General features: G+C 41.0%; 3 protein-coding genes across 3 annotated transcripts; 2 read left to right on the top strand and 1 right to left on the bottom strand.

The window, feature by feature from the left end:
• The first annotated feature begins 13,446 nt into the window (after positions 1 to 13,446).
• Positions 13,447 to 59,994, top strand: gpr179 (G protein-coupled receptor 179). The gene is made up of 11 exons (XM_075464297.1): positions 13,447 to 14,570; positions 15,387 to 15,495; positions 27,511 to 27,607; positions 29,885 to 30,105; positions 47,469 to 47,611; positions 48,226 to 48,334; positions 56,888 to 56,997; positions 57,647 to 57,885; positions 58,461 to 58,599; positions 58,707 to 58,809; positions 59,743 to 59,994. Exons 1-11 carry the CDS (start codon positions 13,648 to 13,650, stop codon positions 59,992 to 59,994), a joined length of 2,445 nt encoding a protein of 814 aa, XP_075320412.1. The 5' UTR covers positions 13,447 to 13,647.
• A 41-nt stretch (positions 59,995 to 60,035) lies between these two features.
• Positions 60,036 to 65,662, top strand: LOC142379063 (uncharacterized). Its single transcript, XM_075464145.1, has one exon. It carries the CDS (start codon positions 60,281 to 60,283, stop codon positions 63,752 to 63,754), a length of 3,474 nt encoding a protein of 1,157 aa, XP_075320260.1. The 5' UTR covers positions 60,036 to 60,280; the 3' UTR covers positions 63,755 to 65,662.
• Positions 65,663 to 65,879: 217 nt separating this feature from the next.
• Positions 65,880 to 71,407, bottom strand: mrpl45 (mitochondrial ribosomal protein L45). The gene is made up of 8 exons (XM_075464146.1): positions 71,328 to 71,407; positions 70,392 to 70,587; positions 70,001 to 70,118; positions 69,714 to 69,812; positions 68,496 to 68,544; positions 68,258 to 68,407; positions 67,611 to 67,784; positions 65,880 to 66,285 (listed from the first exon to the last, which is right to left on the bottom strand). Exons 1-8 carry the CDS (start codon positions 71,388 to 71,390, stop codon positions 66,187 to 66,189), a joined length of 948 nt encoding a protein of 315 aa, XP_075320261.1. The 5' UTR covers positions 71,391 to 71,407; the 3' UTR covers positions 65,880 to 66,186.
• Between the last annotated feature and the right edge of the window lie 682 nt (positions 71,408 to 72,089).

The following is a 72,089-nucleotide window of genomic DNA, read 5'->3' as shown; positions in this document are numbered from 1 at the left end:
CTGAAGGCTCTGCCTCCCATTCTACTTTTAGAAACTCTGGGAACCTCAAGTAAACCTGCAGTTTTCCACTAGCCACTTATTTTTCCGTGCAAAAAAGACAGATGAGGGCCACTGAATTCATTTGATCAATTTATTAACTAAAGCTTTAAATTCATTTTACAGTGAAATTGGGAATGTATATCCAATTAAAACAATTACAATAATTAAACTTATGTCCATACAAAAGTTATTCTAACATTTCATTACTCCTAAAGTTATTCTAACATTCATTTTACAGTGAAATTGGGAATGTATATCCAATTAAAACAATTACAATAATTAAACTTATGTCCATACAAAAGTTATTCTAACATTTCATTACTCCTCAACCCTCACACACTATTCATGGTCACATTTTTTGTACATAAAAAAAAAAAAAAAAAACTTTAAAACTGATTTATATTCATGTGAACCCTGAATCTACAAAAATAGAAATATTTAACAACTTTCTAACCATGTTTTAGTGCAGATAATGCACAAAATTAAATACAAAACTATGTGCAGAGACTAATTATGAGGAGACTGTGAAATGCTTAAACATCGTCCGAGCTCTCTAAACTTTCTTCGGACTAAATCAGTTCCATTTTTCACTTTTCTCACAAAGTGTGGCCAGCGTGTGCGCAAACTGTCACCATGCCAGATTTCTATGGCTTTGCGTGGGTCGAAGTCTTTGATGTCTGGTGACCACAATTGTGTTTTCAAGAAGTCAGCGAGTGTCTCTCCCTTCAGGCTTGAGCGCCAGTCACTCTTTACCTGCTTCATAACACTAAACCTTTTAAATCTAAATTCTAAATGCTAAATCTTTAGCATACATTCGGCAATCCAGACAGAACATTACGTTGTTTTCATGATCATACACGAGCCACTCACGACCAGTTAGCCATTTACAGTTAAATGTCCTTTTTTTTGTTTCGCGAGGTTCAATATCATCCTCCTCCCCTCCTTTGGCAGGCATATCTTTTCTCTTCATGGCCGGCTGTCCCAACCATCGTCACATTTTGTTAGTGTTTGCGTCTGTATTTGTATTTGTACCGGCGTCTGTCGTATTTCCAAACTAAGAGTGACCCACGCCCACTCCCCTAGTACGCCAGCATCGGCGGATGCGTCCCCATAGAAACTGCGCTCGCGCGTCCTGCGCATAGACTGTATATAATAATTTCGCGTCCCGCGAAATAGATGGTGAAGTTCCTCATTTATCATCGGCCAAGCCGGCTAGTGAGTTTTTTTTAATACACGACAAAAATAACTTTCACCTGCATTTGGCGGGTTGGCGGGTGCTAATTTAGAGCCCTGTAATATAGGGCTCTAAATTAATAATTGTAATTGTAATATAGATCTGCATAGCTATGGTAGTTTATTTTGTTGTTTTTTATAATCTGTGCCAGTGGGAGCATGTAGATGTTAAACAGAAGAGGTCCCAGGATGGAACCTTGGGGAACTCCACATGTGATTCCTTTCTGCTTGATGTAAAGTTACCTATTGTGGTGGAAATTTTAGTAAGGCACAGAGTCAGTTATTTTCTTCTGAGGAGATAAGATGCTTTTAATAATATCTTGCAAGAGAGAACAACACAGGGGCGGTCGGTGGCGTAGTGGGTTAAGCAGCCGCCCCATGTACAGAGGCTACAGTCCTCGCTGCAGTGGGCCCCGGTTCGAGTCCCGCACCGGACGGCCCTTTGCTGCATGTCTTCCCCCTCTCTCTGCCCCCTGCTGCCTGTCTCTCTCCAACTGTCCGATCATTAAAGGCATAAAAAGCCCAAAAAAAAAGAGAGAACAACAAATTTAACATTGAAGCTACTGACGAGCTCATTGACTGAACCCCTGGACAGGGCAGGTGTTAAAGAGAAGACCTGGTTAAAGATCTCACTACTGTTTTCAGTTATGTGCACTGAAATCGTACTCTCAAAGAAAACACAGGAATGATCAGACAGGCCCACATCAGACACAGTAACCTTTGAAATACTCAGACCCTTATGGCGCTTTTCCACTAGCTCGCTTCGGCTCGGCGCGCTATTGCGTGTTTCCACTATCACGCCATACCTGCAACCGGGACAATTTTCCGTATTACCTCAGCCCTGGTTCCAAGCGGGCCAAAGTGTTACTAATGGCGCTTTTCCACTAGCGCTACACGGCTCGCCACGGCTCGGTTTGGTTGTGTTTCCATTACACTTCGTGCCTCCTCGACGTGGGCGGGGTCGTCGTAACACGGCTGCGCGTGTTGCTGCTCATCCTGTGGCTTTTTGTCGCACAGAAGGCAAGAGAAGAGAGCCATAGAAGACTCCTGGCCGCCACACAAAACAGTATTGAAAAGTACCGGAGAGTTACGAGCTTAAAAAAGACGACGTTTGGAGGTAAGCTAACGGTTGCTAACGCTAGCTTTTGTTATCCGCGTTTTGACGCTTCCAGTGACGACACTCATCGCCCAATCAGTGGAAGGCTGACGTCACGTTTTAGTAACGCTTCGGCCCGCTTGGAACCAGGGCTGAGGTGATACGGAAAATCATCCCGGTTGCAGGTACGGCGTGCTAGTGGAAACACGCAATAGCGCGCCGAGCCGAAGCGAGCCGAAGAGAGCTAGTGGAAAAGCGCCATAAAACGTGACGTCAGCCGACTGCCTTCCACTGATTGGGCGATGAGTGTCGTTTTAGCACCAATTCACAGCAAAAGTAGTCACAAATCACTTTAAGGATATACAGTAGTCAAATTCAATCCAATTATGATCCAGTTATAGTCATTATAACTCTACATAGATACATAGATAGTCTTATGCATCCAGTTACAGTTGTATGTAATTCAGATTTATTCATATAGTGCCAAATTACAACAAAGTCATCTCAAGGCACTTCAAAGATACAGTCCAATTGAAGCAATTAGAATCCAATTCATTCAAATATAATCATAATACACTCAAATCAAATTAATTGAATTCCAAATTGATCCTATTCATACAGAGCCAAATAAAAAAAAATATGGCCCAGCTGAGAAAACCAACAGATTGCACTGAAACCTCTCTTTGATCCAATCCCCAGTCCTGAGCATGCACGACGCGACTGCACTGTAAAATCTAATTAGTTGACCTTACTTAAAAAAAGTATGCAAACTCGTTGCCTCAAAAAAATTAAGCCAAGTAATCTTAAGATTAGTGAGTTAGAGAAGCTTGTTTATTTTAAGTGTGCAGTACTAAATCAAGTAGTACAACTAAAAAAGAAAAAATAAGTTCATCTAACTTAATAGCCATGCTTAGTGTTAAGTTAATTTTTTCATTTTATGGGGACTACTTGATACTAATTTAACCCCACTTAGAATTACTAAATACCTACAACTTACTACTCACTCATTTTTCAAGCTTACTTAAATTAAACAAACTAATTTCCTTGAATGGGTCCTTGTCCTTCGTCTCTCTCTCTCTCCTTTCTTATCTATTTTAGCTGTTATTACCTAACAAAGGCAAAAACACCACAAAAATATACTTTAAAAGGACACTCACAGGGTTGATTCAGCTGCTTTACAACATTTATTAAAAAAATAATTGCATCATTGACAGATCTAGGCTGAACAATAAACATTTGATATTGTTATTACTTCTGATTCCAATTCTCAAATATAAAAAATAAAACCACATTTTTGTGAGCTAATTCTATGCATCTAACAGTCACATAATATTAAACAGGTAAACACCTGATAACTACAGGACTTCAGTGCATGCAAAATGATTGCATTTCTGATCTAAACTGAAAGTAAAACAAATGCTTTTGTGTCCCAAAGCGAGCATCAGGCCAAGGTTTAAACAAGGTTAAAAACATCACTCCTTGAGTTTTGTATTTGTACTACATCACAACTATTAAAAGTTTTCCCAAAACACAAATATAAAAAGGTTAACCTGGCTAGGTTCCTCTTCGACAACATTATCTAACAACAACTCTTTGTAAGACAACGTGACACTATTTCCACCATTAGCATAACATGGTACAGACTTTAATGGATTATTTTTTTTAATTGATATCATAAACAAGCCAGCTCAGTTGCATGAAGGCATCAAACTTTATCTGATAACAGGAGAACTTTATTATAACTTGCAAAGTGCTATCTGACAGCTGATGGCTCTTTACTGGTCTAACCCAGGAGACTGTTCTTCAGAGTTAACAGTTTTGGTGGGGAGGTTTTTCTTTCCCAGTCCAAGCATCACAGTCTGAAGTTGAGTGCATTTGCCATGCAATTTTGGTATGCAACGCATACGTAATCCCAAATAACAGACAAACTGCCTGAGGCAAGTTTTTAATACGATCCATGATGATACCTCCCTCCAGAATGATGGCAGTGGAGATGGGCTGGAGGTCCACTGAACTTGGACCCTTGTGAGGACTATCTTCACTGACAACTGTCAGCACACCAACAGCGATGCATTCTAGGGCCTCGTGTCTCGCTGTATCCTACACAGACACACACACACACACACACACACACACACACACATTCTTCAGCATGGCAATTTATGCTCTTCTAAAACATACATTTTTAGTGTTGAAAGCATTTGCTAGAGAATGTGGTTTTAAATATGTGTTCACATGGATTGTCCAACAAAATAAATAAATAATAAATGTGCAAATAATAAATTTGGTATGGTTAAACTGAAGCTATGGTCCACAAGGTCCAAATATTCTTGAACAGTGACACTGACCTTTCAACCTAGACTCCGTCCCCTTTGATTTAAAATGAATTAATGTGTACAACGTTTATGTGGCAAATTTCATTTTTATGTACTGGCTGTTTAAATACCTCTCATATTAGCTATGGAGTACAAAATGTATGTTGTATATTGTGCAGATAGAACTACATCTTCTGTCAGCACAGGTATAGTTTTATATTAATGCAGACCAAACTTTTTCTTATGTGCAAGTACTTACAGAGCATGTCTTGAAGAATTCACTGGAGTCGTCACCAAGTAAAATGGGAATGCCTTTGAGGACAACAGAGCGAAGTGCTGTCACGTCTGGTGTCTATTGATACACAGAGAGAGAAAAGACCAGTTAACAGAGTTATTTGCACAAGCACAAGTCAGACAGGAAATAGAACAGGTTGGTCTGGATCATCTCATTTACAACTTGATTGATGAACTATCATATAAGATCAAAAACTAAATTAACCTACTTACCATCCAGCTCGTGTGCTGCATCAGCTCACTGAGTTTCTGGCCAACAGTTCCCTTTTTTTGTTTTGAAAAGTTCGATGAACCGTGGGGCGTACTGGTCCAGAGCCTCAAAGAAGTCTCCCTCAAGATTATTACAGGCGATTCTATTAAACTAGGCAAACACCTGAAAAGGTAGAGAGAGGGGTGGGTAGGGATGGAGAGATGGCAGAGGTGTTAACATTTAAGCGGTAATGCTTTATTAAGTAGCCCCTCTTTTCAGCACAAAATGTGCAGTACTTACACATCTACTGCATAGGAAGTTTTTTTGTCTTCTTAAAAATCTGAAAGGAAAGAAAAGTTTAGCATTAAGCCCAGCAAAACAGAAAGAAAAAACAAAAACAGTAACATGCAGTATCAGACTTGAAATACCAGAGCTATAGAAAAAAAGAAATCCTTGCAAAAATCTATCTAATTGTCAAGCTTTTAATCATTGAACTTCTCTAAGATAAGAACAGCTACCAAATGAACACTGCAGTACAAAAGGTAAATGTGGTGATATCCCAGTCACCGACACACCTGTCTTTGACAAGCACAGACTGTTATTGTTGGTGGCGCTGTTAAATTAGGACGATGCTAACTTTAGCCGCCAACACCACAGTCAACTAACTTAATGTTATTTTATTAAACAATCCTCACGTAACACTAGTTGATACTCGTAGCTGTGCCGTTTCCATGGTTACCACGTGTAGCGCGCCCAATGAGTGGGCGCAGTGCTTATCTGATCACACGAGAAGCGAAGTTAGCTATGTTAGCATAGTCCTAACTTAACAGCCTACCTTAAAATAAAATGATACATCCAGACTTGTTCTGATGTTCTGTCATGTGAATGCCCTCCTGTTGATGGCAACTCGCAAACCGCCGGGATCAGTCTCTCATGTGAGTCACTCGAAAAATCATTGGTCTCAGAAAAAATCAACTTCAACAGCGGGTGTTGCGTGTGCACGTGACGAGCACGCCCGTGACGATGTACTCAAGTTTCTCCTCAACTTTAACGTGAGAAAAGTCTTTAATGTTCCCTATTTTCAACACAGAGGAAGAAATATAGAAAAAATAATAAAGCATTGACCAAGTTTCGTCCTACGTTATGACCCACATTATGTATATAGCTTCGCTAGCGTTAGCCGACATTGCTACACACATCATTACTAGCAAGCACAAAAAACATGGCGCTTACTTACAGAAAGAAAACGGTCTAAACAAGGGTAAAATATTACTCACCAAATGAGTGTGCCAAGCACAAGAATGCTGATAAACACGAGTGCCGTTGCAGCGATTAGGTCCAGCTCAATACGGTTCATCTCCACGTCGTCCGTTGCGGGCATGTTGTTGAAATGTACCGTCAAGTGTAGAGAGGACAGATTTGCGCATGCCCACAAGTCGAAAAAAAAAAAAAAGCGGGCGAAGTTTTCAAATCCATAACCGAAGCAAAAGTACTAATACCACTCCGTGAAACTACTCTGTTACAACATAAGTACAGGTCCTGTAGTGGAAATTTCAATAAAGTAAAAACAGCCACAAAAAGAAATGCTTAAAATATTAACACTAAAAAAGTAGCATACTCAATGTTTCCCTCTGAAATGTAGTGGAGTAAAAGTAGAAAGTAATATGAAAATAAATTTAAAAAAACTCAAGTAAAATGCTTAAAGTATGTTGTACTTAAGTGCAGTATTGAGTAAATGTACATTACATTTTATCTACATTCCAACACGTAAAATAAGCACAATTATCAAAAACTTACTGTTTCTAAATGAATCCAGCTCAAGTAGACTGAGCTGGTGAGATTTCCCAACCACAAATTACAAGTAACTTACTAAAAGCGAGTGTTAATAGCAATTTGATAAAAACTGATTTAAGTCAATTTACTATTTCTAATTAAATACGATGTTTGCATTTACAGTGTGTGTAATGTAATCAAAATGATTGCATGTGAAAACGTAATTAACAATTTTGGTCTTGAAAAAGCAACCTACCGTTAGGACTCATGTCGTACTTTTTTGAAGATATTTAGACACTCCTAAGTTTTGAACTGTAACAGTTTGATATTATGATAGCAGAGACACAGTCAGAAAAACACCATTGTGATAAATGAGTACAAAAGGTTTCTCACTGGTCTCTCATGTAGTTCTTGAACCTTACCACCGTCAGTTGGAAACATCATGAAACCATGAATGTCCCGACAAAACGTGTTTACTGTATTGTTGTTGGGGGGGGCTGAAGGAAGGAACACAGGATAATATTAACATTTTATTATTTATTTGAGGGGGGGGGGGGGGGATTGCAGCATGCAGAGAAGAGAAAATATAGCCCTCCAGTCTGGACTGTTGGTAGCAGTGGTGTATTAATGATGAGTGACAGGCAGGTGGCACTGCAGGTCATTCAGCTGTGGCAGGTGATGCTGCTACTGAGTGCATGAAGGAGAGTGGATGAAGGGCCATTAATCCTTCCAGTGTGTCTGTGTGTGTGTGTTTACTCGTAAGCCAAAGAGATGTGGCAGTGTTTGTTCACATCCGAGGTTTATGTGGACTAATCAGACTAACAACCTGCCCTACACAGCTGAATATTGATGTGATGCAACCTGGAGGTCACAGTTCAACAGCAATAACATTACATATTAATCATTTTTACTTGCAGTTTTTTTGCCATTCTTCTTGCATATTTTAGTTTTCTCTCAGAAAAAAAACAGAGATACACACAAACATATGACCTAAGCAACATTTAGCAACCTCCAGGGGCCCAGATCAGCATGAAGCAGCTGTTGACCGATGTGTCCTGAAACAACAGCTGACATTAGGGACACTGAGTTGAGTGTATTACTTTAGGAAGCACAGTAGTCACTTGGAAGCAGACAGACGTGTCTCCTCACCATTTTCTATCAGTCTTAGACCATTCTTATAAGAGTGATACATAAAGGATGTGACTCAGACCTATTGGATGGCGATTTGGTCCAGAACACTTGCACAGGGGTACATGGGATCGAACAGTTTTAACTGGGAATCAACTTCTAAGATTAAAATATATCTTATTGGATTCTTTGTTTTAAAAAAAAAAAACATATTTGAGAAAGAGTGTTTAAACATTTAAACACATTTAAGGACTCACAAGTCTGAGGTCTCCATTAAACTGGATCCTGTGAGTCCTCTGGCTGGCTGCTGCTAAGTACAAGGCAAGTTAGCTGGACACACCGCAGACTTAGATCATTCAGTTGAATCAATTCACAGACTCGAGTTAGCGGATTCACTGGAAAGACAGCGCACTCAGATTATTCGGCTTGCTGACTTCCCTCCAGTCAGTGAGTCTAAGCAATAAGTTAAATATTGCAGTAAACATATGGTTAAACACACTGGTGTTTGTTATGTGGCAACTTTATTTTATGCATATGCCATGAACCATCCATCCAACACAGGGTGGCAAGGGGGCTGGAGCCTATCCCAGCTGTCATTGGGCAAGAGGCAGGGTACACCCTGGACAGGTCGCCAGTCCATCACAGAGACACATAGAGGGTCACATGGAGACAAACTAGACAAACAACCATCCACGCTCACACTCATTCAATTTAGAGACACCAATTAACCTGACATGCATGTTTTTGGGCAGTGGAAGGAAGCACGAGTACATGCTATGATGATGATGAGGATTATCATAGCTATCATTATCATTATTATCAATAGTTGTGGACAACAACACTGACTCGAGTGGCGCAAGTGACCCGGATCACTTAAGTGAGTGACCTGGGTCCATAAAATGAACTGAGTTTACCATCCCTATTTATTACTCAGGATAGAATTATAAAGCAATCTGCTTACCGGGTTCTTTAGCAGACATTCTGATGAAGAAGCTGGTCCCTAGGAGTTTCTCCAGTGATGACAGCAATGGGCAACAGGTACAACAGCTGGAGGGTTGGATCCCAGAATGCGTCCAGGAAGGAGAATTCACAGTCTGTTCAACCTATCCCACGTGCCAGATTAAGAACTATCTAATGCTATAAACACTAGTGTCGGAGAATCAGCTTCCCCAGGCACTTGTATATATGTAATAGTTATAAAAAAAATCAGTTTAAAACAATTGTAAAAAAAAATTGTTATTGGATGACTATCTGGTCAGAATTAATTTACTTTGAAATTTGAAACTTCATAATTAACTATTCTATAAGGGAAAAATTGATGGAGGTGAAATGCATTGTGAAATGCAAGTTGTCATTTGTTTTTTTTTCATCATATGAGTATGTGTCATTCAAAATGGAGATAAAACAATCTTCCATACTTTATATCACCATTTACAAACCACCACAGAATTGTTTTATTGATGATTTTACTGAATTACTTTCAATTGTGTGCACTGCTTTTGACTGTTTAGTCATAACAGGGGACTTGAATGTGCACGTGGATGGAGCCCATAACAAGCAAGCTAAAGATCTCACTGCTGTCCTTGAAATGTTTGGTCAAACCCAGCGACTGAGCCCACCTACAGCAGAGGGCACACTCTAGATGTGCTCATTTCAAAGGGTGTTGTTATTTCAAATGTGGATGTCATCAATGTTGCTTTATCTGATCATTTTTGTGTTTTCTTCGACCTGTCTGTTACATCCAAACCAGCAGCTGGGTCTGCAGTTGTTCGGGGAAGACTCATAAATGACAGAACAGGGACACAGTTTATGCAAATGATTAGGTTTGAGAACACCCCGTGTTCTAATGTTGATGATCTGTTGAACTCTTACACATCAAGTCTCTTAACTGTTTTGGATACCATTGCTCCTGTCAAGGTTAGAATGGTTAAAAGTAGGCAAAGGGCGCCATGGAGGAAAGAAGAGTAGGTCAGGGCACAGAAAAGGGAGTGCTGGAAAGCCGAGTCAAAGCTCCAGGATCATTATGAGATTTACAAATAAAAGCTATGTGTGTTCAACCAGACTTTGCGTAGAACAAGGGAGTTATTTTTCTGAAATCATCAAAAACTGCAGTAACAACTCTCGTGTCCTGTTTGCTACAGTAAACAGATTAACAAACCCTCCAGTTTCATTTCCTTTAGAACTCATTTCTACATCTAAGTGTAATGAGTTTGCAATATTCTTTAATGACAAAGTTCAAGGCATTAAAAATGCAATCATTTCCACAACACAAATAACTACTCTGCAGCCAGCTAGACACTTAGAGCTGAAACATTTCACAGTTACTGACAAAACAGTCGAAGAGATCATCTGCAGTCTGAGTTCATCAACGTGCTGCCTTGATGAGTTGCCCACTAGATTTCTAAAATCTGTGCTGAGCAGTTTGTTACCACAACTCGCTCATCTAGTCAACATCTCACTCCAGACTGGAACATTTCCAAAGGCCTTAAAAACCGCTGAGCCTCTTCTAAAGAAGAGCAGTCTTGATGCCACAGTACTGAACAACTACCAGCCCATATCAAACCTGCCATTCTTAGGCAAAGTCCTAGAAACTGTGTCTCAGACCAAATGGCTATGACCTGTGGGGTTCCCCAGGGGTCAATCCTGGGACCCCATTAGGCCAGCTAATACGCAGCTATAATGTGTCCTACCACAACTATGCAGATGACACTCAGATCTAAGTGTCACTGACGGCAGGAGAACACGGGCCTGTAGACCCATTGTGTCACTGCATCGAACAGATCAGTGTGTGGATGCAAAATAATTTTCTCCAGCTAAACTCAGACAAAACTGAAATCATATTCTGTGGCCCACAGAAACAAAGAGAAAGTGTTATCAGTCACCTTGAGACTCTCTCTCTAAAACCTAATAATCAAGTTAGAAATCTCGGGGTAATATTGGACTCAGACCTGAACTTTAACAGCCACATTAAATCGATAACATCAGCAGCTTTTTACCATCTAAAAAACATTGCCAGAATCAAAGGAATAGTGTCTAAAACAGACTTAGAAAGACTAATCCATGCGTTTGTCTCCAGCAGGTTAGACTACTGTAACAGCCTGCTCACTGGGCTCTCTAAATGGGCTGTAAGACAGGTGCAGTACATCGAGTCCTGACTAGAACCAGGAAATACAACCATATTAGTCCAGTGCTCAGGTCTCTGCACTGGCTTCCTGTCACTCAGAGAATAGACTTTAAAACAGCTCTGCTTGTCGACAATTCTCTTAATGGTCTAGCACCAAAGTATATCTCTGACATGTTAGAGCCATATGAACCAACTCGGGCTCTGAGAACCTCAGGGAGGGGTCTCCTGCTGGTGCCCAGAGTCAGGACTAAACAAGGTGAGGCTGCGTTTCAGTTTTATGCTCCTAACATCTGGAACAGCCTTCCAGAAGATGTGAGACAGGCCTCAACTCTGACAATGTTTAAATCCAGGCTGAAAACAGTTCTATTTAGCAGTGCATATGACACCTGAAAGTATTTTATCTGCACTCTACACTTTTAATTTAATTAATTAATTATTATTTTTTATGTTTTTCTGGAATGATTTTATTGCCTTCTTGTGATTTTATGTAGCTGTAAAGCACTTTTAATTGCCTTGTGTATGAATTGTGCTCTACAAATTAAATTGCCTTGCCTTGCCTTGCCTTGATCTGCTGGTCGATTGACATGGGATTGACTACCCTGGTCTCAAAGTTCAAAAGCCAAGGAATGATGAACTAAAAAGATAATGTGTCTAAAATGCAATAATTTTGACGATAACTGTTGTACATTGTTTTCATAGTGCGTATCCTTTTCAAAGTTCACGTGTTGAGAGATTTACTTACCGATCACGTCTCGATTTACTTTGCCTGAGTTAACGTAGGGAAAACGTGCTGCCTTTGCTTGTCTATCAGAACACTGGACGTGACAGAAGTAACATTGTGTAGGCCTATGCGTTTGTTCTTCACTTTTCCCCTTTACAGGGGTGTAACATGTGCACGGCACAATCAATAACGGACCAGAGAGGGAATGAGAAAAAGGATAAAGGGTGAACCTGCAAAAATACAATGTGATTAGTGCTTGGTCTCAACAGCCTCACTTATCCTTGTGCCTCTTCTTTAACTGTATTCCTTTATAGCTCCATGAGAACAGACAGTAACACAGATACACTGCAACATCATGCATTCACAGGTGACACACGCACACAGACACTCCGCCTTATTGGCGTTATCAGGCTTAACTGCAGCACTTTCGCTGCTCTGCAGTAAAGTCCCACAGTGGGAGTGGCATCTCTATGTATTTGTGTAGTTTTAGGGGTGGTTCTCAGGAGCTGGTTGCCATGGCCACCAAAACAAGAATGGTTGTATGCCTCACTCCTGCGTCTCTCTTTCATGCCTTTTTTCTCGCGCTTCTGACACAGTATGTCTCACTTACCCAGACTTTGCTGTGCACACAGACACACGGACATACAGAAACTCGCAGTCATTGTTATAGTGTTTTGTTTATGTGTGATTCTGCATGCACACACAAAGGCAGGCAGGGGCTTCCCTAACATTAAAAAAAACTGGAAAGAATTGTTACAAATCCAATCCAAATCTCTTGCTCTTTTCACATATGCAATCTTTGAATTACTTAAACATATGTGTGCATGTGTGTGGGGGAGAGAAAAGAGAGAGGAGAGAGAAACGGAGCAGTAAAAGAGCACCCTGATCTCCATCCAACCTCCAGTAGGAGGGATTAATCCATTCATCTAGCAGGGAAATTCTTGATGGATGCAGAGCAGCAGAGCTTAGCCTAACACTCATCTCTGACTGACCGCATCATCAACCTCTCCTTTGCGAAGCAACATACACATACAGCAGATGTGCCACTCTCGGTCCCTGTCAATATGGAGGAGGGAGTCACAGGGTGAGTGAAGGAAGAGGAGGAGAGAGGACTGGCAAGGTTGGAAGAGCATCAGACAGGCTGAAAAATCTTCGGAGCAACAGATGAGCGGCAGACAGAAGCAGGAGAGAAGTGGAGAAAAACAGGACAGCTGCTCTTCATCCCTTCAATAAGCTGCCCTCCTCTCTTTCTCTACCCATCTGACACGGGGATACCCCTAACTTAGAGTCTCTACCCTCTTTGCCCTCCTCCTCCCTCTTCTACACTTCTTTGCTCCCTCAACTATGAAATTCCAAAACGGAGGCTGAACGGCACCGCGAGCTGGAGATAGCAGTTGGACTGCGGAGATGCAGGTATTGCTCTCCTCTTATGTCCCCTCTTTTCATCACCAACATCCCAGACTAGCAGGTTTGATACCTTTATGCGAGTGCGTGGAAGGCGCGTGCACGGACACTGGGAGCTGCGCGTTCTGAGTGTTAGTGAGGGCACTCTAGACTGAGTGGTAGTCTCTTCACGGACACCTGCTGCTGCTACAGGGCCTCCCTGATGTTAAGATGAAATCTCGCGGAGCATCATGTGAGGCTTTTCTTTTCAAAGAAATTTCAATCAGGTTGCAAAGTGTTGTCAGTGTGTGGCCCTTCCGTTTCTCCTATTCTTTTCTAGAGTGAATCAGGATGAGTCCTGTTTGGCTTCTTTTTCTGCTTACGCCCCTCCTAAGAGCACAGGTGACTCCAGAATTGCTATCAGGAATCACAGCGGAGACAACAAACACCACTGATCTTTTAATGAACAGTACAACAACTTCTGAAATCTCCACTAACTCCTCTGGTTCCTCCAGCCCCACAGATCTCTCTGGGTTTGCAGGGACGCCATCAGAATCTCCCACGGAGCGGGAGGATGACTGGTCAGCTGCAGAGACCTTTTTGTATACTGGAGACCCATCTACTCTAAAATTGGGCTACTGTACACGTGCATATAGCACAGTTGGGCAGATTGGACCTCTGCCCCGAAACTTCAATGTCCCCCTTCAGTCAGCTCTGGATGCGCTGGCCAATACTGCCAACTTTCTCAACATGATCTTCCAGGCCAGTGACCTGCGAGAGAGCACAGTTCAGGAAGATATGGAGTGGTATCATGCCCTGGTCCGCGCTCTTCTTGAGGCTGACATACTCATTCAGCGGGCCCTGCTTACTTTCGACGCTGACCCAACTGCCCAGGTTCCTCAACTGGTGCTTAGTGCCACCCGCAACCCAGTTGCCAAGTTACAGACCATCATCCTCCAGGACTTGTCCAAGGCTTGGGAGAGTCTCCACCCTCCAGCACCAGCCCCCGATGATGGTTGGTTCAGAAGATGGAAATTCCCAGAGCCCAACCAGCCGATAGCAGCCCTGTCCAAGCGGGTGCTCTTCAATGACCTCAACACCTTAGATACGCCAAAGTGGGCACAGGGCGACAGTTATGTGACCAATCGCAGTGGGGTACATTGGGCTAGCGCCCCATTTTTGGACTGTAAGGATAGACGCCTCGTGCCTGGCTGGGTTCTTACCCTGTCAACCTCCTTCTATGGCCTAAAACCTGACCTGACACCAGAGTTCAGGTAAGGTCTGCAAACTCACACATAGCCTACACACACAATAGAGTCATAGCAGACAAGCTATATGGGAATTTTACACTACTCTGTTTCAGGCTGATGATGTCAGAAACTGTTTTCTGATTCAATTCAAAATGTTTGATTTGAAAGTAATCATTTCACTGATTTCAGGAGGTCATTGGTGCCCACAAATAAATGGTGTCATCAGAATTTGTGTGTGTTTGGTTTGGGTGTGAGTAAGATAAGCAGCAAGAGAGCTAAAATTTTCCAATGCATGTCAACTGGAACTTGAAACTTTTCAGTAATTTGACTGCAAGATCTGTTGTTAAATGTTTGTCTTACTTTTCTGAACCTATTTAGATTTAAAACACTACAAAGCTTTGGAGTGCTCGATTTTAGAAACATTTCTCTTGAGGACAATATTCATTTTTCTATCACTGTGAGTAGATAATAAAAGAGAAAATCTGCAGATTATTTTATCATGGCCTTTCATGCCAGTAAAAATTTATTATTAGACCAAAAGAAATGTGTTGACCAATGTGACCTTTCCTCCATTGTTCTGGAGAATAGATTAACCAACAGTCAGAATTAAAAAAGAAAAGTATGATTGAACCAACACAGTCAGAAATCTGACATTTGAAAGAGATTCTACAAAAAAGCCAGGCAAAATGGAGAACTACGATAGAAAATACGGGATTTTCCACGAGTCTAATGATGTTTGGAACTGCTCGTTCCTTTACACTGAGACACAACTGTGACCATCTGTGTGTGTGTGTGTGTGTGTGTGTGTGTGTGTGTGTGTGTGTGTATGTCTGCTGTTAGAGGTGTGATACGTGTGGATGTCAACATTCAGGACATCGACTTGGACCAGTGTTTGACAGGAGACAGCTGGTTTGCTGATACTCACCAGTGCAATCGCACCACCATGGAGGTAAAGGCCAGGGAGAGAAAAAACTCAGTCAGTAATTGGTTTATTACCAAGTTATGAATCAGGTGTTTCTTTGAAAAATATGTTAAGATAAGCTGCTAAAGCAATTTCCATCAAATCTGGTAAAACATAAGCCACAAGACCACAGTACATATGATTGTTTATAGTGCAGCTTCAACATCACCAACATGCAGTTTTTCATAGACAGCTTTATTTCTTTAGCCTCATTCAAACCATACTTACAGCATCAACAGTATCCCAGAAAGCCACCTCATTAATGGTGTCAAAGCACTAACTTTTAAGCTAACGTGCATTAGCTTAGTTTCAACAGTTGCCAAAGACACACTGACTCAGGTGCCAATATTTTTGTTTTACACAAAAATAACTGAACACCTATCTGTTAACTACAGATACACAAATATGCACATATTTTAAAAATCTACAACGGATAGATAAATGCTCAAATAATCAGGGAACAGTTATCCAGTGAGATAAAGACCACTCTTAGACAAAACAGGATTTGGCATTTGCACCACTAAAATATCTAAGCATGGAGAGAGTGTAACTCCAAAGAAATTGCAAAAAACTCACTAAAACTGCTCACTTTAGGATTTCTCAGAAGCTTCTTGCTCGCAGCAAACAATCTGTATAGGTCAACATTTATCTTAGATGAACGAAATGTTTTCGTGAAAACCACATTTCACACACAAGTAAAATATGATTAATATGATTACAACACTGTCTCTCAACTCACAGCTAAACTAATTAAGAAGATGATAAAACATATATGACACTTCATAGCTTCCTTTTTGCCTGTTGCAAAATGGGTGAGGTCTTAAACTTCAAAACAGCAAATCAAACCCTTTTTAACCAATAATCAACATTGAAATCCTCAACTTTGGGAGTAGAGTTAAAGCAACACTCACTCAATGAACACCAAAATTAAGGTAAAAATCAGTCAGGGAGCATTTTCAGGGAACAAATTTGAATGTGTGTGAAATTACGTCAATGTTAGGCTCACATGCTTTCCAAAGCACATCTGCAAACCAGCTTACAGGGCATCTCAACCAAAAGAGCTGGAGTATGAGGTGTGACTCTCAAATAATAAAAAAAAAAACATATTAAGTGGTAGGATTTTTCATGCAAGAACTAGGTATTGGGTCTTTTGTAGAGGGAGGTGGACTCATCATCTGAGAAATCAGAAAAAAGAGAACCGAATGCAGTAGGCAGCATTAGTCTCAAGGCAAGCTGTGATGTTTCCTAACCCTAACCACCTGATTGCTTATGCCTGAACCTAACCAATCAGGGACTGAAAGTAAAAAGTAAGTTTGAATTTTGGTGCTGTGTGTGCCTATGGGGTCGCTTCATGCACACCATTATGGGGGTGGGTTGGTGTGGGCCCTAGTGTCGGTGGCATTGGGGCGTGTGTTGACCCGCTTTGGTTTGCTGTCTGGGGTGCCTTGTCCTCTCAGGTGTCAGCGGGGCCTCTGCCAGGGGGGTTGGGTGGTGCTCTGGTGCTCGGTTCTGGGTCCAACCAGTGGGCTGTTGCCCCTGGTTCCCGGGGGGCCTCTGCCCTATGGTCATGGGGGCTCTGTCCATGGCCTTCCTCTGCTGTCCTCTTGCTGGATGTGTGGTTGTCCTTGTAGTGGGCTACCTGAGCTCTTTGCTCTGTGGGGACTGCTGGCTGCCTGGGTCTTGGGGCCCTCTCTGCCTGCTTCTGGTCCCTGGTGGGCGGCGGTGGCCCTCTGCACCCATGATTAAGCACAATTCATGAAAGACCTGTTCCATATATTTTGTATGTACATGCACACATTCATTCACTCAGTCACATACTTATCAGATAGCTTCTGTGTGGTCCTGTGGTTTCAAACCATTTGTATCCACAGTTAGGTTCCATGTACTTGCTGCTAGTGTTGTTGCTATTTGTGGGGTTTTTTTCTCCCTTTTCTTTCTGCAGTTGCTCCTGTTATTCAGTTTATTTATATAGCGCCAAATTACAACAAATGTCATCTCAAGGCACTTAAATAATATATTCCAATTCAAGCCAATTGGAGTTCAATTCATTGTAATCACAATTAATTTCAAAACAATCAAATTCATTCATCCATCCATCCATCTTTCTATTTCCGGGTCGCAGGGGCTGGAGCCTATCCCAGCGGTCAATGGGCGAGAGGCGGGGTACACCCTGGACAGTCCATCACAGGGCCACACAGAGACAAACCAGACAAACGACCACACGCGCTCACACTCACTCCTAAGGACAATTTTTTAGAGACACCAATTAACCTAACATGCATGTTTTTGGACAGTGGGAGGAAGCCAGAGTACCCAGAGAGAACCCACGCATACACGGGGAGAACATGCAAACTCCACACAGAAAGGCCCCAGCTGGGAGTTGAACCTGGAACCTTCTTGCTGTGAGGCAACAGTGCAGCCCCCAAATTCATTCATATAGAGCCAATTCAAAAACAATTTCCTAGCTAAGGAAACCAACAGATTGCACTGAAACTTGTCTTCAGTCCAATCTCCCGTCCTGAGCATGCCTGAGGTGACTGTGGAGAGAAACAACTCCCTTTGAACAGGAAAAAACCTCTGGCAGAACCAGACTCAGGAAGGGTGGCCATCCGCCTCGACCAGCTGGGGTTTGAGAAGATAGAAAAGAGGGGGGGAAAAAACACTGTAAGACAATTCAAAGGATACCTGTTGGAACAGGGAAACACAAGTTAATAACCACAATAATGTCACATGTACATAATATCATTTGAGAAATTAAACAGGGGAAAAAGAGAGTAAAGTGAGGAAAGGCGTGACAGATGAGGCCCCCCAGCAGTCTAGGCCTATAGCAGCTTAACTATGGGATTTTTCAGGATCACCTGAGCCATCCCTAACTATAAGCTTTATCAAAAAGTTTTAAGCCTAATCTTAAAAGTGGAAAGGGTGTCTGCTTCCCAAACTGGCAGCTTATTCCACAAGAGAGGGGCCTGATAACTGAAGGCTCTGCCTCCCATTCTACTTTTAGAAACTCTGGGAACCTCAAGTAAACCTGCAGTTTGGGAACGAAGTGCTCTGTTAGGAAAATATCTTACAATGAGATCTTTAAGATGTGATGGAGCTCGGTCATTAAGAGAAGAATATATGTGAGGAGAAGAATCTTAAATTCTATTCTGAATTTAACAGGGAGCCAATGAAGAGAAGCTAAAACTGGAGAAATATGATCTCTCCCGTTAGTTCTCATCAGAACTCTGGCTGCAGCATTTTGGATCAACTGAAGGCTTTTCAGAGAATATGTGGGACAGCCCAATAATAAAGAATTACAGTAGTCCAATCTTGAAGTAACAAATGCATGGAGCAGTTTTTCAGCATCACTCTGAGACAAGATGTTCCTGATTTTAACAATATTGCGAAGATGAAAGAAGGCAGTCCTAGAAACCTGTTTTATATGCGAGTCAACTGAACAAAAATAACTCCAAGGTTCCTCAATGTAGTACGAGAAGCCAAATGATTCCTGATGATTCCTTGTCTGGTTTCCACACAGAAGCTGTAGGATGTTTTCTGTTGACACTTTCAACAGATGTAGCAGCTAGATGTCCGGTTCTGTCTTGTTTTTCTCATCGTCTTCTCATATCGCTTCTTTGTATCTTTGTCTTGTTTCCCTTTCGTTTTTTTTGCCCTCCCTCTTCCCTTGTCCATTAGTCAGGTTCAGTATTAATATGTATGAATTATTTTGACCAAAATAAATAAATATGCAGTACTTGAGCATCAAGTTGAGCTTTATAGGCTATTCATAAAGCCACGGTATGAGGTTTAAAAAAAACAAAAAAAAACAGTAGGTTTGACTTTTACTCCACGTTGGAAACTGAATAGACGCTCTGATTGTTTCTTCAACTGATTGTTCCTCAGTTAAGAACAAAAAAATAAACCCTCACTTTAAAACTAATCTGAAGTCCACTTCAGATTTTTTATCACTAACTAGTTAGTCATATGCTTAAGAAGTGTGTTGAACAGCTACTGTGGTACTAACTGCTGTTGCCAAGTTTCAAGAGTGACCTCCTTATCTAAGTACAGTATGATGTACCTAATATGCCCAGTACCGCTTTTACAGCTTGATGTAATGTCATTTTGTCAGGACACATGGGCACAGGACATTTATCAGGTTGGTCATAACTGTTGAAAGTTTACAGTACAACTCAGATTTTTTCCTCGTCATGTAAATACGAACACTTAACGTGAGTTGCCAAACTCCTGGTTGTGACTTTTAGTTGCATCACACAAGTACAAACTAAACTTTTAGTGACCTTTCAGAATAGTTTTTTAAGCTTTGTTTGTTTGTGCTCATTGCTTAACTTTGACATTTTGTTCTTTGCTCATCCTTTCATTCATTCACACTCATCTGTCTGCTCCCCCATCCACTCCAGCTTCAGCTTCCCTTTTCCCTGCCAGTTTATCTGTCCACACTCAATCCTCTACCTCTCATCTCAGCTGTCTATTTAAAGGTGGCTGTGCTTGGTGGCTGACTGCAGGATGATCTGATGGATTACGGCCATAATCCAGCACTCTGACATACTTTTTCTTTATGCACTACACTGATGGAGGTCTGAAATACAAGGGAAGTAGACTCCAAAAACATCTCCAGACCCTCACAGTACCCTTTCCCATCCTGACTCACACCTCTTGGAGATTTGACACGCGGGTTTAGACAAAACATGAACTAAGTCACCAATTTCTTCTTTTCATTGGTCTTCTGTTCTGCTCTTCTCATGCCAACATGTCTTTTCTCTGTCTTGCCAAGCACTCACTCTACATCTCATCATATTAGGTAGACTTGTATGTTGTAGTCATAAAACTTCCTGTCCTGATCCTTATCGTACATCCCTCATTGTCTTGTTGCATTTTGCTGACTTGACTTAATTCAAGTTTATTATTTATTTTCCTGTAATGCTTTATCTTTTCTCATGTCTTTCTCTTTTCTTCATCCCTCATCTCATCACATCTCTTCTCATGCACTTCATGCCTGATTCCTACAAAATCCTCTTGGATGTTTCTGTCTCATTTCATTTTGTGTCCCCTGTCACATACCGTTGTCTTTCTTTTACTTTCATTTCAGCTTTCACTTCTTTTCGCCACAGAATTTAATGAGGAAGATGTGTTTTTTTTGTCTCAGATGTTAACGGAGGTTACTCGCTTATTATTTGTTTTGAAAGTAGGCATCAAACCCATTGATAGCTTGTTTTTCAGCCTTTCATGAATCTGTTATAAAATCTAATCTATTCATTTGTGTTTTTTGGCTCAATCTTCTTTTTTTGTCATGGACATTGACATTAATATCATAAATCTTATTTTTTTTTTCATCTGGTTAATGAGGTGAGTTGCCACAAATATGGTGGAGCCATGAAAGAAAGCTTTCACCTAAATAGATTACTTCGACAGTTGTGCTGTCAAAAAAATGCATAATTTTCATCTATGTGCATTCTGAAATAAAGTGCAAGGCTGTCAGGGTCAATTGTTAGGCTACTACCACAAGCACTGATGCAAATAACAGGCTTTGGGGAAGGCATGAAACTGTAAAGCCTTGGAAGTTTAAACTTAAACATGACAGATGAGTGAATTTGTTGAGTTTAGATGAGACCATTTGGAGAATTAAGTTGACTTCTGTGTATAATCCATGTCACGTTAAAGTTCAACATGTGCCATTAGGTCTTCGAGCATCCCATAAGGGGGTTGTGAGTTTGAATATACATGCGTGAGGCTAAAGTGTGTTTATACGTGTATGTTTGTGTGTGGGCTGGGGAACAGGATTTCTCTAGAAAAAGATAATGTTCTCAGTGGAGGCATTATGTATCCATTTAGCTTTTAGCTTAGATTAACACACAGAGCTTCTAAGTGTGTGTGTGTGTGTGTGTGTGTGTATTTGTCTATGTGTCCTGACTGGCTAAATTTACCCTGCCATCAGAGGGAAATAGAATGAACGTGAGTAATGTGACCCTGTTTTCAACCTTTATTCGTTCAGGTGCTTTTAGCTTCACAGTGCAGAATAAAAGGGCTGCTGTCTGATATCCCCGTAGTTCTACATTATTTTAACCTGGGACACACTTACCACAGCTTTTGCATTTTTTGGAGTTCTTACTTAGATATTTGTTGCATTTCTTTTTATCTATGATAATCCAATTTTTCATTAATGGTGTGATTGTTAGATTCATGTTGACATGATGGCAGCACCAGCATACGTAGAATGTGTGGCAGGGCTGGTCAATACAAAACAAAATGAATATCATGCTTACTTGTCACATTTACCTCAGTGACAGCCTCGCGTGATATTTATTCAACATTCAAGTAACACTTTGTTTAACTTTTGCTGTTATAGTACTGATTCCTGATTCATGTTAGCATTAATGAAGCAACTCCCTCTGACTATTTAAATGTTCACGTTCCTCGAACCACAGGCAGAGGAGGAGGAGTGGCAGCTATTTTCAGATCAGGGTTACTCATCAGTCCCAGACCCAAGATTAGTTTGAGCTCTTTTGAATATCTGATTCTCAGTTTTTCCCACGCAAAGTGGAAATCCCAGAAACCTCTTGTGTTTGTTGTTGTGTATCGTCCACCTGGCCCTTATTCTGAGTTTCTGTCTGAATTCTCAGAGTTTTTATCCCAGTTAGTGCTGAGTACAGATAAAGTCATTGTAGTGGGTGACTTTAATATTCATGTAGATGTTGAAAATGACAGCCTGAATATGAACTTTAATTCTATTTTGGACTCTATTGGATTTTCTCAGAGTGTTCACGGACCGACTCACTGCCTTAATCACACCCTTGATCTTGTGCTGACTTATGGCATTGAGAGTGAACAGTTAACAGTGTTCCCTCATAACCCTGTCTTATCTGACCATTTTCTGATAACCTTTGAGTTTACATTACTTGACTATACAGTTTCTGAGAAGAAATTTACGTATAGAAGGTGTCTATCAGAGGATGCTGTAACCAGATTTAAAGAATTAATTCCATCATCCTTTTCTTCACTGCCATGTGCAGATATGACAGAGGACGACTACCTAAACTTTACTCCAGCAGCACTCGACTCTCTTGTTGACAGCACTATAGTTTCAATGCGTACAGCACTGGACAATGTTGCCCCTCTGAAAAGGAAGGTAATCAGTCAGAAGAGGTTGGCTCCTTGGTATAATTCACAGCTGCGTGCTTTAAAGCAGACTGCAAGAAAGCTGGAGAGACAGTGGCGTTCCTCTAATTTAGAAGAGTCTCAATTAGTCTGGAAAGATAGTTTAACAATGTATAAGAAAGCCCTTCGTAAAGCTAGAACTGCTTATTATTCATCATTGATAGAGAATAAGAATAATCCCAGGTTTCTTTTCAGCACTGTAGCCAGTCTGACTAAGAGTCCGAGCTCTGCTGAGCCAGGTATTCCTTTAACTCTCAGCAGTGATGATTTCATGAGCTTCTTTATTAATAAAATTGTTTCTATCAGAGAGAAGATTGATGGAGTCCTTCCCACTATTATCAGTGATGTATCATCAAGTACAGCAGCTTTAGAAGTATCTTTAGAACCTGATTTGTATTTAGACGACTTCTGTCCAGTTGATCTCTCTGAACTAACAACAGCAATAGTCTCTTCTAAACCATCAACTTGTGTTTTAGACCCAATCCCAACCAGACTGTTCAAGGAGGTTTTCCCATTAATTGACACTTCCATATTGGATTTGATCAATCTGTCTTTGTTGACAGGATATGTACCTCAGACTTTTAAGGTTGCTGTAATTAAACCTTTACTTAAAAAACCTACTCTTGATTCAGAAGTGTTGGCTCATTATAGACCTATATCCAATCTCCGTTTTATGTCCAAAGTTCTTGAAAAAATAGTTGCAGCTCAGCTTTGTGATCATTTACACAGAAATAATCTGTTTGAAGAGTTTCAGTCAGGATTCAGAGTGCATCATAGCACAGAAACAGCACTGCTGAAAGTTACCAATGATCTCCTCTTAGCCTCTGATAGCGGACTTGTGTCTGTGCTTGTCCTGTTGGATCTCAGTGCTGCATTTGATACGGTCGATCACAGTATCTTATTACACAGACTTGAAAATGTTATTGGGATTAAAGGAACTGCATTAGGCTGGTTTAAATCATATTTATCTGATAGATTTCAGTTTGTTCTTGTAAATGAAGAATCTTCCTCACACACCAGAGTAAGTCATGGAGTTCCCCAGGGTTCTGTGCTTGGACCGATTATTTTTACTTTATACATGCTTCCATTAGGTAACATTATTAGACAGCATGGCATAAATTTCCATTGCTATGCTGATGATACTCAGCTGTACTTATCTATAAAACCAGATGAACCCAATAGGTTGGTCAGACTACAAGCATGTCTTAAAGACATAAAGACCTGGATGACTCAGAACTGTCTGCTGCTAAATTCAGACAAAACTGAAGTCGTTATCTTTGGACCTGAGCGTTTCAGGGAGAAATTGTCTAGCTATATAGTTACTCTAGATGGTATTTCCTTGGCTTCTAGTTCTACAGTGAGGAACCTTGGAGTTATTTTTGACCAGAACTTATCATTTGACTCGCATATAAAACAGGTTTCTAGGACTGCCTTCTTTCACCTTCGTAATATTGTTAAAATCAGGAACATCTTGTCTCAGAGTGATGCAGAAAAACTAATTCATGCATTTGTTACTTCAAGATTGGACTACTGTAATTCTTTATTATTGGGCTGTCCCACATATTCTCTGAAAAGCCTTCAGTTGATCCAAAATGCTGCAGCCAGAGTTTTGACGAGAACTAACAGGAGAGATCATATTTCTCCAGTTTTAGCTTCTCTTCATTGGCTCCCTGTTAAATTCAGAATAGAATTTAAGATTCTTCTCCTTACATATAAAGCTCTTAATGACCGAGCTCCATCATATCTTAAAGATCTCATTGTAAGATATTTTCCTAACAGAGCACTTCGTTCCCAAACTGCAGGTTTACTTGAGGTTCCCAGAGTTTCTAAAAGTAGAATGGGAGGCAGAGCCTTCAGTTATCAGGCCCCTCTATTGTGGAATAAGCTGCCAGTAAATGTCCGGGAAGCAGACACCCTTTCCACTTTTAAGACCAGGCTTAAAACTTTCCTTTTTGATAAAGCTTATAGTTAGGGATGGCTCAGGTGATCCTGAAACATCCCATAGTTAAGCTGCTATAGGCCTAGACTGCTGGGGGGCCTCATCTGACACACCTTTCCTCACTTCACTCTCTTTATGTATGTGTGATATTATTAGGGTCATTAACTCGTGTTTCCCTGTTCCAACAGATATCCTTTGAATGGTGTTACAGTGCCGCCGTCCCCCCCCCCCCCCCTTTCTGTCTTCTCAAACCCCAGCTGGTCGAGGCGGATGGCCACCCTTCCTGAGTCTGGTTCTGCCAGAGGTTTCTTCCTGTTAAAAGGGAGTCGTTTCTCTCCACAGTCGCCTCAGGCACGCTCAGGCCGGGAGATTGGACCGAAAAACAAAAAGTTTTCAGTGCAATCTGTTGGTTTTCTTAGCTAGGAAATTGTTTTTGAATTGGCTCTATATGAACGAATTGGATTATTTTATGAATTATGATTATTATTAATTAATTGAATTCCAATTGGCTTGAATTGGACTTACTATCTAAGTGCCTTGAGATGACATTTGTTGTATTTGGCGCTATATAAATAAAAATGAATTGAATTGAATTGAAATTCCAAATAATCAAACTGTATTTCTGGAGCAAGATGTTTATGTCACATTGAGAGGTTCAGATGGCACTTGGCATTTGTTGAATTAGAGAATGAACTACTACCCTTGGTCAAAAACATTAAATCACCACTCTTTGAGGATGTTCGTCCATCCATACATTTTCTGTACCATCTTAATCCATTTCAGGGTCGCAGGATGGCTGGAACCTATCCCAGCTGCCATTGGGCGAGATGCGGGCTACACCCTGGACAGGTCGTCAGTCTATAGCAGGATGGTAATTCAGTTGTTTTAATTTAGTGAAAAAACACAGAAATGATTTTGATCTCAAAATCACAGATATGTCACAAGACAAGTTTATTATTTATTGTAGAATACATCTAAAAAAGATTATAAGATAGTTTTAATTTGGAGGATTTTTTTGTTTCTGTGTCAAGTGAAGGAAAAGATTATGGAATCGTTCATCAAAAATAAATAGAAAACCAATTATTGCTATTTGCAGCTCATCTGACTTTTATAACAGCTTGATTTTTTTTTAGGTATATATTTTAATAATGCAAAAAATATTCTTTATCAATCGGGCTTCAACTTTCTTGTATAGCAGTTGACAGATCTGCAAGTCTGTGTCTTCTTTATATATTTTTCTTTTTACAAAATAAAATAACTGAATGAACAGCCTCAAAGAGTGATGAATCCATCATTTTTTTTGCCAGGTGGTTGTACAAGATCTTTAAATTTGTGACTTCAGCATTTACAGTGGAGATTCTCTCAGTTTGAAAAGGTTTTAGCAGCAATTGTTTATGGAGACAGTTGGAAAAGGCCTGCTGTGTCAGAGAGGGCTTTACATTTGGTCTCTAATGTTCTGCTGTTGTCTTTTTCTTAGACATGCACTTCACTGATTCCTTGACTTTGGTTCATTTTAAAGGATTGAGACACACTGATACACACATACAATATTGAGACTTACTTACTTACTTACACTCTTATTTGCTTCGACAAAGCAACATTTCCATGTATCTTTCATCTGTTCTGTTAACTAAAGCAAATGTAAGCCATAGCTTTAACTACTAGTTGTTAGCTAGTATGGAACCTGCATCCTGCATCTCTTTGGAGGTATGATCAAAAACAATGAGATCATAAAGATCTCAAGTGCAAAAAAGTGAAGAAAAGTTCTTCTGCAAGAAGGTTCCCAGTTCGTGTTTTGACAGGCACGGGGGAGTGTGCGTGTATTCCCCTGTGCATGCATCAGTTGTCCCCAGGTACTCCAACATCCTCCTACAGGCCAAAACCCATCATGTCAGGTTAACCGATGATTCTAAATTAACCCTAAAAGTGGGTGGAAGTGTATATGGTTTTGTCTTGATTATCTCTGTGTGGCTCTGTGATGAATTAGCGGCGTGTTCAGAGTGTACTCTGGCTCCTACTTCAATGGCAGCTGGGATATGCTTCAGACCCCCCATAACCCTGAATAGGAAGAAGCGTTTATGGAAAATTGACGGATGAATGTTCCATATAAGATCATATTTTTCCCTTTTTGTCCCCACAACAAAACAACCACAAAATATCCATCTTCTTTGCCTTTCTTTAGGAAAAAATGATAGCAGGTCTTGGGAGCTGTTGAAAGTTCTGTAACTGGGATGTTTGCATGTAGTTATCAATTTCCACTTTAGTTTAGGACATTCTTTGTTACGGTTTTGAGGAGTTTGTTGTGAAGAACCCAAATGCAGACCAGCAGATAATCGGATCACGACATAAATACTGAAGAGAAGTGGTTAGTGAATGGAAGCAGCTGAGACAATTGGACACAGGTGAGTGAGAGAAGCAAATTATCTGAACATGAAGACTGAGGAAAGCATGAGAGAAATGATGGCAAAGACACAAAAACCAACTATGAACAGGAACCAAGGAATAACTATGAGTACAAGACCAATCAAAACTAGACAAATATAAAGAGCATAAATCCTAAAAACTAAATAACAGACAAGAAAACTGAAACCAAGACCTGAAATACAAAAACCCAAAGTCCAAAAATATCCACAAACTGTAACACTCTTTCCATTGACTCAAAACTAAATTCTAATTCTAATTGCGTTTTAAAGTTTTTATAAATTATGCTTTATCAACAAATGGTGCTGATGCTTTCTTTGGATGGGTAACACCTATTGCACCGGTGATAGTACTTTTGTGAGTTTATTAATAAATTTAATGTAATGCTTTTTGAAAAGCATTACATTAAAATTATATGAACTCACTAAAAAGTAATTACAATCTAAAACAAATATAAACATAAACTAAGGTCTCTTTCTCTTTTTCAGTGTGTGCCAGTTCCAGGCCGGGGCTTTCGGCTTGGTCAGTACTGCTGCCGCTGTAAAGAGGGATACTACAACCCTGAGATATCCCCCGAGGACTCAGGTAAGGCAACCAATATCAGTCCACACCAAGGGAAATAACTTAAAAATGTTAAAGCTTTTGGTCTTCCTTACTACACTTTATACTTAAGTAATAATTCTATTTTCAGTTACTAATTGACCAAACTGGAACCTTTTTCTCAGTCAATAAATTAGATATTATATAGATAATAATAGACATTAATATGTTTTTTTTTCCCCAAGTGTCAACAAGTTATTTTAAAAGACCAAACAACATTTGTTGGATCATACTTACAAGTATTCACTGTGTTGACAAAAATCTGTTGTAAGTCATTCATAAGTGTCCTCAACTTCAGCTGCTATTCAGAAATATTTGAAAACATATTAGTGAGCCATGAAGCTTTCACACTGATCCTGTTCAGTAGCTAGGTTGTGTGTGACACTGCTTTCTGTTTTGCATTTTGTTCCTTCTGTCTGTCCTGCTGCTGTGAATACTCATAAAAGCACCAAACAGCTGTTCATCCACTGCAGGAAAAAGAACTCAAAATATACTTGAAACTTCTCTTGCTTTGAGAGAGTGTCCCGGTGCTTTAGGAAATTACTGAGCCTTATGTATTCAATGTTTACTTTGAAACATTCTTTTCATAAATGAGAGAGGCTGAAGCTTGGAGATGACTTCCACTGACAGCCTGGAGAATTTGTGAATCATTGAGAGAAAGAATGATGTGTTGTTAGTTTGTGCTAACAATGACAGAATACTAAATATAACCAGACAAACTTACTAAGAAAACATCTAGGATTTACGGCTTGAGAAAAATATTGCAGTACACAGCTACATAGACATTTTAAAATGTAGATTTTAAAGATTAGGGCTCTCATTATAGTCAACTACAATGACATTACATAAAATCCCAATGAATAATGTAAATATAAAATTATGCTATTAGATTTTGATGATGCCATGAGTGGAGGAAACAAAAGCAGGACACAGGTAGAATTCAAAAAGGAAATATTTATTTTTTAATGGAGCAGAGGTCAAGCACATGTAATAAGTCCATATATATATATATGTATATATATATATATATATATATATATATATATATATATATATACATATATATATATATATATATATATATATATATATATTAGGGCTGGGCAACGATTCAAATTTTTAATCTAATTAATCACATGATTTCCCTGATTACTCATGATTAATCGCATTTGTACGCAAAATCCAAAAATGAATCCAAAAGTAGTGTATAGCTTTTAGCATTTAGTTTTATTTTAAATGTGCTGCCATTTGAATGAAAGTGCCATAACATTTGTTGCGCAAACACACTTTTAACATCAGCATTTTTATGTAGTTTTTATGTAGAAGCCTCGCTCCACTGTCTGTTTCCTTGAATGACTTGCTGCTATCAGTTGTGTGTTTTGCCTTTAAGTGATATTTTAGTCTGGAACTACTACGGTGAGAAGACAGTTCAACTTGGCAGTGTTTACAGATGACTTTGGTTCTGTCGACTCCGTCGTCTGGAAGAATTTTAAAATGAAAATGGCCGAGTAAAAGTTCCGTACCCTTCTCCATGTTTGGTGGATCCGCCAATTGCTTTCTTTTCCGGTTCCACAGCAGACAGCAACAGACTTTTACAAAATAAAAGCCTGTGAGCAACAGACTTTTACAATAATAAAATATATAGTAAAACAGGGGTGGTTTGTGGCGTAGTGGGTTGAGCAGGCACCCCATGTACAAGAGGCTATAGTCCTCGCTGCAGCTGAGCCCGGTCGAGTCCCGCATCGGACGGCCCTGTGCTGCGTGTAGTTTCCCCTCTCTCTGTCCCCTGCTTCCTGTCTCTCTAAACTTTCCTATTCATTAAAGGCACAAAAGCCCTCCAATTTATTTTAATATTTTTTATAAAAATAAAAAAAAATTGTAAAAAAAAAGAAAACATGCGTTAATAGGCGATAAAATATTTAACGGCATTAAATAATTGATGCGTTAACGCGATAATAACGAGTTAACTCGCCCAGCCCTAATATATATATATGTACATGGATGGATGGATGGCATCAACTGAGCAACGTGGTATTTGGCTAAACACAAAATAGATGAGGAGCAAACACAAGAAGCAAAAGTAACAAAATTATTCAAATATTAATGCTGGAAAATGTTTAATCAAGAAAGAAATACTTTGAAGACACTAATTGATAATCGTTTCCTATCCAGAGTTTGTGTACTTTACTGGTCACTTGTATGTGAAGTTGTCACATGGCTTTGTGTAGGTGGTGTACATGCATGTGTCTGTGTTTGATGCAGATGGAGGCTCCGTGAACGGCAGTGACAGCAGCAGTATGTGTTATCCAAACATGCCCATTTGTCTCCCATGTTGGCCGGGTTGCAAGAGCTGCCAAGACAGCACCCCCTGCAGGGTGCAGGAGGATGGACCACTAAGGGCTGGTGTGCTGGCCATCCAGGGGGTCTTCATGTTCCTCATCTTCGTCAGTATGCTGGTGGCCTACCAGCATCGTCGAAATCGGGTGAGTCAGATCTTTTGGCTTGGCAGGGATTCTATATGTATGACGTTAGGACAGAAGGACAACAGTAGATCAGTTCAAGACACTGAGACATGTTATGCGATTTTCATTGAGCAAAAACATCCACCTTTACCGCATAATATCTTTACAATCTTATATCACCATAACGTTTTTAATTATGTCAATCTCAGATGTTACACTGTAATCAGTTTTGGTTAAATTTCACAAAAGTTGTGAAAGCAACAGAGAGCAAAAACCTGTTTTAAGCAAACTGTTAGAGTGGCACTGGAAGCTTGATAAAATATTGCATATTATCATGTCTTCGACTTCCTGAATGAAAACAATACGGGTCTAATTTATTTTATTTTTTTTTTAAATTGTTTTTATTAGAGCTGAAGAAGGGAACAGAAAAACCAATATGTATACATATATACGACACATCCCACTATGGACATATGTCAGTCAACACAGTGAGTACAATAGTGACAAAACTTTGCCCAAAAAATGAAAATTACAATCCAACAGTTTCAGCCCTCTTTTTATATTTTCCCCCAACAGAAAAGGAAAATTAAACAATATAACTATACAAAATAACCCCCCCACCCCCCTCCCGTCCCAGCTCAAAGTCGACCTGATGAAAAAGAAAATACATAAATATATAATTCTTCAAATATGGCTACCCATATTGATACTCAAATCCAGATACAGCGGCAGGCACCTTCAGTTGGGCAGAACCTCCAAGTTTGCAAAATAGGAAAGAAAACATTGCCATTTTTGGTAAAACTTCTGTGTAGACCCTCGGAGAGTGTACTTGATTTTCTCAAGCTTCAAAAAGAACAACATGTCTTTAACCCAAAGGGATATCGAGGGACATTTATCAGACTTCCAGTGTAACAGTAAAATACGCCTAGCCAATAAAGATGTAAAAGCAACAATTTCCCTTTGATCAAAACTTAGCACCAAAGTAGGGCTGAGGATACCAAATATAGCAACAAGAGGACAAGGTTACAAATTTACTTTCAGAACAGAAGATGTAATTGAGAAGTAGTCAGACCAAAAATTATATAATTTGGGACAAAGAAAGAACATGTGGCCAAGATTACAAGGGGAGCCTTTGCATTTATCACATATATCCAAAACATCAGGGTAAATCTGAGAGAGTCTAGATTTAGAGAAATGAATCCTATGTACAACTTTGAATTGAATCAAACTAAGACGAGCACAAGACGAGGAAGATCGAATTCTGTCCATAGCGTCATCCCAAAGATCTTCGGTCAGCTGGATTCCCAACTCATTGTCCCATGCATCTCTAATTTTGACATTAGAATCGACCCTTAGATCTAAAATAAGACTATAAATCTTTGAAATCATACCTTTCTGAGGTGGATTACATGCAATCATCTTTTCCCAGGGCTGTTCAGGGGGTACAGAAGGAAAATTTGGAAAACATTTAGAGGCAAAATTCCGAATTTGTAAGTAACGAAACAAATCCGTACTGGGTAGACTGTATTTGGAAGATACATTTGCAAAGCTATCAAATACTCCTGATGTATATAGGTTTTTTATTTGTTTTAAACCCCTATCATACCAAACTGAAAATGTAGGGTCAGAAAGAGACGGAGGAAATGATTATTCGTCAAGGGGCTTGAAGATGAGGCATCAAAAAACTCAAAGCGCCTTCTAAATTGAAACCAGATTTTCAGTGTGTTAAGAAGAACTTGATTCTTGGTATATAAAGAGGGTCTTACAGGTAGTGAAGAAAAAATTAGAGCAGATAATGAAGACCCAGTACACGAAGATAACTCCAACTTGCACCACGGTGGAGTGGACGATTTAAACCAATAACTAATTTTTTGTATGTGAGCAGCCCAATAATAGGCTTGAGAATCAGGCAAAGCAAGTCCACCACTGAGTCTACATCTTTGCAATAATGTTTTGCGGACCCGAGGAGGTTTCCCTCTCCAAATAAAGCCACTGATCAACCTATCCAAGGAATCAAAAAAGACTTTTGGCATAAAAAGAGGAATAGACTGAAATAAAAAAAGGAATTTAGGTAAGATATTCATCTCGACAACATTGAGATATAAGATTAAGATATGCAAGACAGTGGGGACAGAAGTAGCGGGCTTAGATACATATAACAACAGGTCGTCCGCATATAAGGACAATTTATACTCTGTCCCACTTCGAGAAATCCCTGTAAATGAGGGGGAAGCGCGCAAGGCGATAGGGTCTAATTTATGAGACTATATTCATTTCGTCCCATGTCATACTTTGCCTCCACTATACTTATGTGACAGGTTAAACCATTGGTATTCCCCACCTTCCTGCCATGTCATGTCCACACACACTAAACAAAAAATTCTAGTTGTTAGTCTAGTTTCTGGTTTTTGTCAGTTCTACTAAAATTAACTTAAAATGTTTTTTTCCTCTAAACTTCTTATCTTTACTTACTGACACTGGAACGAACATGACTATGAGGTGGATATGCGACTAAGTGAAGGTTAGGGGCACGGACCTATTCTCTAGGGCTAGAACTGACCAGAATAGTTCTCAGAGGAAAGAGAGTGTAGTTGGACAAAATAAAAATGGTAGGCAAAAGGGAATTAAGCTCCAGGTTTGTCCTTGTGGATGACAGAAAGTAACATCAGTTAGAGGCCTTGCATCAGGGAAGAAAGAGATGTGTGGTAAAGGAAGGGCAGTGTGGCCAAATCGATCAGTACTTTTTAAGAAGTCAATCGAGTAAGTCGCATGAAGTCCAGCAGCAGGTAGAAAACCACAGTCCGAAGGATATCAATAACACAGCTACGGAGGGGGAGGAGGAGGTTTTAAGTAGGGATGCAGCTTATACTGAGGTGAACAGGCCAGTTATAGAGAGAAATATGGAGCAGAAAGCTAGAGTTAAGTTACCTAGGGCAAAAAAGTAATAAAGAATGGGAGGCAGTCAATAGAGATTTGTCGATGATATTGGGTAGGTTAGGAGGAAATGCAAGGGATAGGCTAGAGAAGATGGGAGATATAATTTACTCCTATGTTGTAGAAAGATTTGGGGTGCAAGATAGAAAGAGGGTTGAAAGAGTACATTTAGTTAAGTCTAGACGGCAAAAAGAGATGGAGAAATTGGTTAAGGAAAGAAGAAATTTAAGAAAGCAGTGGAAAAGAGCTACAGAAGAAGAGACGGAGGGAATTAATGTTTTGCAGGAACAAATGAGAAGCAGGCTAGCAATACTCAGAAGGGCTGAATGTCTTAGGAAAAAGAGAAAGAAGAAAGAATATGTAAGAATATGTGCATTTTACAGGGACCCGTTCAAGTTTGTTAAAGGATTGTTTAACCAGGAAAAGGGAGGGCAGCTTAAGGCAACAAAGTCAGAGGTGGAAGAGTATCTAAGAAATACATATTCAGATCTTGAGCAGCGTAGAGTAGTAGGCCTTCCACCTGACATGCCACCATTAGGAGAGATAGCTCATAAGATGGATGTTAGACCACCTAGGTGGAAAGAGGTTGAGGAGGAAGTCAGGCGTGCAAAGGCTTCGTCAGCCCCAGGGCCAAATGGAGTCCCCTACCGGGTTTATAAAAGTGCACCTGATAACCTAAAGTTTTTGTGGAGGCAATTAAGAATAGTTTGGGAGAAACAGGTTATTTCTAGAGCATGGCATAGGGCAGGAGGCGTTCTTATTCCAAAGGAGAAAGAGTCCTCGGACCTGAGTAAGTTCCGGATGATCTCTCTCCTAAATGTAGAGGGGAAGATTTTCTTTAGTTTAGTTGCACAGAGATTAGCTAGTTATTTAGAAAAGAATAGCTTGATAGATGCTACTGTGCAGAAGGCAGGAATACCAGGTTTCGCAGGGTGTTTAGAGCACACTAGCATGATTTGGCATCAGATTCAGACAGCCAAGATTGAGAAAAAAGACTTGCATGTTATATTTCTAGATCTAGCAAAAGCATTTGGTTCAGTGCCACATAGCCTTATTTGGAACCTGTTTGAGTATTTTAGAGTGCCCATAGTAGTTGTTAACTTAGTAAGAGCATATTTTCAGGATATTAGACTGTGCCTAAGTACAGCAGGTTTCACAACAGGTTGGCAGAGGCTAGAAATAGGCATTATGGCAGGGTGTACGATTTCTCCATTAGCATTTACAATGGCGATGGAGATAATTATTAGAGCTTCCAAGGGGGTTGTAGGTGGACGTCAGAGACGTCAGTATGGCATACGCCTTACACCAATTAGAGCATACATGGATGATATGACGTTGGTGACTACAACAGTGCCATGTATGAAGAGAATACTTGAGAGACTTAATAAAAATCTAAAGTGGGCTGGTATGAAAATCATATCCTACTAAGTCTAGAAGTATCTCAATAAGTAGAGGGAAATGAAGTGATAGAAAGTTTGTAATCGATGAAGAAAACATTCCAATAATTAGGGAAAAAGCAGTAAAGAGTTTAGGCAGGTGGTACCAGGCCAACATGAATGATGGAGCGCAGGCAGTGCAGTTTCGGAAAGATGTTGCTGAGGGACTGGATAGAATGGATAAATCAGGGCTTCCAGGAAAGTTGAAGCTGTGGTGTCTGCAGTTTGGATTGTTTCCTCGGTTGATGTGGCCACTGTCTGCATATGAGATTCCATTATCTATTGTAGAAAAAATGGAAAGATTAGTTAGTTTTTATATTAGGAAGTGGCTAGGTGTTCCTAGATGCTTAAGTACTGTGGCACTGTATGGGAAAGGCATACTCCAGCTCCCAGTATCTAGTCTAGTAGAGGAGTTTAAATGTACTAAAGTTAGGACAGAGCTCCTGTTAGCTGGAAGTAAAGATGTGGTAGTTAGCAAGGTGGTTCCAAACCCAACCAAGGGGAGGAAGAGGAAACCAAGAATGGCAGCTCAGGAGCAGAAGAAACTCTTAGACATGCAGAGATTGTGGGTAATGTGCAAATAGGCCGGGGAGGCTTAGGGCTTGGCCCAGGCAAACCAGTTTGGAGTAGAGCAGGTCCCAAGGAGAAGAGAAAGCTAGTTGTTGAGCAGGTTCGTAGACAGGAGGAAATGTGAAGGGGTGCAAAGGCAGTGGCTCAGGCTAAGCAGGGATGGTGGTTGAATTGGGAAGGTGTAGAGAAGAAAAAGCTTAGTTGGAAAGAACTGTGGAGTATGGACGAAAGGAGTATTAGATTTTTGATAGGGGCAACATATGATGTATTGCCAACTCCCCAGAACCTAAAACTCTGGGTAAATGGAGACCCGTTATGTTCGTTATGTTCAGGTACTGCAACTCTAAGGCATATTTTGTCAGGTTGTAAGGTTAGTCTGTCACAAGGCTGGTATACGTGACGACATAACCAAGTATTAAGAAGCTTAGCTGCCAGTATTGAAGATAAACAAAGTCAGGTAAACTTAGGAGGGTCTAAGGTGAAGAGAGTTGCAATTCAGTTTGTTCAAAAGGGGGAGAAAGTTAATAAGACGATAAAGAGGCACGGCAGCTTAGAGGATGCTTGTGATTGGGAGATGCAGGTAGATTTAGGAAATAAGCTTGTTGTTCCCCAGGAGATAGCCTCTACAAATCTAAGGCCTGATAAAGTCTTGTGGTCTAGGAGTAGAATGAGAGTCTATTTCATAGAGCTGACTGTTCCTTGGGAGAAAATAGTAGCAGAAGCATATTAAAGGAAAAAGCTGAGATATGTGGAGTTGGGGGGCAGAAGCAGAGCAGCGAGGATGGAAAGTTAGAATCTCTCTAGTGGAAGTAGGATGTAGAGGATTTGTTGCAAAGTCTGTTGTCTCATTGTTGAGGGAGCTGGGTGTAAGTGGACAGAGTGTGAGGAAAATAGTGAAGAAAGTATCAGATGAGGCAGTAAAGTCTAGTCAGTGGATTTGGATTAGAAGAAGCCATAGCAGCTGGGGGCCCAGCAGGGGCAGCACTTAGGGTAAACAGACTTTTGGAAAAGCAAAGAAGAAGTTCAAGATATTTAAGTGGAGGGTGTGGCCCATGTGAGCCTTTTGAAACCAGGTGGCCATTTTGGGTGAGTTGGCTTTGAGTGTGTTGTATGACTTTGTTTTTGCTGGCATTTTTAGTGATTATAGGACTGTTTAGGTGAGTTTGTCTGCTGAATCTGCTAGTGTGTCTTGTCCTGCCTCCACCTCTGGCACCCTCTATATTTTCATTACCCCCTACCCGAACCAGGGTTTGAATCCCATTCCTACTTATCTTTACCTCTTTTATTTCTCCCCCTACCCGAACCAGGGTTTGCATCACCACCCCGCTGTGACTGGTGTGCAGTTGGTGAGAGTGAGTTGTATGGCTTTGTTTTTGCTGGCATTTATAGTGATTATAGGACTGTTTAGATGAGTTTGTCTGCTGAATCTGCTAGTGTGTTTTGTCCTGCCTCCACCTCTGGCACCCTCTATATTTTCATTACCCCCTACCCGAACCAGGGTTTGAATCCCATTCCTACGTATCTTTACCTCTTATTTCTCCCCCTACCCGAACCAGGGTTTGCATCCCCACCCCGCTGTGACTGGTGTGCAGTTGGTGAGAGGCTGAGGTAGCTTGTGGCTGTAAAAGATGGTTGTTGTGGTGTGAGGAGCAGTGTTGGCTGGCATTAGAGGGGTGACTCTGGGACGCCAGTGGTCATTGTCTAGCCTCCTGGAGGTGTCGTGGGCCCAATTAGACGAAACACTGATGAAACGAGGTTCCCACCTGATGACCCCAATGACATGTTGGTCAGCATTGCTCACTGATCTATATAGGGAGTATAGGGAATTATTCACTGAGTCTGGTCCATTTTTTTTTTCCTTTAACCCAAGTTTCTTGTGTTTACCTTGAATACAGGCAAAGTCTGAAAAAAAAACAAATAGTTAAGCCACACTCATGTATGATCATTCCTTTATCTTCCATTATTCAGAAACAGATTTCTGTTGATTTATTTTTTTTGTGATTGTGACTTCTAGTATTAAAGGTAAAATGCTGCCTAACCACAGCCACATCAGGATGTAATCTGTTTAGCTGACTGAAGATAAACTAGATTCTTAAAAATCAATCCAATGGATGCTTTTCTCCCTCCAACCAATGACGCCATTATTCAAGATCAAGTTTGATTGCTAATAGCACTCAATTTCTAATGTAATTTTGTTCAGTGGTAGAAAGACGGTGGGAGAAAAAGGTGCAAGGATTAAGCCTCTGATTTGACTCAGCTCGTTGGGACAGAACAGCTCCAATGCCTACCTTTGCATGCCTATACATCTACCCCCACAATGATTTGTTTCTCAGGGTCTTGCTGGGTTAGAATAGGTGCTGTGACCAGATGGTTCTGAAGACTTTGGAACTCCTGTTTTGCCTCCTCTGACCAAGAAAAAACTGATTTAGTAGAAATAAACTTATTTAGGAGTGAAGCGATGCCACTTGATAAATCTGTAAAATTGAGCAAAGCCAAAGAAACGAGTTGTTTGAAATTGTCCACTCTTCAACCGCTTTAACCATAGCCAGATCCATTTTGATTTGTCCCCGTTGGATGATGTATCCCAAAAAATTGACTGTGTCCATGTGAATTTCACATTTCTCTGCTTTGACAAACTACTTGTTCTCAAGTAGAGGCTGAAGAGCTTCGTGAATGTGTGTCTCGTGTTGTGTCAATTTGCATTAAAAAATTTATGTCATCGATACATGAAGATAAAGTGGTTAAAAGAAATCTTAGGACGTCATCTAAAAGCTTAAAAATCTGCAGGTACATTTGTTAATCTGATGGGCATGACAAGGTATTAAAAATGTCCAAGAGGTGTATTGAAGGCGGTCTTCCACTCGTCCCCTTCAAGAAATACAAAATAAGTTTTAGGTATTTCTGAGATTAAGTTTAGTGAATATCTGAGCTTCATCCAAAATATCAAAAGCAAAACTAAGTGGAAGAGTTTTTTTTTTTTTCAATAGTGATTTTGTTGAATCCTCTGAATGAGCAATGAATGCAAGGTCGTCGGGAACCATCCTTCTTGTCCTCAAAGGAGGCCCTCAGAGGAGAAGACGACGGACGAATGATGCCTGCTGATGCCACCTCTCTCGGGTTCAGCCTCTGTTGGGTCCATTTTAACCTTTTGGCCAGTTCATTCTCTTATGAATACCAGTATAATAGGACCCATTTGTATTGACATAACTCCGATGACACGTTCGGATTTAAAAGTTATATTTACAAAAGGGAATTGTGCTGAAGAATGTCCTAAAAGGAAAAGAAGTCCCAACTGTTGATAGGGAAGGAGAGTACGGTCTACAGAAAGGAGGAGAGCGGGTGAGTTTCCAAATGTTAATAATGTCCAAAAGGTGGTAGAGGATGTTTTACTGAATGAGTTGGATTTCCTTTGCAGGTTTTGAATGGTTATGTTCCTCAGATTTACGTGGTAGCGGTGTAGAGAGGCTTTCAAACAGGTAAGTGACTTGAGACTGAAGATGAAAATGCTGAATGTTCCTCGTGAAAAGTCCAGGTGCTGACTTCCATTCTGCCTCGGCGAAAAACTTGAAATAAGGTGAATCCAAGATTTCTCATCTCTGAAAATGAAGGAAAAACATTTTACCACAAGTCTTTACAGAACACAAGACAAATACAAAGTTTCACCGAGCAATACTGCTGGTGAGCAGATGAACTGGATCCAACTGAAGTGCAGATCCAGACTTCAAAGCAGAACGCAATCAGGCAGTCACTTGTGCATTGAATCCCCAATGATGCAACACTGAGCACAGCCTGAGGAAAAAACAGGATCAACCACCCAAATCACAGAAAACACATAGATTGCAACACCCCCGTGGAGGGATGAGAACATAGTCCACCAAACACGGGCTGGCGGAGGGGGTCTGGACAGAGGGAATGGACAATAGAAAAAAGAAAACACAAAACAAGACAAATACAGGCCCAGAGACCACCCAAGGGCTAACAAGGCTTCACGGTGGCCCAGCAGAGACGAAAATAGGAGACCGGAGAAACCAACGAGACAGAAGCCTCTCTGGGGGCTGGAGGAACTGGCAACAACCTGGCAAATGGCCAGAGATGTAGCAATGAAGAAGCTGGGACTAGAGGCCTGCGCGGGACAGAATTTACAGTCCCACGCCCGCCCGCTACCGCAAAAAGATAGGATTTTTAGTCCCGCCCGCAATTCCCGCATGATTCAGACGTTCGCGTTACTTCTCACGGAAGTTCTTGTCATTGGCTTGAGGAAAGAAACATGATCTTAGCTGCGCACACCACTGTCCGATCCTTCACGTGGGGCACATAGTGCAGGAGCGCATTAGATGGCACAAGCGGCTGAGGCTTTACAGCAATAAGCTGTTAGATTCGGTTCTTTTAGAAGGAGGCTTAAGAACGGACCGAAGTAATTCAAGTGAAAATAAAGTGTTTATTGGTGGTCACACATCAAAGCATATCAGCGCTGGGCTCAGTGGAACAGAGCTCCCGCAGGAAGTCTGTCAGACTGGCCATGATTTCCGGTTATCATGTTTATTTATAGTGTCATAGGTTGGACTCACATTCGACCGAGTATGATTGGACATGAGTAGGTTCAACATGGTTCGTCATATTCTCTGGATCAGCCCAAAACAATGTGTGTGTGTGAATCTGCCCTTGCTTTACCAGGCTTTCCTAATTGTTTTGTCTTTCTACTCCTGGATCACTTTAGGTCATATGGAAAAGTACTGAGACTTATTTCATTTATAATGTCTAAGAACAAAGCCAATTTTAACAATCCCCCTTTTGAAGTGATTTTATCATTTCAACTAATTCAGTCAAATAACTGCGGTAGGACTGTCATTTTCTGTATTGTGTCACATCTGTATTAGCAGTAGCAAGACTTTAGCAGCCACCCCCCAAACTGCAAGAGCCACTTACCTTTTGAGATGTAGCACAACCAGCTAGGAGATTTCTGTCATCCCCCTTTTGATGTGACTTCATGTGTTATTATGTAAGCTCATGTGTAAGCTGGTCTTCTTTGCAATTAAAAGCAGCAAGCAAATCTTCATTGCACAGGCCTGGAAATAGTAAACATAATTCTAATGCTTAAGCTACACCTTCAAATCCAGACTATTCCATCATTTCACTCGGAACAGAAACTCTTTCCGAGATGGTTAAGACCTTCATAAGTCACTGATTATAACTCTGCAAATAAGCACATTTAGAAAATAATTGTGATGCGTTAGCAAAACTTTCTATATCAGGAGTGTTAATCAAGAGTCTAGAAATAGAGACTCTTTTCTAGTAAGTTTAAAACCTTCCCCACTCAACTGATAATAACTCCGCAAATGAGCACATTTCTTAGAAAATAATAATTTGCCATATGTATTGTGTGTATGTGGCCCCGAACCCATCCTCCGTGTGGAATCTTTGTTCATAATGGCCTAAAACCTTATGTGGTTAGCAAGGCCTTGCTTCCCCATAAGTACCATAACAACACAACACTGATTAATCAACAAATTTCACATCATTTCTATTCTACTGACACTCAAACCTTGCCTAAGGCAATTAACATTACCAGCTAGGTTCGTCCACCGTTTGCAGCGGATAGGAGCGAAAACCCGATTGCTGGACCGGGAAAAATTCACCTATGGCCCCAGTTCCACTTGGCGACCGACCACCTTAGGTCCCGCTCCAAACAGCCGAGTCACCCCACTGGCCATTGACATTTTAAAAATGATTCATTATCTGCCTTTAAGAGGACTTATCTAAACACTTTAAAAAATGAAACACAACAAATGTAAATTTAACCAAGGCTCGAGTATATGAGTATATTAGCCTCTTGAACAATTATGATTAACTTTCTAAATGATATATCTTTCTTATATGACCACATGACGAGTCGTGTGGTCTCTTGTGGTCCAATCCTGTCGATGCTCTGTTTTCCTCTTGGCTGAACGTCTGTTCAGCACTCTGATCCGGAACTAATCTTGGAAGGAGAGGTCACCAGTACATCGCTTCCTTGAGGGATATTCAGCATCCCTCTCCCTAACTAATGTTCTTTTGTGACAATTTATTTCGTTTTGTAGTTCTCCACCATCATCTTGGCATGATGGGCAAGGCTTCCCAGAACTCAAGCTTATGAGTCCTCCGGCCGTACGTCCTGTAGTGGTTCTGAATCTGTGGAATAATATTAGGGAATCTCGCAGCGCAGTAGTGTAAAATGTCATTTGCACTGTATTTCTATACTAGGGTATCTCTCTTTGATAGGTTCAATTTCAATGCCCAATTCATTCTTTATTTATTTATTTATTATTAAAAGTTGATTGTTGATTGTTGTTTATGTGTCATGGTCCCGAAACTGTGTAACGATTTTTCCACAGCAGAATAAATGGAGGATGCAGAATTGCTCATGAATGTTGGACAGCAAGCAGATGAGAATTCTCCTATTATCCTAAAAGCAAGGAGGATACCATATGTGCTGATGTTGAGGTTAATCGTGATGATGTTTCCCTAATAATTTAGAGTTTGTTTCACAGCAAGAGAAAGGAGATGGCACGGGATTTCTCAGTAAGGCTGCACAGCAGCTTGATGACTATTCTAGTTCCTTAAAACAAGGGTTATACCAACTGGCCAGTTGTTTTTGTTTTGGTTTATGTTTATTTTGTTATTTCTTTGATTTTCTTTTGGTTTGTTTATTTTGACTTTGGTTTTGTTTGGGGTCCATATGAAAAATAAATGAAAAATGAATTGGCATTGAAATTGAACCTATCAAAGAGAGATACCCTAGTATAGAAATACAGTGCAAATAACATGTTGCACTACTGCGCTGCGATATTTGCTAATATTATTCCACAGATTCAGAACCACTACAGGACGTACGGCCGGAGGACTCATAAGCTTGAGTTCTGGGAGGCCTTTCCCATCATGCCAAGATGATGGTGGAGAACTACAAAACGAAATAAATTGTCACAAAAGAACATTAGTTAGGGAGAGGGATGCTGAATATCCCTCAAGGAAGCGATGTACTGGTGACCTCTCCTTCCAAGATTAGTTCCGGATCAGAGTGCTGAACAGACGTTCAGCCAAGAGGAAAACAGAGCACCGACAGGATTGGACCACAAGAGACCACACGACTCGTCATGTGGTCATCTAAGAAAGATATATCATTTAGAAAGTTAATCATAATTGTTCAAGAGGCTAATATACTCATATAGTCGAGCCTTGGTTAAATTTATATTTGTTATGTTTCATTTTTTAAATATTTAGCTGATTCCTCTTAAAGGCTGATAATGAATCATTTTTAGAATGTCAATTGCCAGTGGGGTGACTCGGCTGTTTGGAGCGGGACCTTAGACTTTGAACGGTAATAAGTTGGTCGGTCGCCAAATGCAACTAGGGGCCATAGGTGAATTTTTCCCGATTCAGCAAACGGGTTTTCGCTCCTATTCGCTGCAAACGATGGACGAACCTGCTGGTAATGTTAATTGCCTTAAGCTATGTTTGAGTGTCAGTAGAATAGAAATGATGTGAATTTTTAATTAATCAGTGTTGTGTTGTTATGGTACTTATGGGGGAGCAAGGCCTTGCTAGCCACATAATGTTTTAGGCCATAATGAACAAAGAGTCCACACAGCGTGGGTTCGGGGCCACATACACACAATACATATAGCAAATTGTTATTTACATATAATCTATTAAGAAATGTGCTCATTTGCGGAATTATTATCAGTTGAGTAAGGAAGGTTTTAAACTTACTAGAAAAGAGTCTCTATTTCTAGAATCTTGATTAATACTCCTGATTTAGAAGGGTTTGCTAACGCATCACAATTATTTTCTAAATGTGCTTATTTGCAGAGTTATAATCAGTGACTTATGAAGGTCTTAACCATCTCGGAAAGAGTTTCTGTTCCGAGTGAAATGATGGAATAGTCTGGATTTGAAGGTGTAGCTTAAAGGGACACTATGTAATAAATTAAGTCATTTATTAGCTCAAATCAACATATTCATTCATAAGTTAGTCCTCATTGGTGTAAAATGATCTCTGTCAAAAATCTCACTTATCCTCCTGAGTGAAGAATAACTTGTCTGTATCTACATAGAGCAGGTAAGCTCTATGGAGGCTGCCATGTCCTTCCGCTCTATGAAAAATGACGAAGTGCCGAGAGGGACATAAAGCACTTCGAATCGCGATTTCCCCACCAGGCCTACAAGCAGAAATGACGTCATTGTGACGTCATTTCCGCCAAATGGCTTATTACAGCCGCTAATGCTAAATAGATTTTATTCCTTGGCACATATGTCTTTGTGTTCATTAGCTTTCTTTTTGTAAGTGCATCATCTTCTTCTTATTATTATTATTCCTATGCTCCCCCTGGATATCTTCTTTTTGGCGTTATGCTCACATTTGTAAACTGTTATTTTGTTGATTTACTAATAAAGTTTAAAAAAAAAAATGCTAAATAGATTTTATCTCGTAAATGATCCCACTAATAATGCACTGATTGTTACCAAACTTCTGCCGTAGTACACATAGGCTCTTAACTCACAAAACGAGGCATTAGAAAGTTTGTAAGTTTACCGGGAGTTTATTTACCGCTGCTAATGCTCCTATTGCTAACGCAGGCTAATGCTAAGGCTGCGTCGACGTCACTTCCGGTAACTCCCGGAATATGACTAATTGCATTGCTTGCACACCAAAGGAGATGTTATGTTATCTGACATGTTATCTGTCATCTGTATTTATAGTGTTGTTGTATGTGTGTTATATAATCCTTTGTACTGTGTGTCTTGATTTCTTTTTGTTTGTATGGACCTTGAGTCTGAAGCTATAGCTTCTTGAATCTTGACACATTCCGCTTGCCGTAGTTCAAGAAGTTGCAGCGCACATTTGAAAACGTGAGGCGCTAGAGAGCAAATTCATTCAACTTTGCAAAATAAAATTGCACCACTAGATGGGGGAAGAAATTACATAGTGTCCCTTTAAGCATTGGAATTATGTTTACTATTTCCAGGCCTGTGCAATGAAGATTTGCTTGCTGCTTTTAATTGCAAAGAAGACCAGCTTACACATGAGCTTACATAATAACACATGAAGTCACATCAAAAGGGGGATGACAGAAATCTCCTAGCTGGTTGTGCTACATCTCAAAAGGTAAGTGGCTCTTGCAGTTTGGGGGGTGGCTGCTAAAGTCTTGCTACTGCTAATACAGATGTGACACAATACAGAAAATGACAGTCCTACCGCAGTTATTTGACTGAATTAGTTGAAATGATAAAATCACTTCAAAAGGGGGATTGTTAAAATTGGCTTTGTTCTTAGACATTATAAATGAAATAAGTCTCAGTACTTTTCCATATGACCTAAAGTGATCCAGGAGTAGAAAGACAAAACAATTAGGAAAGCCTGGGAAAGCAAGGGCAGATTCACACACACACATTGTTTTGGGCTGATCCAGAGAATATGACGAAGCATGTTGAACCTACTCATGTCCAATCATACTCGGTCGAATGTGAGTCCAACCTATGCAATAAGTACAGATGATAACCGGAAATCGGGGCCAGTCTGACAGACTTCCTGCGGGAGCTCTGTTCCACTGAGCCCAGCGCTGATATGCTTTGATGTGTGACCACCAATAAACACTTCATTTTCACTTGAATTACTTCGGTCCGTTCTTAAGCCTCCTACTAAAAGAACCGAATCTAACAAAGCCTACCCAACATACCTACCAAAATCTACCGTGAATATTAAGAATAATACATTGTACATATGTTATATGCCACTCCTCACATTTCCATTCTTGGAAGTAAAAGTATATATTTTTAATTAATATGATTTTAAACACAGCGTGATGGAGCCCCGCCCCCTACTTTGAGTGGATTTGAGCATAAATATCTAAGCCTACAGCTCACGTTACATTGATTTAAATGCAAACAAGTGGAATGAAAACAATATGTGTTATTAATTGCCCTACCTTTTCTAAACCCAGAATGTTGAAAATGTAACATGTAATCCAATTATTATTTAAGTAGGTTAACCATGCCCTGTCCCTCGTCGTTGTGCAATGCGCATCTCCTGAATAAAAGGAGAGATGGATCGCTCTTTTGAACTTCTTTTAGTTAGGCTTTATTTCTTCTCAGTTGTTTTCAGCAGCAGGAGATCATTATAGCTTTTATATTAAACACGTTTTTAGTTAGCGGGACTGCAGCTTTTCACCGCTCCCGCACTAGGCACTCCCCCTCCCGCCAGAGATTGGTAGAACTTTGGGGAAAGAGGGAGAGTTCTGTGAGAATGTGTGGAAGAAGCTACGGGACAGATACGTGAAGGTAAAGAAGAGGGCAGAGACTCGAAGTGGTGATGCCGGGGGCTTCAGACCTTCACCTCTATTGACTGAATTAAAAAAATAAAATTATCCAGATACAGCAGCAGTATCGTTGATGACAATATTCCTGCTCTTGGCAGTGGCATTGTTTTCTTCTCGACTTTCGTGGTTGTAGAGTAGCGGTAACCTTCACGTAGCAGCGACACCTCTGTGACGGAGAAAATTGCAACTACTGGCGCATCGACTTTGCGCCACTATATATAGCCACCACGAAATCGTGACGTCATCAACACCGCTCGCACTAGCAGTTGCGGCAACCATGCTAGAGCCTTAAGACTGCTACAGCCTCAGTCTTCCTCAAAGACTTTGCTCCAGCCTCAAAGTTAGCAAAGGCTCAGAAGCAGACTAAACAGGAGCTGGACCAGTAACAGAAGAAGACTGTGGCTCAGGCATTGTTGCTGGCTCTAGCTTGGATGACGGCTTGGGCTTGGATGTAGCCTTTGCCTTGGATGTAGCCGAGGAGGTAAGGTGAAGATCCTTGGAGTCTTGCTTCCTTCTGGAAGGTCTTTCAGAAGACTGCACTGGAGTCAGCTCCTGCTGATTTTTAAGGAGCTGGTCCCACTTTTTCTTGGCCGACTGCCAGTGGAAAAACTCAAAGATAGTGATCACCTCTCAAAGATTAAGGCTAAAACAAATCAAAACTATACAAATACAAACAGAATAAATCTTAAGTTTAAACCAATGCCTCAAAACACCAAGAATTCAAACAAAAAAACAAACTAGAAGCAAAGAGACAAGAAAAAAGGAATCCAAAGTCCAAAAAAATCCACAAACCCTAATAGTCGAAGACATACGGCCACATGTCTAATGATACAACTACAAGTCAATTATCGACCTTTGGCCCAGGGTGGCCTGCTACATGGTACACTTATGAACCACCTTATGCCTGATGGTGTTTGCAATGGACAATCCATAGCCCCTTTCACACTAAGGAAGAACCCACGTTTAATTCGCAAATTTAGTGTGTCCGCTGTTCCTTTCACACTGACAATCCGGGCTGGGGTGTCAACTCGATTCACCATTTGACCCACGTCGGACCCTAGTCTTTTTGCTGAGCCGAATTTGATGTGAAAGCAATTGACGCGGGATGGACGTGGGCGTTCCAGTGGTTGCCGAAAGTTTGTTACCTTGCGCCTCACATGTGGCTCAACAAGTTCCACAACAAAGTCGAAGGTTTGCTGCGACATCCGAAAATGCTTTCTCCACTCGTCGTCATCAAAACTGTTCAGATCATTGGACCAAAACACCAACCCTTGTGGTCTTGCCATCTTCCACACTCTTCTTGCAGACACATGTGTGTTCAGAGCCATGACAGCTAAACGTCTTTGTCGATTGCGTCGACGCTGTTCGCGTCAAGTTGATTTCCTCAACTTGGACATTATAGTGCTCTTGTATTCTCCGCATATGTTCTTCGGCGGCATCCCACGTTGTGACCATCCACACCCCGTAAAATAACATCTCCATGAACTGCATATACACTTGCATGACCGAAACAAACAGCCAGCAACAAAAACAAGTCCTCAAGGTGTCCCGCCATCGTTGGTTTGAAAAATTTGATGTAGACAGGTGTATTTAGGCCTGCCTCCGACGCATGGGTTGTGCCTACGTCATTGTACACGCCCAGCATTTTATGTGTTTCGTGTGACGCTCTGCCACTAGGCAACGCCCCCGGAACTCAGCTTCAGGCGGCACGGATCACCTAATAACATGAAGTGGCAATTTGGACCCGCGATGGTAGCGGGCACCCCCTCCAGGACACCACCCAGAGACTCCAAGAAGGCAGGGTAATTTAAGGTGCTGTTTGGTGCATACGCACAAACAACAGCACTTGCAGCCACAAGGTGACCCCTCTGACCACTGTGGAGAAGTCCAACACTGAGGTCCTAAACCTGCCGCCCAGCCCCCTGGGCAACTCCGGAGTATAAGAGAGTCCAGCCTCTCTCCATGAGTTTGGTTCCAGAGCTCACACTATTTGTGGAGGTAAGCCCAACTATATCTAGTTGGAACCACTCCATCTCACACACCAGCTCAGGCTGTTTCACTGCCAGCAAGGTGATGTTCCATGTCCCAAGAGCCAGTTAGCAACATTGAGGGCCCAGCTCTCCGAGCACCCAACCTTGAATTTGCTCCCCACGAGTGGTGGGGCAATGTGGAAGTGGCCTTCTGTTGCTCCTTTGGGGTGCCCCAGGAGCCAAGGCTCAGCTACCACACTTGCCGGTGAGGCCCCTTTCACCCACCTCTGGTTTTTCATCCATCCATCCATCATCTATCACTTCTCCAGGGATCAGGTCGTGGGGGCAGCAGCTTGAGCAGACAAAGCCAGACGTCCCAGTCCCAGCCACTTCCTCCAGGTCTTCTGGGGGGTCCCCAAGGCGTTCCCAGGTTAGCAGAGAGAACATAGTCTCTCCAACATGTCCTGGGTCTTCCCCGGGGTCTCTTCCCAGTGGGACGTGCCCGGAACACCTCACCAGGGAGGCATCCAGGAGGCATCTCAACCAGATTGACCGGTAAATCGAGAGCTTCGCTTTTGGCTCAGCTCCTTCTTCACCACGACGGGCCGGTGCAGAGCCCGCATCCCTGTGGACGCCACACCGATCCGCCTGTCAATCTCCCGCTCCATTCGCCCCTCACTCGTGAACAAGACCCCGAGATACTTGAACTCCTCCACTTGGGGAAGGATCTCATCCTCTGGTTTTCGTTCCACATTTTCTTTTGCTCAGTACAAAAGATGGATAATCTAAAGATGTGTGATACATGTGTCAGGGACAATAGGGATTTGCAGAATAGAAGATTTGGCGCAAAATGAAAATGCACATTTTTATGGGCTTCAGCTTTGTTATATTTCTTCATCTCCTCTCCTTACACCTCCAGAGGATCCGGGCATCCGGCCTCCTGCTCCTGGAGATGATCCTGTTCGGCTCTCTGCTTCTCTACTTCCCGGTGAGTTTCCAACTGAGTTGGCTTGCTAAGTGTTGCAGATCAAAGCTCTTTATAGAAGACTGCACAGCACAGTGCTGAGGATTATATCATAATGGATGATTCATAGAAAGGTGAATGGGGTATATGTATTTTGTAATGGCTTGGGTGGGTACATAGTCAACATTTCGTAACATCCCCCTACTCTAGTCATAATTCTCAATCAATTATGAGACCAATCAAAGAGCCGTCAACGGAAGCCTTTTTCATCCATCTGAGAGTGTCAGCTGATGAGAGCTTGTTGAGCTTGTTCATGCAAGGGTTAGGGTTCGTGTGTGCAGAGCTACAAATGTTTGGGAAATTAATTATTGTGGGCTGTGTGTGGCTGATGTCTCTGATCCTCTGAACTACATACTGTAATTTCAAAATATAAAAAGCGATGATCATTTAACGAGTGATTTGCAGTGGAAGGAGTAGTCGGGTCCTCTGCTGAGGTAAAGCAGTAAAAGCACAGTGTAGAAATACTGTGTATACTACATTTAAAAGTTTTACTCTAGTATTAGTAATATTAACATGGCAGCTAGCACATTGGGTCCAATTATCATTAATAAATGGGAATTAAATATAGTGCTCGCTTGCAATGGCATTTTCTCTGAGCATCATTCAAGTATTATCTTAACTTACAATGTGTTTATTACGTGTAGATTATCTAAATCTATAAAGTAAATGGAGTTACTCTAAGATAAAGACATGATGAATGTAGTTGGGTAAGAAAAGCACACACATTATTCACCTTCAAAGTGTGGTGTAGTAGAGGTTGCAAATGTGTTAGATGCACTTGATCTAAAGAAACAGGACATCCTTGATGAAAGTGTGTGAAAATGTGTTCAGTTTGGCAGAAACCACTTAAGAGAGGGGTTCATTTCAGATTTTAAGATATTTTGTAGGGTGCCATTTGGGATTTGTTGTGAACATCAGTTTGAATTCAGAAAAAAAGTCAATTTCAAGTCTTCTTTACAGCCTAGCTGGAAAAGTAAATCTGTGGTTCAAATTTTGATCAAAGCATACCTCCAGCAACCTCGTAATTACCATGAGTAGGAGACATAGAAGGGCCAGCTGGCCACATCAGGTGTTGAGGAACCAGGGAACATGAGAACGGGTCCCAATCCCAATTACAAAGCCTTGATAACTTTAATACAACTGAAGCTGACCTGAGATGGATGATTGTGAATAAACTGGATACTTGGAGCCTTTTGCCAAGGCTAATCCACCCGGGGCTAAGATTTAACAATACTGGAAAAGCAAATGGGAAAAAGAGTCCTCATATAACAGCAATGCTTCATGGCTTGTGGATCTGAACCACCCACAAAAAGAACCAGTGACAATCATGGTGCCAGACATCAAAGAAAGGATCTGACAGTCTGACTATAGCCTAGAAATCAGAGCCCCAAGTGACAGTTCACTCTATCAGCTCAGTAGGATGTCACTATGGTATGGCCCATTTCATCTAAAAGTTCAAACGGATCACCTGCTGAAGGGCGTACTTGACCAGCCCACAATAAGCCTGCTCTTTATTTAACTTCTTATTAGTACAGTTAGATTATCTATAGATCTCTATAGATAACCTTGATCATCTTCAAACATACAACAGTATCAGGTCTCACTATCCATCACCCTCTGAATATAAGGACAATATAGACCAATATGGTAGGAAATCCAGGGTTATCCCACTACTGACAGAGAAACAGACATAGACTTGTTGGATTTTGTCTTAACTTACCTGAGGAAGCTAAAAAATCATTCAGGGAGAATGTACTCTGGACAAATGAGACTGACTTGGAGCTTCTTCTGCATTATTCTACTGTTTACAGAAAACAAAATTAGGATAGAAGGAAAGAACACAGTTCCCACATTCAAACATGGTTAAGGTTCAATTATGTTTTGTGGCATGATCCATGCGTTTTGAATTTTCCTTTGCCCTGGTTTTTGTTGTTGGTCTTTGGTTACTTCCTCTTTTAATTTGTAAGAACTTCTCCCTTGGTTGGTTAATTGCATTTTACTTCCTTTCCTGTGTTACACAAAGGTTTAAGTTACTGATTACACTCACCTGTGTCCTATTCCCTCATCACTCCCTCAGTATGTAGACTCCTGGTTTTCTGCTGTCTGCTATTGAATCATTGTCATTTTTCACACCCATGTTGCTGCTGCTGCCGTTTCTGTTTCTGTGTTTTTTTGGTTAAAATAAATTTTAAGGGTCATCTCACCTTTGTCTGCACTTGGTTCTGCTCTTTCAACAAATGGTGACAGTTTTGGCCTCTTTTGCTGCCATGGACAATTCACATGGCATTTTGAAAACTGAAGACTAGAATAATATTCTTGGCTGCAATCAAGAGATAAGAAAGCTGTGTTTCCAAAAATACACCTATTCGTTTCAGACAAAGACATGGAGAGGTCTCAAGTAGCCAGCCATAGTTTAGATCTAAATTCCATTTAGCACCCTCAGTGAGATTTTAAAATAGCAGTTGGAAGAAGATAGCACTCAAATCTGTTGCAATTGCAAAATTTTCTGGGAAATGCGCTGTGTTATCTTTTTTAATCAGAGATGGGGTAACCCCCGCAATGTGACCGTTAAGGAGAGGGTATGCTGTCCAGACATTAGCCGCATTCGGACAGAACAGTTCTAAGAGCGCAGTTCTAAGAGTGCAGTTCTAAGAACGGTCCACTTCGAATTTCGTTCTAATAACTGCCCTTCCCCAGGGGAAGGCGCTAATAACTGGTGCTAATAACTGCCCTTCCCCTTGTCCGTGTTGTATGAGTAAACATTTCAGCCGTGACAACATGACAAGGGGCGTAGCTACCAGCCACCAAACACCTACATTAGATGTGTTCCTATAGAACCCAGAAAAGACCCAGCCTCGGAGAAGGAGCTGAAATGGTTATAGGAACTGAGGGTCGTTGTACCTAGTTCCTGTATGTCCGAATGTGGGAAAAAACGGCTGAAAAGGTTATAGGAACTGCAAAAGGTTCCTACAGTGGGAATGCGACTAGTGAACTGCTGTCAGTTGGTTTCCGTGCGTTCTATGCGCCCAGAGAGTTCCTATATACAGTCGTCATCGTTGTTTACATTCCACCAACGAAGTCATCCATGACGCCGTTGCTAGGATACAGACCCAACATCCTGAGGCATTCATTGCAATCACAGGGGATTTCAACCATGTCTCTCTATGTGTGTATGTATGTATGTGGACTGTCCAACACGTGGAGAAAGGACATTAGAGTTGTTCTATGCTAACGTGAAGGAGGTTTACAGGGCAGTGTCTCTTCCACTACTGGGTAGATCTGATCACAGCATGGTCTATCTGCAACCCACATACAGACCTTGTGTACAAAGACTTCCTCTTACTACCACATCTTTCAGGAAGTGGTCACCAGAGGCGAGTGATGCATTGAGAGACTGCTTTCATGTCACAGAATGGGCTGTACTGCTAAAGGAAGAGGTATATTTAATTACTTTGAAGCAAACATAAATAAATACATACATTATACCCCATAATGATGCTGACATTATTCTGTTTGACTTAAATTATGCACTAATTGAAGGTTAATTTGACTCTGTATATAACAAGGTCAATGGGATGCGTAATCAATGGCTGACTTGCTACTTTTGGATGCCTTAGTGCATGTGTGCTCCGAGACCGTGTAGACAGACAAATGGCTAACATCGCGATTTAGATTGCCAAGGACTTTACTACTGCAAATATGCAGCTTGCTAGAGCCACAACTCCAGAGAGAAACACGCCGATCAAACCCAATTCCACCACACGTCCAGGTCCTCACCACCCTTGGATTTTCGGCCACTGGAACCTTTCAGAGCGAGATTGGAGACGGATCGGGGGTGTCCCAGTCCCCTGTGAGTCGTGCGCTCCCCTTGGTCATCAAAACTCTCACCTCAGTTTATCACCCATGGTACATCAAATTCCCATACACCGCTGTCCAACAAGTACAAATTAAGAGGGACTTTCATGCCTTGGCGGGACTGCCATTCATAATCGGAGCACTAAACTACAGACTTATATGCATCAAAGCACCCGTGCCGTTGTGGAGTGCACTGAGCTGAAGGCCAGGTGGGTGTGTCTCGATACAGCAGGGGGGCAAACTGCACTATAGCCCAGAGAAGGCATGCCAGATTTGCACAATATTGCCATGAACGAGGGGTCTCCCACTACCTGAACCAGCCCAGGCAGACCAAAAGGTGTGGTGTCAGAAGACCCCCCTCATCAACCGCCCCATTGAAGTGCCATCATGATGAGGCAGCATCTGACCATGGCGAGACATTTTTTTTTAAGCCATTTTCATATCAATCCATTTCACACGGATCACACTCCTCAGCCTCCCTGGTAAGGTCTTTTCGGGGGTACTGGAGAGGAGGATCCGCCGGATAGTCGAATCTCGGATTCAGGAGGTGCAGTGTGGTTTTCGTCCTGGCCGTGGAACAGTGGACCAGCTCTTCACCCTCCGCAGGATCCTGGAGGGAGCATGGGAGTTCGCCCAACCTGTCTACATGTGTTTTGTGGACTTGGAGAAGGCGTTCGACCGTGTCCCTCGGGGACTCTTGTGGGGCGTGCTCCGGGAGTATGGAGTGCCGGACTCCTTGATATGGGCTGTTCGGTCCCTGTATGACCGGTGTCAGAGTCTGGTCCGCATTGCCGGCAGTAAGTCGGACATGTTTCCTGTGAGGGTTGGACTCCGTCAGGGCTGCCCTTTGTCACCGATTCTGTTCATAATTTTTATGGACAGAATTTCTAGGCGCAGCCAGGGCGTCGAGGGGGTCCGGTTTGGCGACCTCAGAATCGGGTCTCTGCTTTTTGCGGACGATTTGGTTCTGTTGGCGCCGTCAGGCCGTGACCTTCAGCTCTCACTGGAGCGGTTCGCAGCCGAGTGTGAAGCGGCTGGGATGACCATCAGCACCTCCAAATCTGAGACCATGGTCTTCGGCCGGAAAAGGGTGGAATGCTCTCTCCGGGTCGGGAATGAGATCCTTCCCCAAGTGGAGGAGTTCAAGTATCTCGGGGTCTTGTTCACGAGTGAGGGACGAATGGAACAGGAGATTGACAGACGGATTGGTGCGGCGTCTGCAGTGATGCGGGCTCTGCACCGGCCCGTCGTGGTGAAGAAGGAGCTGAGCCAGAAGGCGAAGCTCTCGATTTACCGGTCAATCTATGTTCCTACCCTCACCTATGGTCACGAGCTGTGGGTAGTGACCGAAAGAACGAGATCGCGAATACAAGCGGCCGAAATGAGTTTCCTCCGCAGGGTGTCTGGGCTCTCCCTTAGAGATAGGGTGAGAAGCTCGGTCACCCGGGAGGGGCTCGGAGTAGAACCGCTGCTCCTCCGCATCGAGAGGAGTCAGATGAGGTGGTTCGGGCATCTGGTGAGAATGCCTCCTGGACGCCTCCCCGGTGAGGTGTTCCGGGCCCGTCCCACTGGGAGGAGACCCCGGGGAAGACCCAGGACACGTTGGAGAGACTATGTCTCTCGGCTGGCCTGGGAACGCCTCGGGGTCCCCCCAGAAGAGCTGGAGGAAGTGGCCGGGGACAGGGACGTCTGGGTCTCTTTGCTCAAGCTGCTGCCCCCGCGACCCGATCCCCGGACCAGCGGAAGATAATGGATGGATGGATGGATGGATGGATGGATGGATGGATGGATGGATGGATCCATTTCTTTATTTCGGTGACATTACGAACTACAGGTGACACGGAATTAACAGCACTCGTAGTTGCTTCCCATTTCTTCACTTTAGCAGGTCCCGTAATTCCACTGCTGACATGCTAAAAATGACAGATTTTCCTTTTTGGATCTCTGAAAGCAGAACTTCAATCTCAGAGCCCCTAAAGTTGTTCTTTTTGCGCCTTGATGGCATTCTCATGACTCAACACTCAACACTTCCTGGCACAGGAGAGAGGAAGCTTGGCCTAATATGGTATAATTTTGGGCGTGGAGTATGCAAATTTACTATCCTCGTGCACGTGCACTTAAATGCCCACTGGTGGCATTCATCATTTACGCAGATTGTCTACACACTTTTTCCAAAGTTAAGAGCATCTGTTGAATCTGACATGGTGTGTTCGTACGAGACCTTCGGAGAGGGACCCTTGTTACAGTTCTCAGTTCAAAAGCCTACATCTCTGAAAGTATGGGGGGGCATTAGTGCCTAGAGTTCTCAACGGGTCGGGTCGGCCCGAAAAACCCGACGGGACCCGTGGGTTCGGGCCGGGTTCGGGTCGAAAATATAAGCAGATGATTCGGGATGATTAAAGTATCTATCTATCTATCTATCTATCTATCTATCTATCTATCTATCGTAACGAAAGTCTGCATGGAGCGGGGACAGACATGACACCGCTGCGTGCACGCCTTTAGCGGAGAAGAAGATGGAGTTGGTGAAGAGCAAACTTGCTGCAGGTGAATTCACCGTCGCTACAGGAGTGGGAAAATCAGAGGGCTGGAAAGTGTTTGGAGTGGTGCTGGATTCTGATGGAAATTCCACAGGTTATGTGCAATGCTCAAAATGCAAGGTGCTGTTAAAATATGACAGCAAAAAAACAGGGACGTCCAGCCTGAGCCGCCATACAGTAAGCTGTGCCTGTGCGGATGATGCTGCTTTTTTTTTTTTTATAGCAAGAACAGTAAGTTTTCCCATTCATATCATGTTTCTATTGTGGAAAAAATCGTTGGTTAGGCCACTGCACATAAGTGCCGTAACGACCCACAGCCCGTCAGTCTCCATAGGATAACATGGGACAACTCGACCCCCGGCGTCGGGCGTCGGGCCGGGTTCGGGTAGATAATTCATATTGATGTGTCGGGTTACATCAGGCTCGGGCTTTGAAAGCCACGGGCTGGGTCGGGTCGGGTTGTAATTTTCAGGCCCGTTGAGAACTCAATTAGTGCCTATGGAACTTGCATATCTGGAAAGGCTCCATCAGTGTTGAAAAGTATTTACAGGGTTTAGAGCAACATCTGCCCCTATCCAGATGACATCTTTTTCAGGGAAGGACTTGCATATTTCAGCAAGACAATGTTAAACTACATCCTGCATCTATTCCAACAGCATGGCTTCGTAGTAGAAGAGTCCGGGTGCTGGACTGACCTGCCTGCAGTCCAGACCTTTCACCAACTGACTGCTGAGCAGCTAGAATCCTTTATCCTTTATCCTTTTTAAGAATGGGACAGCATTCCTCTCCCAAAGGTCCAGCAGCTGGTCTTCTCAGTTCCAGATGTTTACAGACTGTTGTTAAAAGAAGAGGGGATGATACACAGTGGGAAACATGGACCTGTCCCAACTTTTTTGAGTAGCTTCCATTACATTCAAAATTAGATTATATTTTTAATGAAACGGACATGTGTTTTCTCTGTATTTTGTGAATTACATATTGGTTTGTCAGGTTAGGAAATCATTTCAGTCTTTTTTTATTTAGATTTTAAACAATGTTCCAACTTTTGTACAATTATGATCTGGGTGAACAGTTTGGCTATATGAGTAGATTGAACACAACAACACAAATTTGCATTAAAATGTTTAAGCTTTGGCCACCAGAGTGACCAACACCGACTGTGACCACCAGTAGGAAAAGAAATGGCAAAAATATTATCAGAGGTGTTAATTAGGGGTGAAAATAATGACTACTTTAATTTTACATTTATTTACAGAACATGCTTTCAGTTCATTCATATTTTATTTGACAAACAATCTAGCAAGAGTTGGTTAAAAATGCCTCTATGAAGTTCCTAAGATGATAAGTAATCATTACATAGCTTATATTTGGAAAAAAGTCAACTTCATACTGAAACGAAGAAAAGAAGCTAAATTGTTTAGGAATTCTGAATATAAAAATATTTGGTGTTTTTACTTTAAGAAAAAGAGCATTTAGCAGTTATGATAACCACTGTTTTTATAAGTAGAAATACCGGTAGCAACAACATCAGGTCAGTAAACAGAAGTGGTACCTGTAATGTAGCAATATCTGTAGTAGTAATAGTTGAGGATGTACAATGTTTTTCATCTGTGTAGGCCAGTTTCAGGCAGACTGGTATATCTGCTCCTCAGCAGTTTAGTCATTGTGTGGACATAAGAAAGTAACTGTAATTGTTCTTTCAAAGCCTTTGGCCACACAGTTTTTCAGAATGATTGCAGGGTCTGTCAGCTCACTTGTACAGCTTGATACAAACTGCAGGTTGCTTTGTGTTGAAAGTCAGTGAAGCTGACTGAACTGAAGAAATGACCATTCAATGTCTCAGACATTTCCCTCAATGGGGATAAGAATACAACGATGTAGTAGCATTGGGGGGGCAGGGGTTGGGTAGTAGTAAAAGTTGTTAGATTCGTAGGCTCAGGTAATAGACATATAAATGACTTTTTTATTTCTACCTTATTGCAAGCAACCACAAACAGTCATTTTAGCACTAACTAAAGCAGTAGTTGATGCATGAATGATATCAATTAGTTAATAAGTAAAGATACTATATATTCAGTTGAGATACACCAACAGAAACTATTGTGTATCTCTGCCTCTGCAGGTGTTCATATTGTACTTCAAGCCAAGCACCTTCAGGTGTATTCTGCTCCGTTGGGTCAGAATGCTCGGTTTCTCCATCGTCTATGGCACAATCACACTGAAGATGTACAGGTCAGTTAGCATTGATTGCATTTGATGAAAACATACAGTAAACTTCACCTGTTTCTACTTGATTTTACAAACCTTTGCTCATTTCATTGAAGTTGCATGCAAATATGACAGAACTATTGTATTATTATAGCCTCAACTGAATTTGTCAATTTTTTTAGATATGATAATAGATTTTTTTTCTAGTTGGTCATGGGCTCTAAGAGCATAAAATAATTTCAAACAGTCATTGTGCATGGGTGTGTAAATTCTACCTCCTGTCACAAATTTGCAGCATCTTGTTTCATGAGTAAATAAACTGTACCCTGGCATCCACTACTGAAAAGAGAGGATATCGTCTAAATATTTTAGATTAAAAAGACATGTGTCTTTATAAAATATGTGAACATGACATATTGATATGGTATCGTCTGAATTTTACATATATTTTGCTCTGTAGCTGACTGTGGGGAGGTACTGATTTATTTTTTTCTACCTCTGTGAATTACAAATGGAGTGAAGGAAAAGTTAGTCTGACAACACTATTCTGGCTTGGGGAAAAGAAAATTTTGTGCAACTATCATTTGTTTGCCACCATAAGCCATAATCTTGAATTTGTCTTGAAACCTTTGTCAATTAAACACTGACTCTTGTCCCCCTTGTCTCTGCACAGGGTGCTGAAGGTGTTCCTCTCACGTACAGCCCAGCGAGTACCCTACATGTCCAGCCTCCACCTGCTGAGGATTCTGGGAGTGATGCTAATGACGGTCAGCTGGTTCCTGTGTGCATGGACAGTGGGTGTCTTGCAGAACCGTGATAGGAACATTCCGGTATTTGTCACCACCACCACTGCAGATGGACAGGGCTTTAACCTGTGTTACCTGGACCGCTGGGACTACATGATGGCTGTTGGTGTGTGGAAGATTGTTCTCTCTTACCATCTACAAGTGCAGTCAAATTTAAATTGTTCAAACCTGCAAATTTATAAATGCTGGAAAAGAATAATTTTTAAAGATCTTAAATGCACATAACTTCTTCCCCCCTGATATTCTATCAAATCTCAAAGTGTGATTTAAACACACAATCATCTAATGTTAATTACAGTTTTTAATTCAAATGGTTCTTATTTGTGGAAATGAAATATCAACTTTATTATAACAGTTCTGTCAAAATGCAGTTTATTTAATCAAAATCACATGTTGACTTTTTGTACATTTGGTCATTAACTCTGTATTGCCAAATGTGTGTTTACTGAAGTAAAGCATTGATCAGGCTTGAATGAAACATACTTTTTTTTGTAGGAAAAAGCAAAAGTACAACTCCTCCAAATAATACACTAGGTCAAAAGTTGACTATCCTAAATGAGACATTTAGTATTTTATCAGGATTGGAATAATGAAAATTTGTAGAATTGACAACAAGCATTGTTTATCCTTGAAATTGTAAGTGATCACCATTCACTGCATCCATACGTTCTTCTGCCCCAGCTGAGCTTCTGTTCCTGTGCTGGGGCAGCTCCCTGTGGACTGCTGTCAGGCCAGTCCCCTCGGCCTTCCATGAACCTCGCTACATGGGCATCGCCATCCACAACGAGCTGCTTCTCTCCTCAATGTTCTACATGTTTCGGTAACAAAAACCTCCACTGTGTAGGACAGTTAACCTGTTTGGATGTGTAACACCTTCAAACAGCATACACTGACATGGGATGAGTTTGTGTTTTCTGCCTCTCTCAGGTTCACCTTTCAGTCTCTCCATCCTGACTGGATGCTACTTCTCTCCTTCATGCACACCCATGTCACTATCACAGTGACCCTGGCCCTGCTCTTTGTTCCAAAGGTATTGGACATTTGTATGTCATGTAACATACTTATATCAATTCTATGATAGAGTAGATACTCAGAAAATAAAATTTTATTGTATCAAAAGATACTTTGTTACTTCCTAAAAAGGAAACTATAGTGTTGCAATAATAAACAATAAAATAACCACATGATATTGATCAAATATTAGTCATTTTAAGCATTGTGTAGTTATTGCTGTGGGCAGGAATGACTTCAAATAACGTTAATTGTGGCAGTCAAATCAAATCAAATCAAATTTATTTGTATAGCACAGTTCATGTACAAACAATTCAAAGTGCTTTACATAAAATAAAAGCATTGCAGCAGGGAAGCATTAAAAATACATAAAAGAATATAAAGAGAAAAAATTCTGTGGAGCTGTAGAAGCCTCTGACTGAAGATAATTTATAATTTGATCTCTATCTTATGTAGAAGGTGTGTAATATTGTCCTTTATGTTTAGTAACTTGTGCAAAATTGTAGACGAACTCAGTGTTTCCATTTCCAGTTCAGTCAGTTGTTCAGGTAAAGTCCCAGGTATCCGTTGTCATCCACTTCCACCTCCACCTCTTCTCCAGGGATGAAAACTCTGTTTGCCATACTATGGGGTGATTCTTTCCACACCATGTAACAAAGGGGTGGATCGGTTCCCTGTACTCAGCCTCTTGTCCAACAGTGATACACCCATACAGTCCTGTAGTCTGGAATATGTAGGATTATGTATTTTATTAAATGAACTCTAGTCTAATGATGGCATCCGAGGAAAAATGTGTTTAAAAAATCTTGTGGTTATCCCTGTGCTGGTTACAAAAAGTTGGTGGGACATCAAAGTTTTTGTGAATTATTCTAGGATCATGAATCTTTGCTTGATTTCATGCCACTCCAGCCAGTATACACGCTACATTTTGACATATTTGTGTGTTTCACAGTTTCTCCATGTGTCAAAGCCTAGGAGAGAGGAGATAGCAGCAGAGGTATATGAAGATGAAGTGGATCTGCGACGCTCTGGCTCATACCTCAACAGCAGCTTTCGCTCTGTTTGGAGTGAGCACAGTGTGGACCCGGATGACTTTCGGGTAAACTCTCTTTTCCCCTCGAACCGATGTTATCACTTCACACTGGGAAATAATTCACAAATTGTGGAACAAATCTTAAAACACACATCAAAAGAACAAAAATAAATGTTTCTTAAATATTTGATTTATGATTAAATGTAGACTCACTTAACCAAATCTTAACATTATCATAATTCAAATAATGAATTAATAGCAATCAAGTACAATCAATGAGAGTGAGCAAATGAATGACCTTTCTCCATCCTTTATCCTTTGCCTATCCTAAATTGTGCTCTCCTTACATGTAACATCTTACACATTTCCTCTGACTTGTTACTGTCATTGTCTTTTCCTGTCTTTAATCATTCCAACTATCTGCTCAATCCCATCATCAATTCCCTTGCTTCTTCATATGCACCAGGATGAACTGAAGAAGTTATACACCCAGTTAGAAGTCCACAAGACGAAGAAGATGACCACAAACAACCCGCATCTGTCAAAGAAGCGCAGTTCTCGATGTGCATTGGGGAGATCCATTATCAAACGCATTGTTGAGATCCCAGAAACTATGAGCCGGCAGTGCAGCCGTGAAGAGAAAGATGGATCTTTTCGTAGTAAAGGTGCGAATCAGTCTGACTCTTTCAGGAGGCCCCCAGATACTGTTAGTGTCAGTTACAGAAGTTCAATAACATTACCATCACCATCACCATCCATGCGCAAGTCCAAAAGTGATCATCACTATGTCATGGAACGAGACTCTTCCCTACGTGACTCCACATTAAGGGCCAATTCTGTGAAGAGATCCTCACAACATTCTGAGACAGACTCTTTGGATATTCCACCAGGTGTCTGTAAGTCTGCCAGTGCCCAGAATCTGACAATTGATACCAATCTTCTGCATCCTGATCACACCAGACTTCATAAATCTAGGAGCCTAAGCTCCTCTACCACCCATTCTATCGAGAATATAGCAAAGATCTCCAGATCCAGCACAATGCAGTCGAGGCAGAGCATATCCATAAGTGACCAGACACGTAGTGCTCTTCAATCTGAGTCATTTGATAAGGCTGAGGTTTGTCCTTGGGAAGTGGAGCCAGAACAATCAGGGGAAAAGAACCAGAAGCATGTGACATATGCAAACTCTGAAGATGGTGAGGACAAGACCCCGCCATCCCCACAGGTACTTATCTGTCCCTGGGACCACTTACCACCTGTAGAAAATAATGCTACAGAGGAAAAAGAACCTCAAGGTGACAGTGTGCTCACCAAAACACCAGTTACTATGTCTGCAAGTGTACCAGGCTCCCCAAGACCAAAGGTAACAAAGGATCAACGTGTTTTTTCTTTCCGCACCACTACCAATAAGTGGCTTTCTGTTATGGGATCAGTGGATGCAAGCAGTAAGTCCAATAAGGACGTACACTTAAATAGAGAGGATTCTGGTTCACAAAAAAGCCAAGAAAGTAAATATTCCTCCTCTAGTAGACGTCCAAGCATGGAAAACAGGTCACTACAGAAAATAAGTATGTCAACAACAGATGGCAAACCCTCTCTTGTGAAGCAAAATGCAGTTAGATTGTCTTCTGGGGATTCATCTGACAGAATCTCACGAAGTTTTATAATTCTAAAATCTGCTGTCCACCCTGGGGATGTTGATGACAACGTTGAACATGTATTTTTATCAAGGCAGAGCAGCAGACGTAGCAGTATAAGTTCTTGGGAGAATGCAAGCAGGACTCCGTCAACTCGTAGAAGAGGTAGTAATCGAATTAGACCAGCCTCTAATGTTTCTGCCTCAAATGTATGTCCATGGGATGGAGCTAGTTCTGCCCAACAAGGAGAAGGACCACAGAAACAACAGAGCATCAAAGCAGATGTCTGTCACCAGGAATCACTGGTATCTGAACGATCTAATGTATGTCCATGGGAATGTCAAGAGCAAAGGGATGTTCGAGGACAAGAAAGTGGTCCAACTGAAGTGTGTCCTTGGGAATCAAAGGATATTCCTGTTACTTCTCAAACTACCCTGCCCAAAGATTCACAGACTCAACAATCTTTAAAACATGTAACAGAAGTATGTCCATGGGAAACCGTAGAAACCCCCAAAATTTCAATAAGACAAGATAGTGAATGTGCTAATGTTTGTCCTTGGGATGATCAGGGCAAAGCTGAAGGCATGTATGAAAACCTAAATCCTTTGGAGAACAAGGGAACGCTAACCGTACCCCTTAGACAAGAAGCCACTAAATCTGCCATCTATCCTGGTGCATCCAAAGAGGTCATAAGTAATAACCAACCACACAATATAATATCAACTGCCCTGAATCAAGGTGAACAAGTGTCCAAGACATGGGATGTCTCTGATGCACCTAAAATTATGGAAGATACTTGCCCATGGGAAGGGGAAAGCAAAGAGTCTACTAATACATACTTATCGTCACAAATGACAATTAAGGTAGACATTTGTCCCTGGGAAACTGGACATCAAGGCAAAGCAGGTGATTCACAAAAAGGTACCTCACCTATAAAAGCTGCTTCCATACAGATTGAAGGGGCCGATAAAACTAAAGTAAATGTGTGTCCATGGGAAGTGGAGATCCCACAAAAAACTGCTGACACTAAAATGCCACAATTGCTGAAAAGACCATTGGATGTTTGTCCCTGGGAGACTGGTGAATCAGAATCAGGAAAACCATCAGATAGTCATGTAAGGCAAGCGACAGAGGAGGCAGGTGTTGTCAAAACTGAACACTCAAAACAATTAGAGAAGCCACAAAGGCAGGAAAATGTTTCTCCATCCGAGAGGGTTGACTCAAAAGACAGTACTCATACGAATGCCTGTCCATGGGAGACAGAAGAACCAAAAGTTGTGAAAAAACAAGACAGTACTCATACAAATGTTTGTCCATGGGAGACAGAAGAACCAAAAGTTGTGAAAAAACAAGACAGTACTAATGCAAATGTTTGTCCATGGGAGACAGAAGAACCAAAAGTTGTGAAAAAACAACACAGTACTCATGCAGATGTCTGTCCATGGGAGACAGAAGAACCAAAAGTTGTGAAAAAACAAGACAGTACTCATGCAGATGTTTGTCCATGGGAGACAGAAGAACCAAAAGTTGTGAAAAAACAAGACAGTACTCATGCAGATGTTTGTCCATGGGAGACAGAAGAACCAAAAGTTGTGAAAAAACAAGACAGTACTCATGCAGATGTTTGTCCATGGGAGACAGAAGAACCAAAAGTTGTGAAAAAACAAGACAGTACTCATTCAGATGTTTGTCCATGGGAGACAGAAGAACCAAAAGTTGTGAAAAAACAAGACAGTACTCATGCAGATGTCTGTCCATGGGAGACAGAAGAACCAAAAGTTGTGAAAAAACAAGACAGTACTCATGCAGATGTCTGTCCATGGGAGACAGAAGAACCAAAAGTTGTGAAAAAACAAGACAGTACTCATGCAGATGTCTGTCCATGGGAGACAGAAGAACAAAAAGTTGTGAAAAAACGAGATGGCATTATAGAGGATGCTTATCCATCTGAAAGGGAAGAACCTAGAGCTGCTGGAAAGAATGACAGCAATGGAGAAGACAAAGTTTATGTTTCCTGCAGTGACAACGAGGACACGGTGAACCAGATACCACTCGGAGTAGAAAACATTCCAGAAGACATAAGCACAGAGCAGACAGATGAGTCTAAAGCAAATTTAGCCTTGGGTCGGCGTGATGCTTTGTGTCCATGGGACACATTAAGGAGCCCATCTGGCTCATTCACAGACAATACTTCAGATGTCTTTACATGGGAGCCTGAGAATATTCCAGAGGAAGATGAGGAAGATGACGCAGAGTGTGCTGCCGAGGCTTTTGTATTCCCATCGGATTTGTGATCTAACCCTAGCCGATATTCATTTATAACTCATCCTGTAAAATCAAAGGGAACATCTATAAAACCTGTCTGTTGACACCCTGACGACAGTCTTTAGGAACTATTTCCAAACTTCCTGAACTACACATGGAATGCAGGATGCCCACCAAAATATCTTCCCGTCATCTGGAAATTGATTAAAAATTTTAAAGAATTAAATGAAGGTGAACAATAATTAACGACAGACACAACTTGAGGGGTTCCATTTCAAGTTTGCCTATCCAGTTAAGACATGGACAAGCCTGACTATGAAACTGGTTAAAGTAACTTGCTGACAAGTTTATATTTACTGAAGCAGATTTAGTGTATTCATAACATCCCTCAATGTTGAATGATGGAAGAGCATCTAAGGCTATTAGATGAGGTCCCCTTTTTCTGCTATTACACCCCATTTTAAAATTAAAATATATCATGTGTCTTTGTATGTTTTAGGTGACAAACCAATATGTTTGCTTGTAAAGTATGCCCATGGCTAAGAGGAGTCCATACCGAAGTCTGAACTTAAATCAGAAGAGCTCAACATCATAAATGCAGCACATGGACTTTGTAGAATAAACGCTAATCTTAAACAGCTCACATGAGATAAATTCAATCAAATTTCAATCAGTCAACAGTTTTCTGAGAAGACTTTTTTCACAGTGGAATAATCACAATGGTTGCAAATCTTAAGCTTTTTAAACTATTTTTAGCTTAACACATTAAGACCAGAGGAACACCCTTAAGCAGTCTTTGAAAACCTCATCAAAAATATATTTTCTGGAAAACTTGACAAATTGTCAGTGTTTACAAAGCCCACTATTATAAGCTTTTGATGCCAAAAGAAATGTAAAGCTAAAAACCATTTGAGAGCTTATTATCTTGGCCACTATTGTAAATATCAAATATTCATAAATAGAAAATATACTGCGATGTGTCCCTTATCAAATTGTGCTTGAGGGTGATACACAAAATTTGCATCTGGTCTTTAAAGGTTAAGCGTCAGAATTCTTGATTAAATTCTAGTTTTGATTCAGTTAAAATGTAAAAAAAAAAAAGGACTTTACACTTTAAAAAACATTTATGGAATAATTGCCAAAAACTAAACAAAAATAAAGCTCTATAAGCATAAAAAAAAGGAAAAAATGTATACCCCTTTAAGTCTTTTCTATATCAGAAAAGACTTGATCCATATAAAACGCCATTTGCACAATTTTAGAACGAGTGGATTGGACAACAGACTAAAATGGACGGTGTGATTATCAATGGAAACACAAAAATGGCTGCAACAAATGTTCGACAATTGCAAAAAAATAAAATAAATAAATAAATAAAAATGTATGAATGCAGCTTTTTTTGAAAACGCTTAAGAAAATGTGACCATGTTCCACATCTATTTCTTTTTAGGTTGACTTGATTTTTTTGTCAACTATTCTTTCGGAAGACAATATTACTATCATTTATTGAAGAGAAGTTGTAATTTTGTTTGGCACCACACTAATATTGACATTCTTTGAAGTACTGAAATGTGGAAATCCTTATGAATGAAAGCATTAACATCTCTTACTAAAAAAAGAAAGACACACACACATATATATATATATATATTTCTATACATTAAAAGGGGATCCAACATTACACTGTCTGACATAAATGCATATTATTTTAAGTTCCGAGGCATGATTCTTTGCACTGTCTTTATCCAAAGCTTATATTGCAAAATGTTGGAACTGGTAATGGAATTACAGTCAGATTTTCTAGTGATGTTACTAATGTCCATACGAGCAATTATTATGCAAATTCAGTTGTGGTGGTGTACAGTTTTCCTGATGCAGTGTCAGTCTGAAACATTTGTTTCAATCACTGTTACAATATAGACTTTTTTTTTTTTTTTTTTTTAATAAATTGGGCAACCCAGTTATGTAGGTAATTTTGCATATTTGTATGATTTTTAATGAGTAACTGTTGTGTAGAAAAGATTAATTGTTGTAACACTATCCATGACAGGAACTGACATGTACTGGTGTGAGAGAAAGTAGGTGGGAGACATTTTTTTTTGTAATTCCGCATGTCACCATGCAGTATATTCATCACAGAAATAAACCATTAAGTTTCTGTAGACACACGCATTTTATTTCTCACACATGCCGATTAAATTTGTCTCATGTGAAAAACAGAACAACATAAACCTTGAATACAACTGTTGTTGATAAAAATGCAGCTTAAATGGCTTCAGAACACAGACGGTTATTTCTCTAAACTCACCTGCTGCTGTGAGCGTCTCAACAGCCAAAAACTTTCTCAAACAGCACAGAGTGGTAAAAGGAAGCTTGGTTTCCTTTCTTGATTCAACACCCTGGGCAAAGCTTTACAATGTCCTATGGTGATTTAAACTAAACAGCAGTGCCCCCTGGTGGTCTATTTATACCACTGCACTGCTGCTGGTTTGGGAACTTCATAATTGAGGGTGTCAAATTCTTGCCATGGCTTCAGCTCTGGACCAGGAATGCAGACCGTCTGAAAGAGTGAGAAGAGCACAGGTGAGTTTCTGCTGAGTCACACTGTAGGAAATTAAAGGGGAATCAGTATTCTAAAACATATACATAGTTAAGTTTATGCATAAACTGGACATAACTCTGCCCTTCAAGCAGACATCAGCCACAATATTATAACCATGACAGACGTCCTGTGTCCGTGCCCCCATGGGTTTGGGTTGTTGTGGCAGAAAGGAGGAAACCTATACAATAGTAGTAAGGCAGGTTTAATGTTCTTGCATATTGCTGTAGTTCAGGAAATTAAACATGAACCGTTTTACTGCTATTAAATGCCAAGTAAGAAGACTCTGTCACAATACGCTCTTATTTCATACGTTTGACACTCACAAAATGGCAAAAGAGGGGATTTAAGCATGCGGTGCACTACTGGCACCAATTTGATGTTTATCTGAACGTGTGAACAATAAGAAAGCATTTCCAGGCAACAAACCGCTCCATCTGTCAGGGAAATCTGAGGCGCAGCAGATTGACTCACAAACACAACATGGCTACATACAAGGTATCTGCACGTTATCTTCTGCTCCAATCTCACTCTGACCAAATGTATACTACTTTCAGTGTTTTGGTGTAGATGATCTATTATTTAAATGTTTTCCCAAATAGCTTTTCAGCACATCAAGCTGCCTTATTGTAGTCTTTTTGTAAGAGATATTTTTGAGTTAATCAAAATAATCTCAATATCATTAAAAGTCCATATTTTCTTTTATACCTAAAGTTTCATGTAGTGTGCAATGTTAAGCTGTATCTGTCCATGTTTGGAGATTTTGTCTTCCATCCCTATACAAATGCAAGTGAAGCGTCCAAAATCTGCTTTGTAGAATCAACCCTGCTGTTACTTAAGATGGTCCACAAATCTCACCATCTTTTTTAGACACTTTCCATATTCCATAGTATCTAAATGTTTGACAGTGATGCAGAACATTCAACCTATAAGGCCATCATCAACCTAATAAAGAACAAGGAATGCTAAAACAAGCAGCATGTCTTGTCTACAACAAGCCCCTGAAAAGAGTGTTACTTATACACCAGGTCTGAAGCAGAATTTGATCCGTCACAATATCTCTATGAGAAAACATGGGCCATTTAAAGAGGATATACAAAGGTATAATAAAGAAAAATGCATCAAAAAGCCCGAAACACCCAACATACGCCATTAAATTTGTCCATGTCATCAATGAAATGAAGTGTGCACTGGCCAGTTGATAAAATATTTCTTCAATTTCCAAACCTTAGCCCTTTTTCTTATGAAAAGATCAGAGTTGGCAGTGATGAATAGTAGAGGATCACCTTAACAACTGGGTCCTTGGCAGGAGCCCAAGATGGCACAATTTTTGCGTGTAACCGCCATCTGCCATAGGGGTTGATGAGGTGCCGTTCTATGACCAGGTACTCCAAGACGTCCTTCGGCTGCTCCTCACTGCCCAGCAACAGCCGTCCGAAGCGGTCATAGATGGAAAGAGTCTGCAAAGCAAAACAGGCAGAAAGCGGGGCATTCTGTGATTGAAATCCTGATTAGAACTTTAAATACAAACCCCTGAAACTTCTCATGGCTTTTTTTTTTTTTTTGACTGTAAATGCAGCACCTCTACAAAATGGCTGTACTGGGGAGTGAGTTTCTTCAATGCAGTGTTGCTGACGGTACTGTATTTGTCTTTCAAGGGAAAGTTTGAAGCAAACAGCAGTGCAGGTACACAAACAAATTATACACAAGTAAAAGAAAAAAGCTGAATAGCAGAAGAATTGATGAGTCAGTGGATGCCAAAGGCATCGAACCCAGAATGGGAGCAAATTCTAAGTAAAAATGTGTGCATTCCAACATCAATGAGCTTTTGGAATAAAGCTAAAACTTGTTCTATTTGTTTGCATACAGGCACAGCACTGCAGGTTTGGTATTGGACTGTAATGGAGAAAACTCAAAACCATAAAAGTCACACCTGCTTAGAGTGCATACGGACTGTCACCTGCCCGTACAAGTTGCCTTTGGTCACCATGTCAGGGCAGCGGGCATGAACAACTCTGGGTACTTCCAGAGACTCGACAAACTTCCAGTGGATTGTCTTGTAACGGTTACCCCGGGTCATCTCCTGGACACAGCACAGAGGAGAGATGGCATAGAGCTCAAGAGCTAATTAAACTGAAGAAACTTTTGCAACTTTTAGAGCAAGAACTTACAGGATAACACCTTTCTGTAACCAGTGAGTGAAGCTTCTCCTTATTGAACCTGTAAAAAAAAAAAAAAAGCAGCAAATGTTCAGCTTCCTCTTGAGAGCCAGAGGTGAGTTTGATCAAGAAAATAAATCCCGGTGAAAAGATATTGTTCTGTTTAGTAGCTTTTACCGATTCCATTTTCAAGTTCACACATACTGAGCATACACATCCTCTGGTGAAGACAAAGAATGTTCAAAAGCTTTAAAAGCAGAGTGAGAGCGTCTTTAAGTCATTGAGGCTGTGGTAAATGAAGTAGTGTGTGTCACTGAGGGAATAAGCGACAAATTGTGAAGCAGTACATGAGTCATGCATTTACCATCGATTTAAAACTATTTACTTTTAATGCTCAACTGAAAACTTATTCATACATGACCCAGGACATACCTTATTTGAGTCAGAAGGTTGTTAAAAGAGTTGAAAGGTTTTAGATTATTGTGAATAATCTCCTAACTGGAGAAAATTATATTTCGATGGTAGTAAACGAGCTAAACTCCCTTATCTCGTTACACAACCTAATTTGGTGAAAATGCAACAGAGTCTTTTTATTTGGGTGCTTTCTCTGTTGGGCAGAACTAAAAATACCATCACAATGCACAGTTTTTCACACCATAAATTAAACAGGAAGCATACGACACACAGAGTCGCTGTGTTCAGTTCCACTGAAACAGATCTAGTGTGAGAAAAAAATGACCTCAAACTGAAGCAGGCTTTTAATTGGAAGTTTGTGGAATGTTTTCTGTTTTGAGTCCGAAATAAAACAAAATGATTTGTACTGGTTCAACACTGACTGCTTTTTAATCAACAACATGAAGACCTTGGCCATCACCATTAATCAGCATGTTCTGCTGCAGATACTGGCTATTACACACTGCTGCTGGCTTCTGCACTGCTGGGCTGTCATGTGCCTCATAATGATAACAAATCAAAATGTAGCGCAAAATCCCAGAGCTACAGAAAAATGAAGTGATAGAGCAGATGAAGACTGACCCATTTAGATTATCAGAAATTACTAATCGGTTCGTCAGTTTAGCTTGTTTTTTTTATAAGAATTGTGAAGATAATTTTATCTGTGCAGCCGATGGCAGATTCAGTCTATCACACTTCCATGACAAATGTCTCACTGCGTGTGTGAGAGTGTGTTGAGCTGTGTCAGTTGCTTTAATGAGATGTTGCATTCCTTACTGTGTCAGAGCATTGTGAGCCTCAGTAAAGATCTCTTGAGCTTGCTCTGCAAAGGCCTTTGTTGAGAACTGAGAGTCATGCTCTTTGATTTTACGAATCCTGGAACGACACAAACATAATACACACGTAAATCATCATATTCAAAGTGCTTTTTGGTGAGGAAAAAAAGGTTAATGAGGTGTTCCCCTCACCAACAGGAGCGTTAGTCATCTCCTGAAAGATCCAGGATTGGACAAGAAAAGTATCGACAGAAGAATGACACAAAGAGAGAGCAGAAACAATCTTACGCTAGCTGCGAGGTGGCGCTCTGTCGTATCTGCTCAGTTCGTTGTTTCAGGCCTTCTTTGGACAGAGTGGAGAGACGAGCATCACCTTCTGGAGGGATGTAGGGGTCAAAGACTCCCGCTAATGAAGACAACGGGACATGACCGATCAATCACTATGTACCTTCCAGTCGGGTAAACTTTTCAGAATTATTCGTTTCAATTTGTAACTGCTGTCTAATTACCCAGCATCAGTTCTACGCAAAGACGTAAGTGAAATATGAAGATATGATTTGACAATCAGTATTATTTCAACATAACATTCATGGTACATAATGTCAAATACCCAACTGACACGGAGACATTTACACGCAAGCATTAGTACCACGCACGCACTCAAACACGAACACATTACCCGTGCAGGCAACATTGATGGGCCTCTCAAAGTACTGCTGTCGGAAGACGATGCCAGCCGCTTTAGCCTTGGCCTCTGGGTCCTCCGTCCTCTTCCCCTTTAATCCCACAACTGGAGGGATGAAGTACCTCTTCTTGGTCCGGACTTGCAAAAAAAGTGGACCGGGATGCTGCACATCCAGGGAGGTGTCAGCATTCTGAGCAGGAGAGGACAAATAAGTTTAACTAACAGATAAGTGTTCAAACGATTTATAAATTTACACCAAGTTGCCGAACACCTATGATGCTCGAACACTTTCAGCTTTTGATGACACAGTTCTTCTTGGTTCTTCTTCTGTTTCTGTCCCTTCCATGTAAAAGGAAAGAATACTAAGCAATGGGGAAATTGCCCTGGCTCACCTTGTACTCTGGAGCCTGAAATGCGTTAATTTCACTGTGTCATTTGGGGTTGACAGAATCTGTTCCCCCTGTTCTGTGCCTCTAATCTTCCAGAAAGAAGAAATACCAAAAATCTACTTTTGAGACCATCACTGTTTAACTCCGAGTCTCGTTTGTCTCTACACTGTGTTGTGTCAAGTCTTGGGACTTGCTAAAAGTCCTGACCTAGGTTGTGTAATTTCATATGAGAACTAAAAACTCGGGAGGACGTATAGTAGAAAGGAAGCCGGAGTATCCGCCGTGCACAGAACATGCAAACTCCTGACGGAAAGAAACCTGGGAGATAAGAAACCAGGGAGCTTCTTGCTGCCAGAAAACAGTGCTAACCACCACACCACCGTTTAGCACTCCTGAGAATTTATGTGGCTGTTCACGTCCTGGCAGACAGCTAACGTCAGTGGAGCTAATCCCCGTCAGAGTTCATAACAAGCGGGAAAAAAGGCCCTCTTTCTTCAGCATTTTGACTGTATGCGTGTAAGCCTATTAAAGGAGACAGTACCTTCAACCTGTTAAATGTTACTCTGTGGAGGGCTACAAGCGTCCTCCTCATGGACATCGCCATCTTGCCCTCTCAGTCAGGATAATGTAAAACAAACTTCCGGTCAACACTTTCAAAATAAAACGCGAATGGTTATTAAACTTGCGATGTGTTGGGCAAGTAAACGTTTTTCCTTGCTTCTCTTATCCTGGGGCCCGTTGCACTAAAGTAGGATAAGGGATTAAGCGGGGATATGTTGGCTATCCTGGATCAACTTATCCGTGATCCGGTTGCACAAAAGTAGGATGAGGGAAGTGGGATATGTTCAGACGTAAGTTACCATGGAGATTTATTCTGTGAAGCTAGCCTGCTCTAGACCAGGCTAAGTTCCAGGATCTATTTAATCTCATTCCTTATCTCAGTCAGCGGTCGCCACAATTGGAAACCAACAAACCAATATTTATTCCACTGCCTAGAACATATTGTTAAAACATTTAACTATACCCACTATCATTATTGAAACATTTGTGATCAAAATTGAAATCATTTTAGATAACTGATGATTTTAGATGAACCACTAGATAATTTAGTTTCCCACAGACTACACATAAAGTACATCACCATATAAATATAAATACACATTAGAGAGTACCATGATGTTCCTTTATTGAACAAGGATGAATCAAAGCAAGTAAACCATCAGCTCCTTTCAAAACTGAAGTCACACAGTGCTCTACAAGACAAAAAGCACAGAATCAAAGCATGCAGTTTGAGACAAACTGT

This window comes from Odontesthes bonariensis, chromosome 4 (genome assembly GCF_027942865.1).
Source record: "Odontesthes bonariensis isolate fOdoBon6 chromosome 4, fOdoBon6.hap1, whole genome shotgun sequence".
In the NCBI taxonomy this organism is placed as follows: domain Eukaryota; kingdom Metazoa; phylum Chordata; class Actinopteri; order Atheriniformes; family Atherinopsidae; genus Odontesthes; species Odontesthes bonariensis.
The sequence above is the reverse complement of the archived record's forward strand: the minus strand, read 5'-3'. Positions and strand labels throughout refer to the sequence as shown.

What these genes read in the sequence shown, in the direction of transcription:
- gpr179 (XM_075464297.1), top strand. Translation starts at nt 13,648, where the DNA reads ATGAGTCCTGTTTGGCTTCTTTTTCTGCTTACGCCCCTCCTAAGAGCA. An exon ending in GCAATCGCACCACCATGGAG is followed by an intron (nt 15,496 to 27,510) that starts GTAAAGGCCAGG and finishes TCTCTTTTTCAG; the next exon opens with TGTGTGCCAGTTCCAGGCCG. An exon ending in GATATCCCCCGAGGACTCAG is followed by an intron (nt 27,608 to 29,884) that starts GTAAGGCAACCA and finishes TGTTTGATGCAG; the next exon opens with ATGGAGGCTCCGTGAACGGC.
- LOC142379063 (XM_075464145.1), top strand. Translation starts at nt 60,281, where the DNA reads ATGCACCAGGATGAACTGAAGAAGTTATACACCCAGTTAGAAGTCCAC.
- mrpl45 (XM_075464146.1), bottom strand. Translation starts at nt 71,390, where the DNA reads ATGGCGATGTCCATGAGGAGGACGCTTGTAGCCCTCCACAGAGTAACA. An exon ending in TCCGTATGCACTCTAAGCAG is followed by an intron (nt 67,785 to 68,257) that starts GTGTGACTTTTA and finishes TTTGCTTTGCAG; the next exon opens with ACTCTTTCCATCTATGACCG. An exon ending in CCAAGGACCCAGTTGTTAAG is followed by an intron (nt 66,286 to 67,610) that starts GTGATCCTCTAC and finishes TCACTCTTTCAG; the next exon opens with ACGGTCTGCATTCCTGGTCC.